We start from the raw sequence: 72,089 nt of genomic DNA, 5'->3' as shown, positions 1-72,089 counted from the left end.
GAATGCAGTGTGTAAACATCGCCACTGGGGAGACAAAGGCGGCCGGGCGTTGTGCTGGCCACCCACCCCCTCGTGTGTCATGTCGGCCTTCAAAGGTGCTTGCTAACAGCACTTGCCCCAACAGATTGTTGAAGGCTATACGGGTGATCTTTGCTTGTTTTGTGTATGTCTCCATAGCTGCACATTAAAGAATCTCTGTTTATTTTTTGTCTCATTTGGTCCCATTTCTTTTTTAAATCGTTGGGATTGTTTCTCTAATTTTTTTGTTCACATGTACAATTTTGTTCAATCTATTAGCCGATAAGTAACATTATCATATTTCCCTATATTGATGTTTCTCCTAAATCTAACGTTATAAAATGGCATCATCATCACCCATGATCAATCAACTGCTGGATGAAGTCCTCTCCAAGCCGTAACCATCTTTCATGATCCGTCAATGTAGCAATCCATCCAGAACATGCACATCCGCTGATTTAATATCATTTGCATATACTTTGTAAGTCCAGTGATAACAATTTAATCCATTGTCTCACGCATACTTCATTCGATCGATGCATCCCGAGCATTTAAAAAAATATCTCAATTTCATCGTTTCTTTTCGATTTAAAGCTTTCGTGACTGCAAGGATTCATCTTCTTTGGTTCTTTCGGTAAAGTCACGTAAAATGAGAATAAAATAATCAATTGATAAAATAAAATAACACAATAATATTCTCACGACGTTTCGGCCACAACACAAGCGGCCTTCATCAGGTGAAGGGACGAGAACCAAAGAAGATTCATCGTTTCTTGCATAACGCTCACGTCTCTGCCAACAACTGCAGAGGTTACAGCAAGCAACTTTGGGTAAGGTTTTCCACATTTCAAGAGTCCCCTTTTGTTCCATCCAAGCAACGCTAATCTACTAAAAACAAATGTGCAATCGTCAATTCTCCGCTTCAAGCGCACATTCCCCCCCAATGCGCACACCTTGAAATGCTTCACAGAATTTTCAGTCACGCTGACATCGGTTTGCGTTGCTGCTCCATGCCAAAGCACACAGAGAGACAGGGGAGTTTACGGAGAGTGCAAAGTGAAGACCAAGTCATGCCCTGGCCACGGACAAATATAGCCCTACGTGCAGATCCTCGTTGAAGATCACTGAGCAGGTTTCCCATTCACCTTTTTTTAATTCAAAGAATCACCATTTATATGCAAAGTGACTGGTTAATTACGACAGTCACTGAGAGGAAAGTAAGATCCTCACATGTTGGTCTGATTGGCCTTTATTCAGCAAATGTAGAAGTCTAAAAACGAATACCTAAACTTCCTTTCGATAAATAAAAAATGGTACCTTAATGGCAATGACTGAAAATGTGCACGTCCTTCTTATGTTGTTGAATATGGCTTTGGGATGCGGTGAATGAAATGTAAGCCAAAACAAGCCACCGTGCAGTGATTTCCATCCAATCACAGACAGTGATAATCAACACATGGAGAGGTGGTGCATCGGTTAGCACACTGTGCTGAGAACCACGACCACGTGAGTTTGATTCCGGGTCATGGCTAGCATCAATAGTGTTCAGTGATATTTAAACCGGTCGTAGGCAACCTGCCTTCACTAACCTACACTGACCAGCGTGGTGAAGTATGGTGAAACAACCTCCACAGTTGACGTGACATGGCGAGGCCTTCATGCAGATGTGCATTGACAAAGGGCTGAAACGTATTATAAGTACATTATAATCAGCACGCTATTGCAAAAAAAAAACTCCGTCACGTTAATTACACTTCACAATGCCTCGCAGTTGCCGTGAGAGATGAACTATTCAATCGTTGTGTTGGAATACATTTTGATTAAATAAGCTACGTTATTTCTCCGACTTATCAATGGGAACCGCGAACTTGCCGCAGAAGCACCGGCGTGTCGTTGCCATTGCGAGTATTTAGAGGGGACGTATTTAGATGCCGTGGGGGCAGATGCCGCAGCGTCCATCAATCATAATTGTTGCTTTTGAAGCAGCCATTATGCAAAGCCTTTTTCGAGGCGTAACTGGTCTTGCTACAGTGGCATTATCAGAATTCCTAAGCCGATTGAATGAAATGTGTTAATTAAAGGGAAGCCAATTGTAGGTTGTGTAGCGAATCAAATATTTGCACTCACGCAGTGCAATGAGTGAAGAATAATTAGCTGCTCAGCGAAAGTCCCCAAAAACTCAACATGATTGATTTGTGTTACTCTGCATCCTTAATTAACGTAGGACGTGCGATGTTGTCAATAAACCTCACGCGGCAAAGCGTACGTGAGTGTTTGTGCCCCAATCGTATCTCCAACTGAGAGGATCCTCCCTGCAGACAGAGGAGGGCAGGGCATCACATCACCGGCACTTCATATGTTCGTCAGGCAAGAAAATCACTCGCAGTTACTAAATTACCAGATAATCATTGCCCGAGAGATTGTGAGAGCTTAGATTGTCTCTCTAATGGCTTATGAGGGTCATTGCATTTGTATACAACAATAATAATTACAATGCTTATGAAATATGAGAGTGGCAGCAAAGTGGTTAGCACATGGTGCCATGAACCTGGTGAACTGTCTTCGATGTCGAGCTAAAATGAGTGGCGAGCCATTCAGGCATTCACTCTACAGCTTCATGGGGTGTAAAAAAATATATTGTTGATTTCCATTACTGAGCTGAACATCATCTATGCTGTGTTCCCTTAATATAACGAATAAAAGAGAAAAGTGTTTTTATTTAACTACATTTAACATTTTGCGTATGTATGTTTAACTTCTTTCGCACCGTACGTAGCCAGCCGTGCGAATCGGTGTGGTATTTATAAATGTAACACGTAGGAGGCTTTCCCGACCAATATTATCCATAATAGATGTTTTTGGGTTAGATTGTGTAAATATAAATGTGTCTTTAAACCCACCACCACACGACACAGCCAATTAGTTAGGGTTTTCACGTAAACAAAACATGCCAATTCTTTACTAGTTCAGCACAGTACGACATTTGGCCATTGATTACAACCAGCATCATCAGGCGACAGCCAGAGTTAGTACTCTATGATATTGATAATTCAATGCAATGTAATCATTTACACCGAATAATGCGATATGATCATGCCTTTGGAGGTGTCTGGGTGGCGGAGGGGACAAATCTCTCACCTTTATCAGATCAATGAGGAAACACCTCTGAGATCTTGTATTTAAATCGTAGGTCTTGGTATATATAAACAGGCGTGTATTTAATGAGTACTGTATGGTCTTGGCTAGGACAGAAGAACCAATAATGTATATATAGCTTTGCTTCTGTTAAGTACATTTGTTTAGAGACCAAAGCGAAGCAGGGCTGAGCTTGAACAGTGCTTGGATGGCTGAATACCGTACATGTCACAGGCTGCTGCAGGACGGTATTGTGGGGCAATAGAGGACGGTGCAGCAGAATCCAATGTTGCACCGTACTTCTATGATGATGTCAAGTCTATGCTTCCTCCCTTGTCCAACCAGTAATCGCCAGCGCGGTGATCTACGGACAAATCGCACCCACGACCCACACGGCGTGGGGATGCCGTCATTCAGCAGTTGGACGGGCAGATGGGATGTTCACGTACATGTGGATGTCCCTTCAAGGGCAATTGTTGACGGTGTGCCTTCGTTTTGAGTGCAGCGCAGTCTGCTTTGGTGTCATCACAATCACACAAATGCCTCGAAGGCGTTTGCGATGTCATTGATGTCGAGAGGGGCGGGGGGGACACTACGTTCACATTGTAAATGTCGCCGTGTTTATTGAAGCCATTCGACCGGTGGGCAACGTCGCTGCAAGCACATTACGATTGGCTGCTCCATTGATTCCTTTAGTTTCGGAATGATATCGCACTTTCTTAAGTGACACAGTCAGTGGGTTCCAGAGCGCTTTTATATCGGCAAACGTTAAACCGCGTGCGCATTGTGACGTTGAGTTTAAAAGTGAGTTCAATTTCACCCGAGATTGCGACACGCGGCAGCGTGTACACCCATTATTAGAAAGGTAATTTGAACAAAAAAATCATATTTGATCACAAGTAGGAGCTTCTGACGCACATCATAGCAAAAACGCGTTGTAAAATGGAATTCGAGAAGAAAATTATGGCTCTGATTTGTGATTCGTAAATATGACGATGAGTCAGACAGGGTGATGTGATTGAAGCCGCAGTCAATGATGACTAAAACAAATTCGTGCTGCGTAGGAAAGTTATTTTTTTTTATGAAAACTTTCAACTGAAAGGGCAGCTCGTGACCAAACAGAATGAAACACAAATTAATCATGGGCTGGTGGGTGACGCCGTCGCAGTGGGTTTAAAAAAAAATCATCACAATACGCAGCCAACGCGCTAAGCTCCTCCGGTTTAATCGTCATCGTCATCAGCCATGATCAATCTACTGCTGGGTGAAGGCTCTCACCTAGCCGGCGGCAACTGTCATGGTTCTACAACCCAGCACCTGCACACGACCTTGGATTCATCGCTCCATCTCCGCGGTGGGCGTCCTCAAGGGCCCATTCTATTCCACGGCTGCCACTCAAGCATAGACTCTGGAGGTGTAAGTAGATGTAAAAATATGCTTCATATCTGTCTCTCCGCATAAACGGAGAGAGGCATCGGCTATAACATTTGGCTGTTCGCTAGCATTCATTCAAGCATGCCCCACTCTGCTGACGAGACACATTGACTGTTGAAGCCCGTCCAGAGTTTTCTTCTATTTAGTCAATGCTGCTAAAATGACGTGTTCCCAAAAGACAATGGTGGCCGTTGGGTACGTCAAGAAGTTTTTTTTTATTTTATTCTTATGTGGAGACACGGGTATTTGAAGGAGACATCGTCGGCTTACAGGTGTAGGTAAACGTGCGTGTATGCGTGTTGGACTTCTTTCGCACCATACGCGGCCAACCGGAGGCGCGGGGGAAGGACAGCATCTGTGGGTAACCGGGTTGTGGTCAAGGGCACGCACTGAGAAGAGCGAGCAACACCAGTGCGGCCACCTCGCCAGCCATGACCATCCAGCAGCAGCAGCAGCTCGACACCACCACGTGCTTTAGTTCATCGAGGATTGTATCGACTTGACGAGGCCCCCGATCGGGATTCCATTTTGTTTAAAGACTTCTACTTCTTCACATTTCCGCCTTGGTGCATTCCAACAATCAACATATGCTCCGGTGTTACCGGTTGTTGCGAGTCTTTGTTTACAGAGCTCATTGTTGGGTTGTTCTTTTGGTTCGGTTCGCTCAGGGGGTCGGCAACCTGCGGCCCTTTAAGGACCGCCGCTTTGTGACGTCATTTATTTAGGACCACAGTCTCGCATTCGACGTTGCATTGGTGGCTCATGAATGATTGAGTTTGTATTGTTGTTTACCGGATTCGAAAAAAAATGGCTCTTCTTGTTCGTTTGGTTGCCGGTCCATGGGTTAGCGCAACCGGGGGGGGAGGGGGCAGGGGGGTGTCTGGGAGTGGGGGAATGGTTAACATTTGGGGGGACTACGAGCTGCACATGTTGGCTGATAGCAAACCAGGTTCGTGTGTCCTGGTGGCACTGGGCCCAAGGGCCTCCGACATGAGAGGTCATTCAGGAATGGGCCACATGTTCCATTAAAGTACACCTCCTTTTCCTTTAAGCCTCTATCCCAGGTGCCCCAGAGAGGCTCTAGCTGATGTAGGGAATTTCATCCACGCCACTAAGGATGGAAAATCGTGTTTTTTCCCACGTGCTCCGTTTGGCTTTATGTACCGCTACGTGCAACGTTTGGAGGAAAGCGTTTTTACTTTTGGAGATGCCCTGGGCTTTCATACCCGGAAGTGACATTTGCATTTGAGAAAGCAATGTTTGTGGAGTTAATTTTGTTGAAGTATGCAGCGATGTCCAGACAGGACCAGAGAGCACGCTCGTATGTCTGATTTGTGCCGCGTGGACTTTTGAGAGAATTTTGCGGGATGCAGCACGTTTGAATTTGTAAGGAAAGTTCCGTACAAAAATAAATTGGGTGGTCCCTAGGGTGGATGATGTGGGGCTATGATCTAGTTACTTCCAAATCTGACTCCATTGAGAGTCTGTGATGGCATTTGGGGAAAGTCCATCCCATAGTGCCTGATTTATCGGTCTCATTGGCATGTTATAGATTAGTATGATTTAGTCGGATTCCTGAATGTCATACATGACTCTGTGGTTTCAAAAGCATGGGGTTCAACGGAGGGGAGGGGGAAGTTAAATCTCCATCTCGTGCTTCGTTGATTACACTTCTAATCCGTATCTGAAAAAGTGTGAGTTTTAGATATCGTATTTTGGCTCCGATGCTTTGACAAGTATCTACCTCCACCCTCTTCGCATTAGTAGGTCTCCAATCTTGTGGACATTTTTTTTACAAATGGATCGATTCCACCAGATAGCCGAATTAGGGCTGGGTGCTTGTGGAGGACATCACTCGCCTCTGACTGATTCTCCGCATCCACATTGTACAGCACGCCGATCAGACTGGTTTGAGGTTCACGGATTTATCTTTGGGGTGGGAAAAATGTTATTTCTGCCAAGGTGCATGGGCTTTTTGAGGTTTGTTCCCCATTGGGATTCAATTTAAGACCAAGTTGGAATTGAGGCATCTATTAAAAACAAAAATACCCCGATTTTTTTCTAATAGTGCTATCGGTTTTGTGTCAAGGAATAATAATAAAAAGGCTATTCTTGCATGCCGCAGTGCATCATAACCATGTGTGAGAGGACAGCCTGTAAATGGTGATGTCACAGAACTATTTCTGAGATCCCTTCAAGTGGTCTCTCATTCACACGAGGAATGCTGCACTTTCCCAAAAAGCTCTGCTGCAGGATAAATATTTATCACACCATAGCCAAGCCAACATTGGTAATCCTCTGGGCTGGAATTTAGCAAAATTGAGCGAAAATCTGAAACTAATATGGTCGTGTTGATGTGGGAGGGGTTATGAAGTTTTGTTAATTGGGCTGAGACCATCACCTGGGTACCACAATGACAATAAGTTAACTCCTTCGCCTGGTATACAGGATAGATGGGGGTTCGATCCCGTTCCCGAATCTGATGCCTATATATTTGGAGTTTGCATGTTCTGCCCATGGTCGTGTGTATATTTTTTCTCCGGGTCCTCCGGTTTTTCGCTCCACATTTACAAATATGCATTGAGATTATTTAGACAATTTTGGTGCTATAAATGTCAAAATGATGGGCCACTTTGTTTAGCTATCATTTGTAGCCAGGTCGCTTCTGAAAAATAAGTTAATACCTCAGTGGGCTTTGCCTGGTAGGATAGGGATGGTTTATTTTTATTTTTATGTGTATGTTTGATTTTTTTTTACCTTGTACTGTGCACCACTATCATGTTTTTGTACTGTTTGTTGTTGTAACGTTCTTACCCGGCCCTACTGGACATCAGTGAACATTTTCTTTATAGCTCATCGGATTCCTCCAGTATAAATACATATTCTGATTCTGATTTCCACATTATAAGCCACTTCGTTGAGTTATAATGTGTGGCCAGCTCTCTTCTGCAAAAGCGCTGTATAGCTCAGTGGGCCTTACCTAGTAAATATAACCATTTTTTTTATATAGTTTATAGAAGTGAATGTAATCACAGGTCGCTAAAACCCAGATTCATTGCCAATATCTCGGTGATGTTGGCTCAGTGGCCTGGCTAGTGAGCCACCAGGCCACCTCTAGCACACTCATTCCAGGCTGAATTAAACGCCAATCCAGGTGAGTGTTGCACCTTGTGCCACTGGGGTGGTGGCGCAGGTCACGCCCTGACCCTGTGAAGCTTTAAATATTTAGCTGTTTCTCAGCGAAGTTTGACCATCAACAGGAAGTGCCAATATATGTGGTAATTCTACGAAGTCAAACACCGTGTTTGTACTCAGTGCGGGGAAATATGTTTCAAATATGTGGGAAAAGTCACCCTTTTGTGAGCTCTGGTCGTAAATAATTTATCACAGCCGCCATATAGGGTTCCGTTGAAGGTATACAATGATGGCAGCAAATTTGAACACCCTCTCTGAAGCCTCGTCTTATTTGCCTTATGTAAAACCACCACAAAACAAAGCTCACGGAGTCCACATTGAAAAATCATAACCCAGCATTTGAATGAACCAAAGCAAATTATAGACGGTGCCTAGGCTTTTGTCGGATATCTAAGGAGGCTCCGACTTGGGTCCTCTGCTCTCCCAGTGACGCTGGAAGAGTTAAGCCAGCCTTCATAAATAAACAATTAAAAGTGAATTGGGATTCGCTTCCTTTGACGGTGCTGACCTTTACACATGGCATTTTATTAACATCCCCTGGCCTCCCGCTGTTTGTGTCACTCTGCCTCCTTCTACCTCCAGCAGTGTCTGCCCAGACGTACCCAACCCCCTGTATACCTTCTCACGTACAAATGCACGCATTCACAATTGGGCATGTCGCATGCCACATTTCACGAAGATGTGAAATATGAAAGAAATTCCCGGGTTCAGCAGTTAGCCGAGTTAGTGGTCTTGGCAGCCAGGCTCTGCTGGGAAAGTGGCATCTTCCACGGAAAGAACACATTTCTCTTCTTGTTATGTCAATTTACCTCGCAACATTGTGGCATCTATGAGGTTTGCCAAAGGTAGACAAATTAAAGCTGAGATAATATGGCAAAAATACAAATTTGGTATTAATTATTTGACCATATTTCAACACGCTGGTCACTGTGGGTTGGTTGAGGAGAGAGAGGGCCCAGGACTGGTTGGGACATTATTGACCAACGTTGTTAGCCGTGGCTGGGAATCATCGTGCAGTGTGCTAACTACTGCACCACTGCTCACCTTGACTCTTTCTTCGTGTCTACAGAAAGTGTTGTCACTACCATTACGTTTAGAGATGGTGCATTGAAAAAGTGGCCATAGAATATCCAGGTGATGGCAACATAGCTTAAAATCCAAATTGCATAAAACTTGAAAACCGGAACCTTTGTGGCACACACATTAACCACATATCTCATTTTGATTTAAAGCTTTCGTGACTGCAGGGATTCATATTCTTGGTTCTTTCGGTAAAGTCACGTAGAAGGGAAACAATAAAATACAAATATATAAAACAATAAAATTCTCACGACGATTCGACTGCAACACAAGCAATCATCATCAGGTGTGAAAACCACAACAAGAAAAACATTCTCACGACGTTTCGGCTGCAACACAAGCAATCATTTCACACCTGATGATGATTGCTTGTGTTGCAGTCGAAACGTCGTGAGAATTTTATTGTTTTATATATATATTTGTATTATTTTATTGTTTCCCTTCTACGTGACTTTACCGAAAGAACCAAGAATACACATATCTCATTTCAACATAAAGCTACACATGCATAAGTGAGACGAAATTGATAAGCGTGCATCTCATAGAACAACCAGATCTTGGAAAATAGCAACTTAAATTCAAACGGCCCCAAACTTGCGAACTGAAACCTTCAGTAGCAAACACAACACAACGGGTGTTCTCCTTTTCGATATAAAGCCACACAGATATGCGTTAGTAAGATCTCTGCGTGCACACACACACACACGATACATTTAAAAAAACACACACACACACTCAAGCACAAATTGGCGGCGCTTCTATCGGGCTGCTCCGTGGCAGGGCCTCGCTTGAACATTCACGGCCGACGCCCTGAGTCGTGCGCTAGGGCCCTCCCAAGAGATGGACAGCCTGGCCGATGGGGGACGCGAACCCCACCTGGCCGTCTTTAATTTGCCAAACGCTTCCTGTGGAACGCATTCACAGCCGGCGGCCGCCAGCGCCGTGTCACTTGTGGGCTCTGCTGCTCCATTTGCTGCCATGGGTTTTAAAAAAAAATCCACTTTCAGCCGTCTAATTGATTTATTTTCACACAAATACCCACCCCGCAGAAAACCGTGAGCTCATAAATCTGATGCTAATAGACTATCGTCAACAGTCATGGAAATAAAAGATGAATTCTCAGGAGAACGAGGGCATTTCGGTTAAACTTTCAGAAAGCAACGCCAACCCCTGTGTTATTTTAATTAAGGCTGACGTGAAAAATAAGTAAAGTTTTACCACTGCGTAGGTGATTGCGGCTGTGTTGTACAGCCCTACGATGTGTTTTTGTTTTCTGCTGTGCGTTCTTCACCACGATGTGCGAAGATTTACACCACAAGCTGGGAAGTTCTTCAGGAAATTGAATAAAATAAAAACATCCTCGTTTCCATCGCTCTTTACCGCACTTGTAACTTTCTCACTTGTGTTTAAGTTAGGGAGTGCGTTTGTGTTTTGTCCCAGAGGTCATGCGATCAACTGCTCATGCTCAATTTCCCAGATCTGTGGCGCACGTGGTATAATGTGGTTTGACTTTGATGTATGGCTGGGCAAGCATGAGGGGACGCGACATCCAGCCCATTCCCCTTCATCTCACTACAGCCACAACTCAGCCACGGAGTTACTGTCATGTCCAAATGTGAAACCGCTGTGAGTTCACCTGCCCAAAGTCCTGCCGACCTGAGGTAACCTCTGTTACCGAAGGCAATAGGCATAGGCAAACTAAGCAAAAGCTTAGCGTCCTAAGAATCACGTGGGGCCCGCAATTCATGATAAATATATATGTGGATACACCAAATCGAACTCAGAGCCTTATAAAATAGAAAAACAATCTGGTCATTCAAATAACACTATTAAAACAAATGTAATTCGTCTAGTGATATAATAATGTCACACAACTGTGACGTCATTAATGTACGTGCCTTTTTCCAGGATATGTGTGCAGTCGTGTGGCGCACCAAAATGTATTTCTGCTTGGGGTCCCCCAATCACTCCGTGGCACCGCGACTGTCTGCAGCGGCACCGAGCCCAACCGCTTTGCGTTCCCAGACCCACGAAACGGCGGCGAGCAGAGGTGAGGCGCGCCACTCGGACAGGATTCTTGTGCTTCACCTCCTGGGGCGCCACGCTGGCTAGGAGATGTTAGTTACCTCGCCTGGTATACAGGAGGTCGTGGGTTCCATTCCGACCCTGACGCCTGCTGCTGGGTATTTCGAGTCTGCGTCTCTCTTCGCGTGGTCGTCGGGATTTTCCTCCCGAGTCCTCCGGTTTTCCCCTCCGCGTTTATAAACACGCGTTTAGAGGATTTGGCTGCTTTGCATTTCCACGCGATGAACCACTTCGTTGAGCTGTCATTTGTGGCCCAAGTCGCTTCTGAAAAAAAGAGCTACGTAGCTCAGTGGGCCTTACCTGGTACAATAATAACACTCAAATTGTGCTTTAATCGCACAGGCGAGGCCCAACTCGGAGAGGCTTTCTTTAGCGTCATCTCCAAGATGCCGCAACAACAAAACAGCATCACGACGTGACGCTTCGTCGCGATGCACGCACGAATGCTTCTGTTGTCAGGACAGGTGGGGGAAAGATCTCGTGAGCGGAAAATTAACGCCCGGTTAATGCTCGTGGGTGAACACAACCGTCGCTATATATGGCAGACACACTGAAATGGTCCACATTAACAGTCAAAATATAAGACACTTATACAGTACAGTAGTATACATACCTACACAATTTATTCAAGACCCACGTATATGTGCGCATGTGTTTTATACAATCTCCTTAACTATTAGGGCAAGTGTCATTAGCGAGCGTGCCTATGAAGGTCTGCACGGCACACGAGGGGTTCGTGTGGACAGCACCACCCCCGCCGCCTTTATCTCACCAGTGGTGATGCTTAGAAAAAATTGACAGCTACTCATTCGAGGCAGTGTCGACCAAAGGTAGGTGCAGGGCTGGTTCAGATATTAGCCACTCAAGTTGGTAGTGAGTGATAATCAGGTCATCGGGTGCAACGCCCAGTTCGATAACCAAAGCGCTATACGCACACACACACACACACCGTTTATTAAAAACCCATGTGGTGTAGACACATCAGAATCAGAAAGGGTTTTATTCGCCATGAAAGTTCACACCGACACGGAATTTACTTTGGCAGGATGGTGCATACATTCAACATACACAAGTACAATTTATATATACAAAAAAACACATGTACCTCATATATGCGCATACACGATACCAGACCCATGTGTATACCACAAAGACAAAGATTCCCCGTATAGCCTGTAACAGACTGTTGGGGCAGGTGCCTTTAGGAAGCACCTATGAAGGCTGGCACGGCACATGAGAAGTGTTTTGGCCAGCACCACGCCCGGCCGCCTTTGTCTCCTGAGTGGCAATGTTTGCACACCACTCCAGGTGCTCATTTAAGGCTGAGTCGACGTAGGGGAGGCCCAGGATCGGTTCAGATGAAATCGTCGCTGGTTTTGGTATTGAGAGGGAATCGAACTCGGGTCGACGAGTTTGTAGTGCAGCGTGATAACTGCTACACTGCCGCTTCCCATCCCAAAGACACACACCATTCATTCGACACTCGTGTATAGCAATCACATCGCATTGCTGTGTTGGAAACACCGCAAGACTCATGTGGAATGCACACGCAAACGCGAATTCATTCAGACCCCATGTAGAGCACATAATATGGGTGCGTGTGTGTACGTGGTTTGTTCAACACCTGTGCAGGATGCAAATACACGATTCAAGTCATATGTACAGCACAGCGTGCAACGCCATTGATTTCTTTTTTTCAACAACACGGAACCTCAAGACTCTTTTTTAAGAGCGTTCAGAAGGGTTTCATTGAGTGACGCGTGGGAGAAAACCAGCGTGCCCGGAGAAAACCCACGCACAATCGATCTTGGGTAGCACTCCAAAATCTGCACTGATCGAGTCAAGCTTCCAGTGCTGTATTGCCATCTCTTAACTACCACGCATCTCATGAACTCTGCTTACCAATTACTCACAGTGCTCAACTATATAAAAAAACAACTCAACACATTCGTCAATAACACTGTGGCCTTGAAAGGAAATGTCTATAATAGGTGACATTTAGGCAATGGCCCTGGGGGGACTGGCCGCATTTCGGGCGATGTGGTAACGCGCAGGGCTAAATTTTATATTTTCTGGGGCTGAGGTGCGGGAAATATTTCCCCACGAGACCTGTGTCTAATGAACACACACACACACAAATCATTCCAGATCCATGCAAGCTGGCTGGCACTGAAAAAGATGCATCACACAAGTCTTTGACAGCAGCTGCTTATGCCATCTGCGAATGTGACCTCAGCTTCCCGAGGCTACAGCGAGACTGTCTGCCACGGCTGAGTACCACGCCACCAGTTTCGTCGCTACGAAGTAAGAGGACCAGCGCAATTGCAGCGGGATCCACGGAGCAGAGTGGACCCAGGCGCAAGTGGATTGAAGACGAGGGCATTTGGAAAGGGGCAGCCAATATGCATTCCTTGCATTCAGATTTATGCCAGCGGTGTTATGTCATTGCCCCTGGCGTTGTGTTCTTCACACTCGACTTACAAATCAGAGGTCGCCGGTTTGATCTCCTGGCGTGGCAGTTATCCTTAGCCACCCGCCTCTGTCCACCCGGCAGCATTAATGGGTACACCACAGTCGACTGAAAGGTTGCGTGTGGTGGGATAAAGTGTCGCTACTCCCATCCCCTTTCAAAAAACATCTGGCTGGCGTGAAAGAGTCGGGCACAACACGCGGTCGCGGCTTCCTCTAGAGATCCTTCAAGTTCAGATGTTTTTTTTTTTTACCAGGAATGGCATTCGCAATTCATTGCAGGGCTGCACCTTTAATTGTTTTTTTTCTGTACCTCAATCCCCGGCTCGGTCACGTGCCCACCCGCTCCACGATTTGGCGACCCGTATGTGGTGGTGCACAACGCGACAGAGGCGGCCGCTTTGTTCCCCCACCACACGGTTCGAAGCGACCCCGCGTTGGCCACCACACGAGGGTGAGTGCCCTGGACCGCGCCCAGCGCTGATGGATTCCCAAACCGATCAATGCAGCGCTTGATGGGATGGAGTCGCAGAAGTGTGCCGTGTGTGTGTGACGTCGAAATGCAAAGCGCTTCAAAGGCGAGCACGCGGATCATTTATCCTTGACTGCCGGCGTTATGGTCCACATTTAAAGAGTAGCACCGCAGATTACTCAATTGTGATTATTCGTGGCAATCATTGCCCCCCCCCCCGACTGCAAAAACTTGGCAGGGCCCTGCTGAAAAAACAGTAATGAGACTCAAGCGAAGCTTTCCTGGGTAAAGCAAAATCATTACAGCAATGCAATCTAAATGCCTGTCTTGCAGTAAATGATTCATGCGGCGCAGAATAGTAGAGTTGCTGGTGCACAGGTATGATTTGTGTGCATGTGTTCGAGCAGACAGGCGGTGCATACATATATACATACTACACTGCTAAGTGTGCTTTGTTTTACTAGGCCAGGGCCCATTGAGATTTCAGCGAGATGCCTGGGTAACAAAGGAAAGCAGGTTATTTTTTTATAATGAATTATTTGGTGATCCTGTGTGTGCAATGGTGCACTTTCACGAAAAAACACATTCGCCAATGACAACACGGAGCCCTTAAAAGAAGTATATCATGGGAAATGTCTTAGGGCAATAATGCCCTTTCTTCGTATTACATCAACATTTTTCAAGGTACCTTTTCTAGGGCTATGACGAAGAGCCATTGTCCCAAAATGCTACCGGCATTTTTTCGGTGCGGAACATGTTATAATTTCCTGTGTACATACGAACATATGGACGTTATTTTGAACAGCTTTCGCACCGTACGTAGCCAACCGTGCTCATCGGAGGTGCGGGGTGCTAATTGGATGAGCCACAAACATAAATAAAATAATCATTAATGTTGTCGGTGAATATCCAAACCAAAACAAATTCCCGATACAGTACACACCTAACCGGTCACCAGCATTGGTTCAAGCCAGCCCGACTGCTCAGGAGACATTAAATGTCAACAACAGTCCAATTTGCTTGTGTTGAAACGATCTTGTTCAAATAATGCACTCCCAGAAGGCTGTGGGGGCTGACAGGAGGTGTCTAAATTACTCTTAATATTTCGTGCAGAAAAACAGAGGCAAAGGAGGCAATGGGTATGCTTATTTTTGTTGTTTAAACGCACGTATGGCACACACAGCACACAGTGTACGTGGTGCACGCTACCGGACACAAGTGGAGCGATGACATGGTGGCTCGCGAACCGCTTTCTGATTCCGGTGCTGCGAGTTTGATTCCTGGCCAAGGCTACCATCAGTGGCGATATGTGAACCTGCCCCTAAACCACTCCTTCCTTCATCAACCTGGCCTAGGTCATTGTGACGAGATGGCGAAGAAAGGCCCTCATCACTCTGGGCATAGATTTTAAAAGTGAAACATTTCTAAAGGAGCATTGCGCTGCCTTGCACTCGGCAATTGCAGCAGGTAGAATGCCACATACTGCACACAGCTTGGTATTGACCGGTGATGAAACCTTCCTGCTGCATTGTCAGAAAAATTGAGCCCGAAATGTACGTGCACTATATTGAAAAGCAGCGTGCGAAATAATCACACACCAATTGCACTGCATTATAGATCTACACACAAATGTGCGTGGACTCGTCAACGGAAATTCTGCGTGACATTAGTTGGTAAAATAAGGCCGCTTACAACTTTGTTGAACTGGCTAAAAAGAAAACTGAACCGCGATGTGTTAGTAGGCAACCAGTTCCGATACTTGTTGACAGACCTTTCGACGAAAACACAGCGATACATTGCTTTTTATTTCAAAGTCAAGTCATTACTCGGGTATTAAACATTTTAATCTCAAAGCCCCGCTGTTAATTAAAAGGCCACGTGTCACATCGTGTGGCGTAAAAGTCTCCGTTAAATGCTCCTGAAAAGGACCCCCAAGCAATTGTGCCAAAATTAACAACAAATTACTTGCCCTGATTGAATAATTAAATAGACATTAATAGTTTGCCGATGGGTGCATTATAATTTAATTTAAACACACATATAAGAGTGTGTCTCAGCCATCATAGAGTTTGGGGGAGGGGTGGGGGGGGGGCAGCTTTACACAGATGTGCAAGCTCATGAACGCCACTCAACCAACAACTTTAAAACAAAACAAAAAAAATCCCACCGTGATAATTTGCATGCAAGCCAAGACGGGTGGCGTGAATGCAGGCGGGGCTTTCAGTGGTATTTGGTGAAGCCACCGAGAGACGCGGGTTGAAGTGGTGTCTCATTTTTCACGGAGAGGCAAACATGCAGTGAGTAAAAGCAGCTTGGGAGATTCTTTTTGCATAATGTGACAACAAATATTCGCAATTTTGTAAAATGACGATGATTGACGACGACTTTTTGCGATACTGCGTTGGCAGTGGCGCATAAGCGCAACAAATCAAGGCTCACATTCGTCAATAACATTGCTCTAATAAGGAAATGTATATAGAATGTGACATTTTGGAAATGGACTTGTTCAAAGCACATTTTCTATTTTGACATGATTATGAAACAGCAAAACATTGGGAGGTAGGTTTTAGATATTTTCTAGATTTTTTTTGTAAAATCCGGTGTGTTTTTAACGAAAACAATAATGTCCTTGCACATGTTTTTTGTCGTGATATCATCTTAATATCATCCATCCCAAATAAATGCTTTATTAAATAACTCGCATTGTGCATGCGGGATAACTCGGCAATGGAAATAGAATAATAAGCATCGGAAAAGCATCGGAGCTTTTCAGCACGTTTTGTTTTTAATTGTAAACTTGCCTCCGCAATTCAAACAGTACAGCTTGTGATGTATGTTGAACTTCTTTCGCACCGTACATAGCCAACCTCGCTAATTGGAGGTGCGGGAAATATTACGACTTTCTATTAAATAAAATGGAACAAAATTCTCGCAATAACTCATACTGGCATGTTGCACACACTGCACACTTTTATTAATATATACCAGAGCGATACGAGCATAATTTTATTATTTTACAACTGTTGCAATGCAGATCTTTGTCATGGCTCTTGTGCGTATGAATGCTGGAGTGTATACGTGCGTACATACGTGCGTTCGTGCGTGTGCGCACATGTGCATGGTCGTGCGTGTAGTGCAACACAGCGGCAACGTCTTCTGTTCACGCCTCTGCTTCATCTATGAACGCATCACGAGCTTCTTCTTGCTCTTGCTGCTCGTTCTGCAGAATGATGTCCTCTAGCCGTCCTATGTAGCACCACGACAGAATTATGCCGACAAGCTGGAATGCAAACAAAGCAACATTAAAGGCTGAGCACGATCAATTTGACTAGGTAGCACTGCACACTTTGAGAGAAGCGATGTTCTTCTTCAGTTTAACACGTAGGGGCTTTCGTGACCAATATCATCCATGATACAGGTTTTTTTTGGGTTAGATCGCATAAATATATAGATGTGTCGTTAAACCCGCCACCACCCAACACAGCCAATTAGTGAGGTTCGTCACGTAAACAGAACATACCAATTCGTCACTAGTACAGCAAAGCGGTGTGTGCTTGATGAAGCTAGTTGTAATTACTGGTGAAACGTCGTACTCAGATTGTAAATGTTGTGGCTCTGCTCTCCAACACACCGGTGTGCTGTACTAGTAACAAATTGGCACGTTTTTTTTACGTGACGAACCTTACTAATTGGCTGTGTCGGGTGGTGGCGGGTTTAACGACACATCTATATATTTACACGATCTACTACCCAAAAACAACTCTATTATTGGTGATGTTCTTATTCTCTTGTAGTTTTTTTCTCCCCCTACAATTTTGTCCCGATTGTGATAACGTTGTCACGGCAAGAGATGGTAGTATCCACCTGGTGTTTATTACCCGCTGACAAAATATGGGTTTCGGCAACAGGGGCACTGACAGAGAATACGGCACAAATGCTGCAAGGTTGTGCAAGGAAGCAGAGACAAATACACGCTTAGAATAACCCTCGAGACAGAAAGGGGAACACATGTATAAGGGAACAAACACAAATTACAGACTGCTAAGGAAAATAGATTTATAGATTTAGACAATATTTCATTCATTTCAGCAGGAAGCGCCCAATATGCTGTTAGGCTCCGTTTAATGGGTGTCCTGCGATGGTACAGATATATACCGGTACAGATCTTAGCGAGACTCGTGGATATATAGGTCACGATACAAATGGCACGTATCAGTACATTATTTACATGGAAATGGGCCATGGGCAGGACACATCTCGAAAAGGGTTGATGACTCATGGACAAAACTGGTGATGGAATGGCAGCCGAAGGAGAAAACACGCCCATGACGATGGTGATGAACGCTGCAGAGATGGAGCAATGAGATCGGCTCATCTGTTCGGTGTGAGATGGATTGTGGACTCATAGCACATAGTGAAATGGTAACAGCATGGAGATGCCTTCATCCAGAAACGGTCTATTCATTGATGATGATGAAATTTAACGTGACATGCCTAATTATGTTGTCGATAAAATAAATGCCGGTTAATGATGGTGCTGATTTTGTCAGTGACAGAAATAGGAACTGCTAATGGTGGTGGTGATTGTGCTGGCATTCCTTTGCTTTGCAATAGTAATAGAAACTGAAAATGTCAACAACAGCAGCAACAACGGCAACTGCACAGTGCCAGAGAGGATTGTCAGGGTGGTCATGTCCAAATTGGAATGTCGGGACATGTTAAATGCCACAGGGAGCCCTCTAACCTGAGGCAAGAGGAAGCCCATCAGGATGGCGGCCATCACGGTGTAGTGGTCGATGAGCCAGATGAGCAGCGCGTCCACGCAGCCCCGCGTGTAAATCTGACCCCGGAGCTGCAGCCGCTGCACATTCGCACGCACGCACGCGCGTGCACACACACACACACACGGGAGCAGACACCAGGGCACAACAGCAGCAGGAGCATCAAGAGCAGCAACCACACAGGCGCCATTCGACATTAAGTGGTGCTGCTGTCACCACAAGCGCTTGTACCAGGCCAAGTGCATTCTTTGAGGCCGTCACGTGAAGCGTTGGAAGGCTTGCTTGCAGGAGGTCACGGGAAAGACCCAGGTGTTACGAGTTAGCCGATTGAGATGACCTGGCCAATTGTACCACCTGTGCTCCCCCGCTGTTGCCAGATTGTTTTGTCAGCCCCGGAGCGCTGTTCATTGTTGTGAGCATCGCTCCTCTGCCCGCCAGTAAGACTCGAGTGCAAAGGAGCGATGCACACACACACAGACACGTGCCCATGGCAAGTCTAAGGTCTTACATTGAGAAATATTGCCAAAGATACCATTGTTGCACCTTGCTCAGATAGACTCCTGTTTTACCATCATATAACGTTGTGGTAGGTGACATTCGTGAGTGACTATGGAGGTCAAAATAGCAAACGAAGGGGTGCGGGGGCCAGCATTATCCACTCCCTGCTGTCTTTGTCTCTCTTGTACAGATATTGACAGTGCAGCGGGTTGATGGTGTTATTGTAATGCATGGCCAGGAATCAATCTCAGGCCACCGAGGTAATATAGCACAATGTATGAACCGATACATTATTTCTCCCCGACACAAACACACAAACCTCGGTTAACAAAAAAACATTACATTTCATATATGATATTGAACTAATTCCATGCGTGTATGTACAGCCATGTCGATCCACTGCTGGATGAAGGACGTTGGATCATACTTCACCATGCTTGCCATGTGCAGGTTGGTGAAAGGGGGGGGAGTGCCAGGTATCACTCACCAATGATGTTAGACCCCAGCCGGGAATCAAACTCAATTTGCTGGTATTTAAAAACACAGTGCGTCCAAACCACGATGCCACCGGCCCACCTCAAATCCATACATAATGCACAAAAATTGTAACCAGAAAAAGATGAATGTATTTTTATTATTCATCATATTAAAAAAAATAATGCGTGGCATTTAGCCCAGTAATGGAAAATAACAACATATTATTTATACCACTGAGAGCTGCAGAGAGAATCAGATAAAACCTAATTATTCTGTTGCTCTGCCCATTCATTGCAAGCAGCCCACATACAAACAAAATCACCCATACGAAATACAATTTTTGTGTCCCAGACGCTGCAACAGATGCCTCCTAACATCAGGAACAAAGCATCTTGAAATGTCCCCTCCTCTCTCGAATGTAATAACGTTCTTTGCTGTGGACGGACTCGCGCTGCCCAACGAATTTGTGCAAGGGACTGCACCGTTGTCAGCAGTGTATATGCGGCGACCAAAACAACTCGCCACCGTCACCGTTCACACCGGATTAGAAATGGAAAAAATATTACAGAACGACTCGTCCAATCATAGGGAGGAATTAAAGAGAAAGCGACATGGCAGTTCAAAATCTCACCAACGGTGACGATGTTTAATAACCTGTTGAGAAGACGTAAGAATGGCCGAGACAGCGTGATTTGTAAAAATGGATCTGCCCGTATGCTCATCGCTGTGTTATGCAACACAGTGATGAAAAAGTGGTTAAAGTCACTTTCAGCCCGAGTGAATCCATTGCTGGATGATGGCCTCCCCCCACGCTGTGTTGGTCAGCGAACGCTGGCGAAGTTGACCAGGGCAGGATCTGATATCACTCGCCACATGTTAGCCGTGCCTGGGAACCGAACTAAGGTCGCTGGGTTCAGGCCTAAGTATATGAACCACTGCACTACCGCTCTCCCCCGCTACACTCCACGGTATTATAGGGCCCATCAACACTCCCTAACACCTTCCCTCTCTCGATTTAAAGCTTTCATGACTGCAAGGATGCATCTTCTTGGTTCTTTCGGTAAGGTCACGTAGAATGAGAATAAAACAATAAAACAAAATAAGACAATAAAATTATCACGACGTTTCGGCCACAACACAAGTAGCCTGGGTGCCATCTGTAGCCTTGTGTTGTGGCCAAAACGTCGTGAGAATTTTGTTGTCTTATTTTGTTTTATTGTTTTATTCTCATTCTACGTGACTTTATCGAAAGAACCAAGAAGATGAAACCTTCCCACTCTGTTATTAAAAAAAAAACTGACCCAATATGTTAGCCATCAGCATATTTGGCCACTAAAATAGCAGTCTTAATGGAAATGAGTTGCTTTTAAAGATCTGAGCCCACTGCCTATACACGTGTGTAATGGTAAAAGGTAAAGGTGCAGCGCTGAAATTGTTTGCTCACACCACTGCTGACGGAAGGCCCACCATTAGATGGGAGCTCTAGAGAGGCCCCCATCTAGATAGACTTTTGGCCTCCCCTTCCGTGGCGGCCTCACGTCTCCTATGAGGTTGGAGGTACCCCAAAGTTTCCCCGCCACACGCGACCTGCCGATCGGCCAACTGTGGTACACCACTCCGTCCTATCGTCTCCACCATTGACTCACCCACCTACAAACTGGCCCGATTTCTGTCTGAGACCTTGCTGCCGTTCACTGGCAAGACCACCTCAGCTGTACTTAACTCGGCTCACTTGGTATCTCTAATTAAAGACATCTCACTATCTCCAGGTGATTTGCTTGTCAGCTTCGATGTAGTTTCTTTGTTTACAAAAGTGCCTGTGCCTGACATCATTACAATCATTGAAGATTTGGTCCAACAAGGACTGAATGCTGATGTACTGGCCCTGGTGAGACACTGCCTCACCAACACTTACTTCACCTGGAATGGTACATTCTACAAACAAGATGAAGGTACCCCAATGGGTTCTCCCTTATCTCCAGTGGTAGCCAATTATTTCATGGAAAAATTTGAGACAGATGGCACCCAGACATCCATCCTACGTTCTTCCTTGAGGAAGAGATATGTAGATGACACGTTCGTCATCTGGCCACATGGCCTGCCAGCTCTGAACCAATTCTTCAGCCACATCAATTCCATATACCCAGCCATCAAATTCACCATGGAGGTGGAAAAGGATGGCAAGTTACCATTCTTAGATGTTTTAATCGAAAAGAGACCAGATGGCTCATTGGGACACTCTCTACAGGAAAGCCATCCACACGGATGCCTATCTAAAACCTGACTCCCACCATAATCCAACCCAGAAGAATTCCCTCATGAAAAAACTCTACACCATAGGGCTCGTTGCATTTCCGACCATCACCACCTAGCCAGTCAACTGGAGCACGTACACAAAGCTTTCAAATGAATGGATATTCAGACTACACAATCCGTAAAGCTGTCACCCCAACCGTTGAGAGAGAACCACCTGAGGAACCAATCAAAACCATCACCTTGCCATACATAACAGGGGTCACCAAAAAGATTTCCAAAAACATGAGCAAACACAAAATCCAGGTCCGATTCAACACAGTACATAGAATTCGTGATCTGATCCCATCTGTGAAGGATGTTATCCCTGACATGCAATACCCCGACGTCTTCAAACTAAGCTGTGTCTGCGGCAGCAGTTGCATTGGGGAAACTAAGCGACATGTCTCGGACCGAGTTTGTGAACATAAGGCAGATCTGAAACACGGTAGGATCAACACCTCTGCCGTGGCTGATCATTGTTTTAACGCTGTGGGCACACATGAAATTGATTTCTCCAAGATGAAGGTACTATGTAAACCCACTGGCTATCAACAAAGATTTGTTCATGAAGCCATCCAGATATATAAACACAGACAATTTCAACCGAGAAGATGGGTACAAATTGAGCAATCATTGGAAGGACGTTGTTAACCAGGTGAAGTCATAACTGGCTGTGTTGCTTCCATCCTACCTGCCAATGTTAGCAGTTATTTCCGACTCTCTTGAGTTACATTACCTTGTTAAATGTCTTTACATTAACAGGCTAAATGTCTCACTAACAAAGCTGCTGCTCCCTTTTCCTCGATGTGGCGGTGGTGCTCGTTGTTTAATAGGCTGAATGTCTCTCTCATTAGCAATACAATGGCTTCTTCAGCACCGTAGTGGTGGGGTTACATTGACAGATTGACATGCTAATCTCTAGCCATACAATGGCTTCTTCCACCATAGCCGTGGGGTTACATTAACAGATTGACATGCTAATCTCTAGCAATACAATGGCCTAGGTATACCTAGCTCTGCGATCTTACATTTACTTGCAAATTCCATCTCTAGCCCCGTCCACTTACCCTTGAGTTGTACCCATCTCAAACATAATTAAAACCTTTGGCTGCAGTAGCTCTCTCGCTATATTTCTTCCTGCCTCAGCAGTCCGCCTGCTGTATTTTTTCACCTGAAGACGATTGTTTGTGTTGCGATCGAAACGTCGTGATCTGTTAGTTATTTTTCTATCTACGTGACTTCACCGAAAGACCCCACTTTAAACCGTGCTGCATGTGACAGACGCCGGGGCTGGGGGGATTCAAGGAATGCGTGGTCCACCGCTTCAACTGCCACTCTGGGAGACCGAATCGAACCGACGAACTCTGAATTGCAAGTCCAGCGCTTTGACCATCAACCAACCCTGGCAGCATCACCGAAAACATCCGGGTATGCGTGTGTTGCGTAAATAGATCAGGTGATGAAAACACTTGCCTCCAGTTTCAGGGCTCCAAAACCGCACTGCGTGTTTTTGACAGGCTGCGAACCCTGTGGATAAACACAGCGAGAGAGTGATCTGCGAGCGAGAGGGACTGGCGTGCATGGCTCTTGTTCCAGAAGCCAATTCGGCCAACAGACAGTAATAAAGGGTGACCGATGAATCATTTAGAGGACAGAACCTTTAATCACATGCATGCCCAAGGAGTAACGCCGGCGCATTAGACTCTAAAAGGTAAAAAGTTGCAGCCATGCAATTGCCTGCTCACTCTACTGCTGGTAGAAGTGCCTCCAGCGAAGCGAACTCGAGAGATTACTCGGTCTACTCTAACCCCGCTGGCCAAGTGCGTTGGGGGACGCCGGCGTACCCACACTTTACCCCACCGTACGCGACCTGCCGATCAACTCTGATGCACTTATATATATATACTGCTGGGTGGACAGAGGCGGGCGGGATTTGAGAAACATCGCCCTTTGTTTCAACTGCCGTGCCAGGAGATGTAATGGAACTGGCGAACCTCGGCATAGCAATTCCATTATCTGACCATTACACCACAGGGAGCTAAACCTGCAATGCACGCAAACTGCATTGTCGACCAGGGGGGCTGAGCACCAGGTGAGGCTGAATAAATATGCCACTGGTTAATAATGTACCTTTCATTAAAATTAGATTCTGAATATTTGGTATTGTTTTTAAAGGTTGGATATACATGACCTACATGTAAAATGTGCGCAAAATGAAAGGTCAATTGTCAACGCGGCGCTTTGAAATGCACCGAGTTGCACGGGGAAATACGTCTGATAATTATTTATTACCCATTCAAAACATCAATGGTTAGTTTTCTTAGAAGATATTCAATGTAACAAAATTCGAAAGTGGCAGCAACAGGATGAGAAGCATTTTAGCATTACATATGCTCAAGTGCTTTATGTATAATCAGGTAAAATCCCTTTGAGGGTTAAAGTCTATTTTTTTTTATTAATCAAGGGAAACCTCAGTTTAGAAAGCGTACCCAGCACAGAAGCAAAAGTTACATGCAAGAGAGCCAGCATAGAAAACGCAAAGAGATCAATCTAATGCATACATTTCGCAAATGCAACTTTTGTCATAAATAATTACATGAGGAGACATGTAAAAGTTTATGTAATATAGTAACTGAATAAAAGGCACGTGCATTTAGTGCTTTTTGAGAGAAAAAAATCTCCGCCTGTCTAAAAACTGTTTAACTACAGAAGCTAACGGCTTGCAGAAAACCGGGCGCGATTCAATTGTTCCCGAATGTAAAGCCGACGCAATGTTACTCCACTTGTCAAGAGGGACCGTATCGTTGGCAAAAGAACCAATCTCAATCTTAGTACTGTCTTGACTTTTGGAATGTTAAACATAATGTGGGCAACTTGTACTCCATTTTTGAATGTCGGCCCCATACCATAGTCAATCAAAATATATATTGGCACGTTAATTAGCACTGGCATCAGTTGACAATTTGGTGAAGACCCCATGACCACTGTCTGCGGCCAGTTGGAGGGGTGCGAGACGACATGGAGGAAATTAGTTCAATGAAGCTCTGGCCTCTCCTCGTATACACAGAGGGTGAGACCCAGAGTAGAACACGTGACAGACATAAACCAGACCGAATCGTTCCTCATTCTGTGTGGGCACTGAACGTTACCTAAAAACGGTGGGTTTCTCCAGACCACTGGGTCTCTTACATTGCCCCCCCCCCCCCCCCGCCGACCACCCTCCATCCCAAACACGCAACCAAAGTTACTTTGGTCACAATACAGAGAGAACACGTGTCCATGCTACGTCATCACTGCGGTACTAGGAAGGTGTGCGTTTCACGTTGTGCATTCGTGTGCTCTCTGGAAGGCATTTCTTTCTCGTGCCGTGTATCAGGATGTGCTGTACTCTTTGGTTCTTTCGGTAAAGTCATGTAGGTATAAAATAAAACAAATCACGACGTCATCAGGTGGGAAGGCATGGTCTGCTTTCCCACCTGATGACGGACGCTTGTGTTGCGCCCGAAACGTCGTGATTTATTTTATTCTATACCTACGTGACTTTACCGAAAGAACCAAAGAGTATGTATTCCGGCAGTCACGAAAGCTTCAAATCAAGATAGAATGTGCTGTGTTGGCAAGGAAAGTGTGTCATGTTGTTGTACGATAATATTTTGTGTGAGTTAGGCGTGTTTCTCATGTTGCGGTACGAGTATACTTTGTGCATGTAAGGCATGTGTTTCGCAACTCTGCGTTGATGCTCCCCGTGAACATCCGAATTGTATCCTGCACAGTAACCATGCTGAAAAGCCCGCACGACCCACGGGTTTGAGAACCGCTGGTTTAAAGTTTGTTCAACGTTGACCGAATATTTTTGTTTTGTACTCCCTCCCACCCCTGTGACGTTCTTACCCCGCCCCTACTGGACATCTGTGAAAAAGAGCTTGACAAGCTCATCAGATTCCTCCGGTCTAAATAAATATTCAGATTCTGATTTCCACATTATAAGCCATCAATCTCACTTCTGATTCCGTTTTAAAAGAGAGTCCCCGCGTGCAAAACGAAGAGCGTGTGGGCGTCGTCATCGTCGGCCTCAGCGTCGTTGTCGTCAGAGTCGTTAGAGTCGTCAGTGTAGTCAGCGTAGTCAGCATCAGCGTAGTCAGCATCAGCGTCGTCAGCGTCGTCAGCGTCGGCAGCGTCGGCAGAGTCGTCAGAGTCGTCAGAGTCGGCGTCGTCAGCATCAACGTCGTCAGCATCAGCGTCGTCAGCATCAGCGTCGTCAGCATCAGCGTCGTCAGCATCGTCAGCATCAGCGTCAGCGTCGTCAGCGTCGTCAGCGTCGTCAGCGGCGTCAGCGGCATCAGCGGCATCAGCGGCGTCAGCGGCGTCAGCGGCGTCAGCGGCGTCAGCGGCATCAGCAGCGTCGTCAGCATCAGCGTCGTCAGCGTCGTCAGCGGCGTCAGCGGCATCAGCGGCATCAGCAGCGTCGTCAGCATCAGCGTCGTCAGCATCAGCGTCGTCAGCATCAGCGTCGTCAGCATCGTCAGCATCAGCGTCAGCGTCGTCAGCGTCGTCAGCGTCGTCAGCGGCGTCAGCGGCATCAGCGGCATCAGCAGCGTCGTCAGCGTCGTCAGCGGCGTCGTCGTCATCGGCGTCGTCATCGGCGTCGTCAGCGTCATCGGCCGTGGTGTCGCTCTCTCTCCGTGTGCAACCGCGACCACGCCGGTCGCCGCACCTCCAGCACATCGCAGCAGGTGTACGGAACCCCGCAGGAGGCCGGGCCCGGTGAGGAGCACGAGTGATAGACATTCACCCTCCAGTCCGTGTAGTCCTGCCCGCCGCAGCACTGGAACTACGGCCATTGAAGGAATTAGCAGCGATGAGCACTTTTCACAATCGCGGTTCGAGAAAGCTCGACTTGATGTCTCGAAGCTTACAGGACAGTCTAGTTATATATGTATTTGTTTTACTAGCCATATAAACTTCAACATGCCACTATATATGTATTTTTTATCACTTATATGGAGCGACTGTACAGCGATTCATGCACGGTGCTCGGAAACCCAGCGAATGGAGATCGATTCCAGGCCACGTCCAGCATTAGTGGCGGGTGATATCTGAACTGGTCGCTTGCCCCTGCCCCATTCACCAACCTGTATTGACCAGCACGGTGAAGTATGGGTAAACATTTCCCCAGAATGGCACAGCATAGCTAACCATGGTTACACCACTCCACTTCTCCCTCCCAAGATTGGACATACTGTACATTTTACACACACACACACACAAACATTACTTTCCATTTTCAATTCATACACTTCATCTCTGCAATCTGGACGTGTGGCTCAGCAGCAGAGTGAGTGGCTCGCAAACGGAAGGTTACAAGTTCAAATCCTGGTTGTGGATCGATTCAGTCCATCATCCCCCTCTGGGTGTCGAGACAATTAATACGACTCCTGCAGGGAAGTCGACAGTTCTTGACGGATGGTTACTCTTGCCATATCAATGTGGAAGTGCTAACAGTGAACCCAGTATTACGACGGGGAGGAGAGCACTGCTTCAGAGGCCACTCGAGCAGGAAATCACTGTGGGCGGTGTCATACCTAGTCTCGGGGGCGCCGTGAAAGCGCGCATTCCATCAGGCAACTCGCACAGTTCTCTCCGCAGCTAAACAGGTGACTAAACCCATTCTCGCTGGCACCCGGCTACATTGGACTGGAATCGCAGTGACAGCTGTTGACAGCCAACCCACCTTCCCTACAGCACGGGGGGACCGGAGCAGAGGGCACTAATGAGAACCTGCTGCGCCACTCGTGAATAACGAGATAAAAGAAGGCAGCGGACAGTGGTCACGAAGGGCCGCGTGCGGCAGCCCTCGCCCGTGGAGCGGAAGCTGCAACCTGCACAGACGCGACGCGAGGGGCCCGGTGCAGCGCGCGAGGGCCCGGTGCCACACGCGAGGGCCCGGTGCCACGCGCGCGAGGGCCCGGTGCCACGCGCGAGGGCCCGGTGCCACGCGCGAGGGCCCGGTGCCACGCGCGAGGGCCCGGTGCCACACGCGAGGGCCCGGTGCAGCGCGCGAGGGCCCGGTGCCACGCGGCGCTCGTGCAACGCGGCCTTCGAATGGTTCAAGTGAACTTTTAAGAGCGAAGCGACGTCATGCGTGTATTGCGGCGTCGCAAAATCAAAGCTTTGAAGGTTTTTTTCTTTGGTCCCATCATCAACTTCAATGGCCATCATTAACATGCGATGGCTTTGTAGCAGATGAATAAATTGGTCTGAACAGCTGTGGCGAAGTCTGGTCAAAGGACTCTCGTGACTGCAACGGTATGGGGAGGCCTTCATCCAACAGTGGATCGATCAAGGGTTGTATATTTCCATATTTTATTAAATACATTGCCTGGGATCTTGTGGGGATGATACATTCACAGCCCTTTGTCAATCCACTGTTGCATGAATGTTTTACCAGATCTTATTGGTTGTGGGAGTTATTCAAGCATACATCACCACACTGGTCAGCACAGGACCAGTTCAGATATCACTTGCCACCGACATTAGCCGAGGCCAGGAATCGAACTTGGGTAACCACGTTTATGATGCAGTGTGCTAATCACTATGCCATAGCTCTAGCCGAGCACCACATACCAGCAAAGAAACATGGGCAGGCTGTCTGTTCACAAACAGCAAACAGTTTTTTTCCCCAAATTTTACCAATAATTGACTCATGTTGATCAATACCAATGGAATATCTCACAGGGAAAAAAAACATTATCAAGCAGCCAGTTTAAAAAACCACGACATTGATATATTAGTACCTCCGATTAGCACGGTTGGCTAAGTACGGTACGAAAAAAGTTCAACAACATACAACTACTATTCTTCACATTGTTATTACGTACCAAAATCTCTGCTTATAAGTTCAGTGGACGAACCCGAGCACTCTTGCACATGGACTTCCTGTGCTGTCTAAACCTTTAAATTGCTCGCTGTACAGCCAGCCGCATAAAATAATGGTCCCAAAGAGATTCACGTTCTGCACAGCACTTAGTGGCAGACCATTTCAAATATTTTCAAGTCTTTGAGATAATCATTGACCATTACGCTCCGTCTTAAACTTTCAAACGGAACAATCCGTTTGCGAGAAAGACTTCTGTCGTCGAAACGGCACCTTGCGCTGAACGGAATCCATGATGTTCTTGAAATCCAGGTCGTCGTAGTAATTCTCAATCCCCTTCCGGATGTTGTCGTTAATAAAGCCTTGGGTCTGCGCGCAACAATAAAAGGGAGAAATATTGCGTGATTACAGGCAAACGTTATGTGCACGCCGGCGAGCTCCCGGACTCTCCATTTTTAAAAAAATAAGTTGGTGTGCGGGTGAGCATGAAGCCAGCGTGGTTTAAATTCTCGGCGCTTTCGATTACTATTGTGGGGAAACGCACGGGTGCACGAGGAAGCTGAGATCGGGGCAGAGAACGTCCACGCAATACCGAAGCGAGCAGGCAGTGAACGCGTACGATGTGCAAAATAGCGCTCAAACGCCGCTTGCATAAAAAGTCACCGACTTTCTGCACCATTCATTAACATACGTGGAGGTATGTCAACCATGTTTCAAACGATTTGTCCTGTTCTGGAGATGTCACTCACATTTAGAGAACCCCACACCCCACCTAATGAATACTTGGCGACAAGTGTATCGCTGATGTACCCAATTGTTATCTTGACATATTTTATTATTATAAATGTATCTTAAATTCAGAGGAAGCTGCACAATTTGTAATTGCATTCATAATGAAAAATGCAATTCCTTCCAAATTATCAGCATCCCAACAGTGTCCCCTGCAGAAGATCTTTCCAGTCTCACTGGGCTTTCGCCTGCTACAGCACATGGGACCAGCAGTGACTCAGACTTCTGTTACGTGGAAAATATAGCAAAGTCCAGGAGTATTGCGTGCTCACCAATGTGACACAGGAAGAAGTGAATACGTCCTTGAGACAATGTTAAAGACGGAAGACTGCAGGGGTTCAGGCACATGCCGGGGTAATGAGCCCGGACGTGACCTCGTATTATGCGAAGCTGCGCACACAAATGGTGGGAAAGGGGAGGCAGGCAAAGACAGAAAGCCTCGTGGATAGACGCCAGGGTAAGTCATATATAGAAGAGGCTGTATTGAAATAGAAAGGAGCAACAGTACTGGTTAAAGAAAGAGAACTGTGGCCAGACATTGTTTGGCCTCATCACCATCAATGAGCCGAAGGAAGAGGGAAGATAATTACGGTGCAATTCGGGTTAAAAAAAGTAGTTCGCGTCTTGTAGATATGTCCCCAAAACCGCATATTCCGGGTTGTCAGAGATGAGTTGGAAGGTTTGCTAATGAGATTTTTTTTAGTTACAGTCAAACCGAATTTCAAACTCGTGGGAAGACAGCCGAGGGCACACTGCTCTGCACAGTTATCTGCATGCCACAAAGCCATACCGTTTTTAGACCGTGTCTCCAACGATGGGCCAGGGCCCTCTGGCGAAGGTGAACGTGTGGAATAAGCAGGTGGTGGTTAATAGGCGAGCAGATGTAAGGTCACGTTAGCAATCCCTTTTGCACACAACAATACCAACTCCCGTGTACGGAGATTAGTGGCCTTACACTGCTCAGCCTAATTCAATAGCATTATCCCATTAAGTTTTAATTAATTTTCATACAGGGCTATGAGATATGTAAAATTAATGATTATTTTTTTTTACCTAAATAATAAAATTGCATTAATAATGCAGTCTGCTAAATTTTTTAACAATGGAAACCAAAGTTGAATCGGAGAGCCTTGTAAATGGGTTACTGCTACAAGCTTTACAGTCATTATTATGCAGTAAACAATTACTTATTGTGCAGCATTCAATTAACAGTGGTATTAATGAAGCCAGCAAATACAGTGAACTATAGATGTGGCATAGTAAGTTGGCTCTCTCCTCAGCCTTGAGTTTGTCTTTAAAAGGGGTCAAGATCGCTTTGACCACTGTAATAGTGAAGTTATTGGCAATGCCCAGGCAGTGAAGGTCACAGAGGTGAACTCTGCAGGGATTTTATTAAACCTAGTTTGTACGTATGTTGAACTTTTTTCGCATCGTACGTAGCCACCCGTGCTAATCGGAGGTGTGGTTTTCAAGTCAACGTGAGATTGAATTAGGCGTAACGAGTTGTGCTGCTTCGGTGGGACATTTGTGCAGGAGGGCCCTGGTTGCCGAGACAGACATCGGAATAGTCCCCATGAGTCTGGCGACCGGGGGAAAAGACTGACGATCAGATGTGGGGAAGAACTTGGAGGCCGCGGGTTCCGACAGGGGGGTAATGTAGAGCGTTGACGGAGTGCGGAGGCATCTACGGACATTGGCCACGATGACGTCTTGAGCTTGACAGTCAAAGGAAGTCTTTGCACAGTCTCAGGTCGATCGCAGCCAGAAAAGATGTTCATGCCACAGTGGATGGCAGCCATTTAACAATACAGCATCCCCTCCCCCCACTCCGTGCCACTGTTGACAGTCGCAAGCATTGAGTCAAGAAAAAATAATGTTGTAATTACTGGTGAAATGTCGTACTCAGATTTTAAATGTTGTGGCTCTGCTCTCCAACATGCCGGTGTGCTGAACTAGTAACGAATTAACATGAAAAACCTCACTAATTGGCTGTGTGGGGTGGTGGCGGGTTTAACGGCACATGTATATTTACGCGATCTAACAAAATAACGATTCTTGATATTGGTCACCAAAGCAGGCTACGTTCCAAATAATTTATTTTTCTCGTTCGTATTAGAACTTTTTAGGTCTTGTTCGCATGCTGCTGTTTTTTTTTTCTCCCACTTCATGAGCCTAGATCTAACATGAGCTCATTCATTTACATGTAAATTGGCATTAATCGTAAATAAAGTTGCTTTGCGCGACTTGGTGAGCGTAAGGATGAATATGAATCGACGATTATTTTATTGCTGAGAGGATGGGACCTGGGTGGGGGGAGGGGGGGGTGAGAGACAAGGCCAAGGGACCCGGGCACCATTTTCAAAACGACGACAACAACAACCATGAGTTGAGTTTGCGAGCGCTTCCGGGAAACCAAGTGGACCGCAGAAGAAGAAAAAGGAGAAACAACGAAGCATAACATCTCGCAAAGTCTAAAGACAATAAAAAAGAGCAACAATAATAACCACGTATTTGCATATCTCTCTGTGCGGCGCGCAATCATTTGTAACGCCCGCGTGCGCAAACAGGCGACCGGGGAAGCAAGGAGATGCACGTGAAATATGCAAAATCCTAACCACGAGCGCGTCTCATTATGCAAATGATTAGGCCCGCGCGTGGCAGCATTTGCTCGCGTTCGGTTATTTATGCACCTCCCCCACTCAAGGCCAAGACATCCCAGCAGGCGGATTACCACGACAGAAGCAGCCCAACTTCCATGGGAAATTTGGAAAAGCTATTTTAACGTGGACACAGTCGATTTAGAAGTATTTTTTTCTTCCCATTTGAATTAACATCCATCGGAGGGCTCCACATTCAAATCCTCGAGTTGACACTCCCACTGGCTCTGCCAACGGTTTAACTATGATAGAAAAACGCACAAAAACACAGCCGAAAAGGTAAACGGAAATGGGCAAAGCCATCAATTTAGCCCTCCTCCGATACCTCGTTTAATATCCCTTGACAGTGGCGCACCTGAGCTGTGCCATTTCCCGCCCCTCCTATTAATGCGGTTGGCCACGTACTGTGCGAAAAAAGTTCACCATAAATATACATACATTGCGTGACCCTCATGGCACGGGTGATTTTTCCACTGCCATTTGCCGAGTTGAACGAGATGTAAAAAAAAACTGTGATACGCAGGCCTCTTGTGAGACGTCTCAATCTGGCTCAGGGCCATGCAGGGGCCAGGGGCAGGGTTAATCATTTCCGTCACGCGTTGCGGCAGTCAGAGCACTTGGACATTTGATGCCGATGTCAAACGTTCATTTGCACGTTTAACACGTAGAGGCTTTCGTGACAAATATTAATCATAATAAAGGTAGGTGTTTTTGGGGGTTAGTGGTGACTAATTGGTACGTTGTGTTTATGTGACAAACCTTACTAATTGGCTGCATCGGATGGTGGGTTAACGACACATTTATATTTACGCGATCTAACCCCAGAAAAAAAACCTTTATTATTTTCAATTGCACGCGATGCCAATGGCATGGCCCAGCTCTTGCATCCGAGAAGTTAACTACCTCGCCTGGTATACAGAAAGTCGTGGGTTGAATCCCGACCCTGACACCTGCTGCTGCTGTATATTTGGAGTTTGCATATCTCTATCCCTGTGGTGGCGTGGATTTTTTTTCTCCTGGTCCTCCGGTCTTTCTCTCCAGATTTCGAATCAACGTGCATTCAGGGTATTTGACTGGTAGAAATTTCCACGCGAGAAGCCACTTCGTTAAGCCGTAATTTGTGATGCCCAGGTCGCGTCTGAAAAAGAGATATGTAGCTCAGTGGGCCTTACCCGGTAAAATAAATAAATAGATACTAGTTAACAACTGGGGCCTCCTGAGCCACGCCGGACCGACTCTGCACGGCCGCGGTGCTCCTCGGTTCGACAGCAGAGAAGAGGTTTTTTTTTTTTTAACCGAGTCGAATATCTTCATCATTAGACCTCCTTTGCCAGTACCAAAATATAATAATAAGGTTTTTCCCCTTTTTTTTCTGGCAACAAAACTGAAACATTTTTACAAGGATTCATGTCTGCATTAACCACAATACCTGCAGTCAAAATGCAAACAAAAAACATACTATGATAATATATGCATTGTCCTTGAAACTGATTGGTCCACACCAAGGGACGGCTTTCTTTTGAGCCTCGACCCAATTGGTGCTCGACCAGATGACGCCAAAAGGCGTCACACAGCTCAAAGACAATGCACTATCAAAGTAATGAGGGCTCGGGGTGAGCATCTACATTATGATGCTCGGGGTGAGCATCTACATCATGATGTAGATGCTCACCCCGAGCCCTCATTACTTTGATAGTGCATTGTCTTTGATTGTGGCGGAAGCTCAATTGAACGCACGTGCAGGCGCACAGCTGCGTGGTCACGCGCACGCCACAGAGGCAGCTAGACCCCCACCGCCTACCACGCTTATGGTAGAGCGAGCCCCGGTGTTTCGCAAGCTGCAGCAGATGGCAACGATCGCGTGACGCAGTGCTTACCACGTAAAGGTACGATTCACGTTGTCTGTAAAAATGTGGAAGAATAATTTAAATTAATAATAATTGCTTCTGTTTATTCAGGAAAACCTCGCAAGAGTTGTTTTCAGGATGGCCCTGCTTACACCAAATGTTTGGCAATTTCCGCTAATGATTACCTAGCATCTCAGATGGAATAAACAATAAAAAATACACTTTCTATACTGCCACCTAGCCATTCACCAAGAATATACCCCTCTCCATGGTTTTTTGCCCACATTTCAGCATTTGCTCTATTTTATTTGTCAATATCCACGTTTCTGATAATAAGATAATATACACTGATTAAGAAAACTATTTCTTCTTAGACACATTGGTATGTTTGCTTTTTATTTTTAGGTTCAGTTTCCCAAAAGCACTCCACACTACACGTTATGTAAATGACGTTGCTTTGTCAATTAAAGCTGGTCTGGCTGAACTACATTATCAGTAAATAAAATGTAATGATCAGGGCAAGTGGTGGCCCAAAGGCAAATCAATTGGACAATTCTGAGAAAAGTTTCACCGACACACTTTCTACTCAGTGTTGCGAGCGAACCTATGAATTTTAACGTATGCTTTGGCAGGACACGTCGCTCGAAGGGTTGATGGCCGGTGGTCGAGTCTAACAATAGAGTGGAAGCCAAAGGAGAGGCCACACCTGAGAGGACGTCCCTTGGAGAGACAGAGCAATGAAATAAATGTATACACGGGTGCAAGATGGATTGCTGCATCGCAAGACCAAGAGCGATGGTGCCGGCACTTAGGAAAACCTTCATCCAGCAGTGAATTGATCATGGCTGATAATGTTGAGAATTTCTACACTTTGAGATGTTGTCCACGACTGGAAACAATGTGTGGAGGTGTCCATTCCCAAATGCTTGCTACAGCATGGCTACTTGAGCCCCAATTAATCCATTTACATTGCTAATTTGTGCGGAGCAAAAAAGGGTGGGAAGATCTTCCCTTGTCCTACAACTGATGTACAGATTTAAAAAAAAACATGTTAGAAGCGAGGATTCATCAGTCGGTGGTGTCTCGTGTAGTAGCGAAATGGATTTTCGTAAGACATGTGGGCTGCACTGCTAATTTAGAACACCGCTTGTATTTTTAACTCGCCGATTCATCTGCCTTTTATGGCTTAGCGCGTGAAACGGCAGTGGTCCGCTCAGAAACGCTGTCGCTAATACATCGCATGGGACAAGCACAGTTGGCAAACGTGGTCAAGGCTGCACGGTGGTCAGGAAATGTCAGTTGAGCGATTGACTCTTAAATCCATCGCTGTAGAGATTTGAACGCAAATCCCCTTTCGTATGCATCATGGGTTTCCTCCCCGCGAACTGCAGGAACCTCATGAAAAAGAGTCTTGAGAGTCATTAAGACTAACTCGGTAAATATGGGGAATTGTTTTCTTTTTATTAGCATTCAGCGCTCACTTGCATGTGAAACACGTCGCTACAGACAGTAGATAAAAAGCATGGGCTTTGCTTTGCGAGTGAGCAAGATTACTCTGTTAATTGCGCACATTCTTTAATATTCAGCCTTAACTTATCGTCTAATTCCTTTAAGGCTGCATTACCCCCCCCCCACCCAAGGCCAGCTAGACACTAATGGCGGTTCCAGGATTATCTTTTGGGCCGTGACCCACCTCTGTCAGAGAAATAAAGATTTTCCATTTCAAATCCAGGCCACTGGGCGTTTGGTTGGGAGCGCATAAGCGGCGTCGCAGCATTGCCGCGAAAGGGCCACTTAACCCTTGGCCGCTTCTGCAGTTGGCGGCGTTAAAGTTTTCCGTGACCTCAAAGGATCTCACGGCACCGCTTCGGCCAGAGCTCATCTCAGGCTGAAGTAACCGCCCCCACGTCTCAGGTTCTTTCACAACTGCGACCACGAAACCAGGGCTTCCGCGCTTAATAACCACAATACATTGCGGGGAACAAACGACTCGACCCCACGGGGACATCTGATTATAGCCGCGGCTCGCGCACCTACCGAGTTGCGGAAGACCAAAGCCACAATCCCGCCAATGAGCTCAATGATGAGGCCCAGTATCATGGTAACCAGGAACTGTCAATAACAGAAGAGGAGTGGGGGTGGGGGCGGGGAGCGGGGAGAATGGGAAATGAAAATGGACAAAAAAAATAAGTTAGCAGTCCGAGTTCAAATCAAGCATTCAACATTTGACACCGTTAATGCCATGTAAAGCAGGAGATCAAGGCTATAGAACGTGTTCATTGAGTTCAATGACGGGCCCCCCGTGCATGTGTGGGTGGGTGCAGTCACTATCAGGGTTACCGGGGAAAATGAGACGGAATAGAAACACTCGGGAGGCCAGAGTTCAAATCGAGCATCGGCACTTGAAATTGTTAATGCCATGTAAAGCGATGAGACAGGATTTCGCTGGGATGCCTCGCTGGAGCTCAGCAATAAGCCCCGGGTGTCGCTAGCTTCAACAGACATGGAGGGATGATGAGGAAAATTACCAACAGCAGAAAAAAATCCCAGCACATTATTGCAATGAAGCAATAATAGAGTTTTCAAATGTTTTTTTGGTGCAAAGGAAGCCTTGAAAAGGCGTGTGTGGGATGAACAATGACACATGTAGGCACTTACACATGCATTCACATTCATACTTATAAAACCAAGGCAAAGATACCCCGTGCAGCCGTACAGACATCTTGGGCAAGTTCAGTTATTGAGCACCTGACGATATGTAAGAAGGGGCGGAGTAGCCAGAACCACAGCAGGTTCTGATATTTGCAATATGCAGCAGGTAACTCATGAGGCTGATTTCAAGTAGGGGAGGCTCCGGAGAGGTTAACCTACAACTTTTCACTCATGCCATCCATAGCATGAATTACAACCAGGTGTTCAGGTTCAGAGATCAGTGCCATTGCGCAACACCACCTCCGCCCCCCACACAAAGACGAAACATATTCCGTATAGCCTTAACAGACCATTGGGTCAAGTGCTGTTCGCGAGCACCTATGAAGGCTGGCACGGCACACAAGGAGGTGGGTGGCCAATACCGTACACATCGCACCAGGTACTCACTTGGGGACGAGTCGACCTAGGGGATCGTTAGCCACGAGCGGAAATCGAACTCGGGATGCCGGAGTTGTTGGCGCGTTGCGCCACCCGCCTCCACCCCGCCCACACACACAGACAAAGATCCCCCGAGTAGCCTTAACAGACTGTAGGGGCAAGTGCTGTTAGCGAGCACCTATGAAGGCCGGAACGGTGCACGAGGGGGTGGGTGGCCAGCACCATGCCCGACCGCCTTTGTCTCTCTAGTGGCAATGTTTACACACCCCAACAGGTACTCATTTGAGGCTGAGTCGACCTAGGGGAGACCCGGGACCGGTTCAGATAATCGTCACTGGTGTTGGCCGTGAGCGGGAATCGAACCCGGGTCGCCAGGTTCATAGCGCAGCGTAGCGCTAACCGCTACACGACCGCTCCCCACACACAGACATCCACCCACACACACACCTTAAACATATTTGTCTGAGAAAACAGCAAACAGAATGTACTCCTCTTGGGACCTCAGAATGTCGACCTTTCGAACCCCACTGCTCTTGCTAAACAAACACCATTCACAATTTACCCACAATCCACATCCATCCCTTCACACTGCGTGCAGCAGCAACATAGCAGAAGAATTCTGGTTCCAAACAATGAGACTCTGCTGAGGAATGTGTTGCCTTGGATATAAAATATATATACTATTGTTACTGAGTGAACAGAATACAATTGTTATTTATTTTTTTACGTGGAAAAAAATGTAACATTTAAATGTGCAGCCCTTCAATTGCCTGCTCATGCCTGTGCTTCCAGAAGGGCCTCTACTAGAGAGAGCTCTGGACAGCCTCTCGAAAGGGCATTTGGCCTACTCTGTCATGGTGGCCAGACGTATTGGAAGTTATAGGAAGTACCCACACTTTACCCCACCACACGCATCCTGCCGATTGCCTGTGCTGTGCCCATGTATTCTGCCGTGTGGACAGAGGGCTGGGGTATTTAAATAACTTGACCTATTGTGCAAACTGCCGAGCCAACAACCTCTGGAATGCAAGTCCAGTGTGCTAACCATTACATCATGGCTGCACAAATAACGGAGAGATAAAAATCCTACCTTCGTTGTTAACAGTGCCGTTAAAAATAGACTTACACAGCTGGATGTGCATGACATTATCCAATCGTAGAGACTCCCTGACCTACAAAAATCCAGGCCACGTCCCAAGGGGCAGCGAGGGGCGAGAGGAACCTGTGGGACGTGGATCTGGGGCTCGGAGGGAAAGGATGGAGGGGTATAGGGGGTGGGGGTTGTGGCCACGATTGCGAAACAGAGGGAGCAGATCGGTGGCGACGGAGGAGGAGAGTTCTCACGATCTTGAGCAACGTCAAGTTGTCCCGGAGTGCCCCGAGCAAGCCGAGGAAGGAGACGACGAAGAGCACGGATCCCGCCAACAGCAGGATGATGGCTGGCGCCAGGAACATGCCGCTCATGGTCCGCGAGCGCTGTCTCTCCACCTCCGCGTAGGCGCCCAGGCACAGCAGCAGCACGCCCAGCAGCTGCGGGCAACGGTGGCGGTGCAGCACAGGCAGGGCCAGGGTTAAACGGCGATGGGCACGGTTGGCTACGCACGGTGCGAAAGAAGTTCAACATACGTACAACATACAGACATAGACAGGGGCTTTGCGGGTTTGCAGCACAGGGCTTCAGATTTTGCGCGTCCCCCCCAAACCCAAAACAATATATAAATAGAGTTCTTTATATAATGGTTGAAATGTAATAGAGCACTGTAGCATTACGATAAACCTACAGCTAAATTGGTCATTAAAGCCACGGCACCGTTATGTGCATTAGCTGCCATTAGGGGGGGGGGTCACTTAAGCTAAACTAAACTATGTTCCAGGATGTTTCCTTATGTTATGGGTGCAATATAAATGCAAGTTTCGTTAGCATTACTCCTAATACTACCAATTATGCGCCGGAAAATAATATTTTTGGTTTTGCTGTGAACTTTGACTTTTGCCTTGGAATTTGTACGTCACATTTCAAAGCTGTAACTGAAATAGCCAAAGTAAATAATATTGGTGTGTTCGGCGCTCGGCATGGGCAGCAGGGTGGTAAAACAGTCAAGGGGAAGGAGTTCAATATCCAAAGAGGGGGGGGCCCACCGGGGGGGCCCACCGGGGGGGCCCACCGGGGGGGCCCACCCCCCCCCCCACCCCCCCCCCACCCCCCCCCCACCTCCAATCTACAACAGCCACTGGGCCCTCACCAAAACGAGGCATGGGTTAAAGCAGCCGGTAGCGGCGGCAGTAGCAGCAGCAGGTCTGCCTGTAGTGTGCACCCAAAATCGGACGATCTAAATTCAGCACAGGCCAGGGTGTGCCGCGTTGATGCTTCGCGATGAATGAGAAGAGACAGGCGAATTTGACAACATCGTCGGGAGTGAACAGAGTGCTCCCCCAACTACCCCACCCCCCACCTCCCCTCCTGGCTAGACGGTGTGTACAAAAGGGGCACCACGGTGGCGAGATATTAACTACCTCGCCTGGTGTACAGGAGATCGTGGGTTCTATCCTGGCCCTGACGCTTGCTGTATATCTGCAGTTTGCATGCGCTCTCGCTCTCTCTCCGTGGTCCCGTGGATCTTTCTACAGGTCCTTCCGGTTTTTCCCTCCACATTTAGAAATATGCGTATAGAGTATTTGGCAGCTATCAATTTCCACATCAAGAGCCCCTTTGTTGAGCTATCATTTGTGGCCAGGTCGCTTCTGAAAAAGAGCGATATAGCTCAAGTGGACCGTATCTGGCAAAATTTAAACAAAGTTTAGTTTTTAGTAAAATGCCACAAGCCACTGAGCCCCGAGTAGTCGTGAGAGTTTGAGTGATCATTGCGATTCTTTACAGAACAGTAAATATTATTATATTTAAAGGTACCGATTTTTATTAAACATAACACCAATATATCATACACAGATGCTCACTCATGGCAATCGGTGACCATTTGTAAAATGGCTGACATAGCCATCATAAGACTTATTTGCAAAGGCACCTATATCCAAAAAAATTGCATTAGTTAACTGATCTGTTTATGACAATGTAAGCTTTCATCATCACAATCACAATTCTTCTGTAATTTTTCACACATCTGTTAGATAAAGGGCTAGAGCAAAGTGGGGTGGTGGCAATATTTTTTTTCAATTTGCAACGTACAACGCGAGAGAACAGTTAAGTCTGCACTCGATGGCCAATATGAGCTGGCCAAGGATGTGAAAACTATCAATCGTTCAATTACGCCGTATTGGACACACCTGCCACGGGCACTCAAGGGAACTTGGGTTGGCGTGGTTCACTAATCAAAGTGGAGTTTAATTCATCCCCGTGTCTTCACACCATGGCCCAAGGGCTTGGCCTCAGAAAGGCCCAATTTGTTAACCTCGTCAGGCTAGCGAAGGAAAGACAAAGAGTTCCACAGAACCCCGAAAACCTTTCAATGTCACAGCTCAACAGTCTGCCGCAGACACGGCCGACACGTACCGTAACTTTTCTGTTTAGATAGAAGAAATGAAGTTTCCATTCATTGGATATTTCAATTCGCAATGGGTACCAATGTTGCACCCTGCTGATTGGCTCACAAATAAGTTGATTTTGGTCAAAGTAATCCCAGTGCACTGTTAGATTCCGCAACACGGCTACATCCTTAACATTCCAACGTTGACTTTACCATCAACACCATAACCATCTTCATCAGCAGCAGCAGCCAAATCCACACTCCATCCATCGCGGTTTAATGTAAACCTTATCACGTTGGTGTCAATGCTTTTGATCTAATGCAGGGTGGGGAACGTCCGGCCCGCGGGCCGTATAAGCCCCGCGAAATCACTTGGTCTGGCCCTGCCAAGGCAACCGCAGGCAGGACTCGAAATTCAATAAATCTAGGAGCAAACCTGGAAAAGCAGTTGCGAGTAGCAACATCATCAATACCAGCTAACATCATCACACGCCTCGCCAAAGAGAAGCAGTTACAGCCATCACATTAGGGGTGAGTTAATTAAATGTTTGACCAAATATAACAGGATACATTTTAAGTTGATAATTTTGTATGACCCGCGAATGATGTTATAAATATCCAAATGGCCCTTGGCAGAAAAAAGGTTCCCCACCCCTGATCTAATTCAACACTAATCCACTTTCGAAAGGACACCAGCAATCCACAATCAATGCCTTCATTTGACAGCAAGGGGAAGGATTGAGCCCATTACCATTCCTCAAAGAGAGTCACTTGGGCCCTCGAGTGATGTTTTGCACCACTGGGGTACATGCAGCTAGTCTGTAAATATCACACAACCCTTGGTTTATGTTATTAAGGCTCAGATGAAAAATTAGTGTCTCGAAGTCCAACTTGTTCCTATTATTCAAGCGCTACGTGAAAGTTAGCCTGTAGGTTGAGTGGCAGTTAAGCCAAAGTAACCCCCCCCCCCCCCGGGTATCTCGTGACCAGAGGGGTGGACCCCGGCTAGGGGCGGAGTGAGCCCACACTCGGGTATAAAAGCCGGTCCTCTCAAAGGGACCGGCAGTTGTCGCCCACTCGAAGAACTCAAGCCCATGGGGGAATAGGACCACGCTGGCCGGATATCGGGTAGAAGGGGCCATACCCCCTTTGTGTCAGGAACAACTGCTATTGCGTTTACTGTTAATAAACGTGTTGCCTCCAAGAGGAAGTCTCCTACAAGTTTGTACCCACTACACAAGCATTGTGAATTTTTAACATGCAAGCTCAGTTGCTATTGAGCCCAAGGAATACAATGGCCAAAGTTTTATAAACATCACAGCAAATTCCAGAGTCTAAAATAACTCATAAATGTAAATGTCGCGCTTAAATATTCTGCAAAAAAAAACACAATTGGGAAATCATTAAATGTGCTTACCATGTCTGATCTCCCAACACTCTTAGCAATGCTGATCTCTTGCAAGTATATTGTGGGGCAAAACTACCGTAAGAGTTATTTTACAAGGCAGGAGAGGTTGTATGATGAATGCTGATCCCAGATAATCAATGAGAATGAAAAAAACAAGGGCTTCGTCTCCAGACTCCGTCACTTTCAAGTTGTAAGCGTAACCTATTTAATGAAGTGAAAACTCAAGAGACCAAAATAGCGTATCATTTTGCAGGTATAACCGAAGTCAACATAACGACTAACGCCAACTAATACAACCAACTAAAGTACAGCAATGGGGAAGATAAAAATCAACACAAAAATACTGAGACAATGAGCAACTTGTATACACACTACGTTTCTCCAACCATCGGAGAGAGCTGACCCCGGGAATGACTCTGCACTGCTCAACTTTTATCCCAATGCGACAAGAACTGAAAGATTATGTGGTTGCAGCCTCTTCCACGCTGTTACCCCATCTCATTCCTCATCCCTTCCTTCACAGGCTTGAGTGAAGCAATCAGGAGACAAGGTTGTCCCTCATGCTTGGGAAATGTTACACTATTCCAAGCGTACATCTATCGTTATTGTAAAAAAAAAAACTAACTTTTTTACCTTTACAAAACTATTTGGTTCCGATGTTAACTGAAGTGAGAGATGCCATGGATGGCAGACGTCTCTCTTTTGCGGTGACCCCGTGAAGTGACATATTTGCAAGGTCAGCCCAGTAAAAAGCGTGCAAACTCCCTCAGGAAAGCAAGTTAATACGGCCCACTCACTGGGAGCTACACAACCCCAGGTGTGGCAGCTTCTTCTTCTTCTTCTTTCACAGGGGCTAATGTAGATGCAGAGCAACAACAACAATTTCACCTTCAGGTGATCAAGCCAGATGGCCGCGTCAGTAGCAGCGGAGTGAATCGCTGTGATGTCTCCTTCGTATCTGTGCCAGCTTAGCACTTGGGAATATAGGTCAAGGCCCACCTGCCCAATTCACTAGCCAGATCTGCTTGCTTCTCAGTGACGATGGGAACATCCCAAGTAAACATGGAACTTTGGCTCAACGTTGGTCCAAAAGTTCCAACAACATGATGACGTTGGCACAACACTGCATCACTGTGATAACTTCAAAAGTTAATAACTTATAAAGTTAATTAGTTTTTTCAAGCCATATCGTCATATATTACTTCCGGTTACCGACATTTACATAGTTTTGGTCCTTTTAAACCTCGATTTGCACTTCACAACTCGTATATAAACACGTACAAACGAGGAGTTAAATAACCGGTGTGAATCGCAATGGATTGTGTGACATTGGGCACGGTTGGTGGAAAAACAGAAAAGGAAAATAATATAATAAACATTGAGGGACCCCCAAAACTATTAAAAAGAAAACACGGGGCTCGCATCCAACTTAACTCGTAGAGTTTCTCAATTAAACCCTCCACACCTGTGCGCCACCAAAGCCAGCACTGACGGCATGCAGCTTCCAAACAAAGGCCGCACTTCTCTGCGGTGAATCCGAGGAATGCGGTCAGGCAAGTGGCAGTTGGAGAAGTGACTGCTGCACAACAAGATCAAGGGATGGTTTACGCTAGCGATGAGACGATTTGATTGTGAAGATTGCATAGAAAAAAAAGGTATGTGTCGTTTTTTTACATCACTCTAACGTGGCATAACGCTAACAGCATATTCTGCTTGGATTGTGGTCACAGTACACTCATGCTCAGACAATATATATATTCTGGGATATAACATGTCACACTGCTTTCCAAAACAAATACACATTTCTTATGGAAGGAAAACAAAGCACTGAATTGAATTTTCCTGCAAGATATATTGGTGCCTTAGGAAATACCATTTTTTTCCTATTCATGTTTTGAAAAAGACAGAGGCAAGTCGAGAAGTTAAACTCATACATCGCAAGAAAAAAAGCAGTGCATTATCATCATGCATTCTGTTTATAGCGATCTGGCTGAGAAGGCAATTAAAGTTACGAGATATATAAAATCAGAGACAATGCAAAGTAATAAAACTACGCTCATAATGACGTCTGCTTACGTTCTCCAACTAATCATTGAAGCTTTAAGCTGTGGTTTGCGGCTTAACTTTTTTTCCTATCAAAAGAAAATAAGGGAGCATTTTAAATGACATACTATATCACCTAAGTGGTATTTGTATGCACGCTATTAAATCTATATTTTACTATGCATGACTTAATTAAAAATAAATCCTTGATTTTAGCTGAAGGTTTATTTACATTGGCAAGATAAAAACTCATATTTAGCAGTTAACAGTGTAAGTGGTTGCTCATGGAAAAGATTTTGACAAGCAGACTTAATATGTAATCTCCATGCCTGTGCAATTATAAAGCTAATTCCACATCTTTTCGGTCGTCTTGTTTTTATGTACATTGCCAGATTTTCCTTGCAAAATACACTTTACGTTTTGGATTCCAGACTAGATTGCTATTTTTATTTTTATATCAAGGGGAAATTACTGTTTAAGAATCATACAATGATAATAATTTACACCCCTTTATCAATTCACTGGTAAGTTAAAAAGAAAATAAGGGAGCATTTTAAATGGCATGCGATGCCACAAATGGTTGTTTAACCATACTTCACCATACTGGTCAGTGCTGCTTTGAAGGAGTCCCATTTGAACCTTATGGCGGTACCCCGGGCCTTGCATAATGTCCGTGATGCAGTCATCTGTTGATGGTTGACTTTCGTTCTGTCACCACATTGCTATGTAGCTTACGAAGGGATTAATATTATGCCGGAAGATCACTGTACATTTACAAAACGTGTTTTGTCAATTTTAAGCTGCAACAGTCACTGTACAAACGGGAATACTAACCACGAATTATTTAGACCGTAGATTGTAGATGCTGTAGATTGAACCACCTAGTAAATTCCACATTGCTGTGCTGGGGACCAGTTTTTCCTTATGACGACTCCTATTGATTAAACAGCAACTGTTATTAAGAGTGGCACATCATTTAAAGCAGACGATGGTGCCAGCATGGGAGAGGGCCTCTATGCAATTTGCAAATATCCAAATGTTGGGTTTTCTTTTGACAATTATATTCATGCATTAGCATCACAATACTGAAATGTGTTCGGCAAATTTAAATTGGAAAACAGATTTAAAAGTCACAGATTAAAAGGCAAAACAAATAATAGAAATGCGGAATCCAAAAAGAACCCCCTAATCCACTGCCCAGGAATGAATGGCAGTGGTAAAAGGCCCTCCATTGTGTGGCAAATAAAAAAAATAGAGAAATGGTGACATCAATTAACTATTTCACAAGAATAAAACAATGAAGCTGATGCGATACAAATATTTATCTTAGATTATTGTATAGCCAAAATTACGACTTTATGGGAAGTGTAGCAGCTGGAAAAGCGATTAGCAAAGGGTGACCTAAACCCGAAATTCTTGAGTTCGATTCCAAGCCACAGATAACGTCAGTGGCATATGGCATCTGCACCGATCCTGGGTAGCCCTTCAATCAATCTGCACTGACCAGCATGGTCAAACCACCATAACGAAGGACACAGAGTGATAAGGCTAGCAGTGCATTCACAAACTAATTACAATTTCTTTACATTGTGCCGAGTCTGCCTATCGCATTACTTACCAACAATCGTCGTTGGTTATGCCACTCTCCAGGCTTTGCCAGGAGGCTGTTTAACCCTACTTCGCCATGCTGTTCAGTGTGGGTTGGGTGGGCGGTGCAGTGCAGTGCGTGAACCACTGCACAACAACATCATCCCACCAGCGGCTGCGTGTGGCCTCAATTTCATCATTTGCAGCGATTAATGCTGCAATTTCTGGACACGTCATGCGCCTGGACAATCAACTGTCTTGGACGGTACACTCTACCGATGGCGCGAGCGGCCTAGTAAGTGGATTTCAAGAGCATGCATTGTGTGCTGCAGTTGATGTGAGAAGAAAAAAACATCTTAGCAGAAAGAATTTGGGGATGAGTGGCTTTTTACCCTCTTTCACATTTCACACGAACGAATAGCAGCCATTTTCCAGGATGGCACATACACATTCGCACACTTCCACACACAAAGCCTTTCTATGCATCTTGCCAAATTGAACCAATTGATGCCGATATTGTTCCGCTTCAAGTGACGTCATTCAGGTATATTGCCTATCGCAATCGCTAAGGAATCACAGACAAGCTGGAAGGCAGCCAGGGGGTGAGTTGGCACCAGCAACTGCCCAAGCTCTGTGGTCCTCTACACATTAAGGTGTTATCAGCCAATGAATAAGTGTTTAAACAAGTGAGAGGAAACCGGTTCACTCAGAGAAAACCCAATCATGCGATGGTGCAACACTATCGGCGCCTCCGACTAGCACGATTGGCTATGTACGGTGCAAAAGAAGTTCAACATACGTACATACATACACATAGAGAAGGGACATTTGATTCGTCTTCACTTTGACATCCCACCTTCTCCTGGCAAGTCAGGTTATGGCACTCTGACGCCCATGGGAAGGGAGTTTCGCAACATTTGTGTGATCCACCAAAACCCTCAGCCCTGCACAGTCCTGTATGTTAGGCAAGCGCCACCGCTGTCTGGCTAAATATTCATATAGCAGAGTCATTTCATGATGAAAGAGAACACCACATGGCTGCATTGTTTGATGGTAGACTATCAGTGGTTGCTATACGGAGAGACTGTTCCGCCCATATAAATGTGACACATCCATCAATAACTCAGCACTGCCAATGCATTATGAACAACACTCACTCACCGATTCAGAGAAATGAGTGCGAGCAGTCTTTATATCACCAGGGACATGTCAACATGAAGTCCAACTGCTCTTTTCCTTATTGATTTTCTATACCCCCCCCCCCCCCCCCCCATTGCTTACTGAGAGGCGAAGCGGTGGAGCAGTGGTTAGCACACTGCACTACAAACGTGACGATCCAAGTCTGATTCCCGGTCACAGCTAATAGCAGTGACGAGTGATATTTGGCCCACCCCCTCCTCAACCCTTCATCGACCTGGCACTGGCCAGTGAGGTAAGATCAACCATGACCGACAAGCCTTGGGGAGGAATTCATCCAGCAGTGGATTGATAAAGGGCTGTACGGTAGACTTTTACATTGTTATTTTGCTCAATACGAGGGCACTTGCTTACGAGGTGACATCATCAATGCAAGCCTCCCAAAGCATGGGCGCTAATCGTGAGTCTAGGTCATGCAAGGCGACCTGAAGGAGACCTTTGGTTAAAGACCGCCCAGCGAATACACGGCGAGATGAACGTCCAAAGCGATGGTGAGCCACGAGGCCAGTCCGCTTTCCCTCACACAAACTTGAAATCGCGGTACTTTAAAGCACTGGCGAAGACCATTAGTGCCGTCGGAAAGAACGCCGACTATTAGCGGGCGCACCTTTTGTCAAGTGAAAGATCAACGTTATATGGTGAAGGCAGCCGACTACACAACGTGTGGCACACCTACTTAACGTCAATATTTCTTTTTGAAGGCTCAACTCTGCGAGTTAATTGTAAGGGGTCTTAAAATGAGTCCGAATGCATTGCTGGTAACTGCATGAAAACCTGGTAAAACACCGGTTTACCAGATGGCCACACATACGTACATTTCTAGCAATAAACGTCACATTTTTACCCGAGAGATGAAAGGGGGTTGCCATGGTGTTAATATAAATAAGTTGAACTTATTTTGCACCGTACGTAGCCAACCGTAATGGTTAGCACACTGGGTGAGCAATCCAGAGGTTTTGTAATAATTTACTCATTTTTCCAGGAAAGCCACACCGAGTGTTGGGACTCGTTTTCCGGAGGGTCCCGATACATTGGGCATTTATTATTTTTATATTAAAGATGTTTCCGGTCAACTCATGAGTGTTCATACAAGCGGGAAGAAACTAGCGCACTCAGAGAAAACCCCACGCTCGCGAGGGGGCAACACTCGATGCCCGTACAGCAATAAACAGATGGCGATTAGTCCACTCGCTGCACCGCCGTCTCCTGGAGAGCCAGGGTATGGCACCTCAACGACGCCGCACGGTTTGGGGGTTTCTTTCGCAACATCCGTGCGGTGATCCACCAACCCTGGATCACAGGCCACGTGCTGTCGCCACCGCCGTCGCCAAGTCAGTTGCAGCCTACCTTCGGCGTGCTTGTGCCCACACGGCAGTGTAAAATCGGTACATCGCAGTCGAGGACGGGGGGTGGGGCTAGTGGCAGCGCGTTGGCATCGTTCTTGGTTCGAATCCACCGGCCGCCCCGACTAGTACTGCGGTGTGTAATAACAGTAATAATACTACGCACAGTCTGCTTCACAGCACACGTTAAAGATCCCCTGAGGTCATTATTCACAAGAGTAAGTGTCATAGTGTGTGTCGGCGTCAAGGTACGAAGGTGCCAAAAGCGAACATTACGCCGAAAATCACTCGATCGGGGTGATACACAAATAGAGCAGCAATCCAAATCCCCCCCAAAAATGCTGTTTAAAAAATATGTCTTCTCTGGTGCTATAAAGTAAACGTCGTTTTGCTTTAATTATGTAGTCAAACACGAAATTTTCATGACAATTTGTTTGCGAGAGATTTAGGATTTTTTTTTTACTAAAATCAACTAACACTACTTAAAACGCTTAACATTGTCAATTACCTTGAGTGCATAAACAATATTAATGCGTATTACATTTAAATACAAAAATAAAACATTGGGGGGGAAAATATATACTCCACATCTGGGAAAGTTAAATATAAAACTACCCCTAGTGGGTAAACGAATGTCCAATATACCTACTGAAACAAATATAAGCCACTAATCATGAGCCATTGTGCACTCCTGATTTCACGGTCTCTAGACTCCTTTTTTACTACACATTGTAAATAGACTGGGCAGCCTCTAGAGCTTACAAAGCTGAAAATCAATACTGTTATAATAAGACGAAAGGGCCATCCGTGTAAGATGTATCATATCAGCACTGGTGTGCTCTTATAAACAGCAGAGGCTTATATAATCCTTAGCCCAAGCACCCTAATTGTTGAAACAGCCTCCGTGGTGCTGAAATATAAATCGAAATACGTGACACGTCCATGCAGGATATCGATGCGGAGACGCACGTTTTGTTCACAGACGAGTTTCCATAATTACAAAGATTACTTTGACAGCGACCAGTGCCTTGAAAGCGGCACAAGCCATTTATGTGTAGTCATGTGTGGTGGATATGAGCGTGCTGCGTCCATTTATTTTGAAGGCCACGTGTTATGGTGGTGATCCAGGAAGTAACTTGAAACCGTTTGATCGTCAAAGCAGAAGGGTGGAGCAGTGGTGAACGCACTGAACTATAAAGGCAGCAACCTTGAGTCTGAGACTCGCCCGTGGCTAACATTACGAAAACTACACTAAAGCAACACTTTTTGCTTCAAGGCCCACTAATCTATATATATCTCTTTTCAGAAGAGACCTGGCCACAAATGATAGCTCAACAAAGTGGCTTATCGCCTGGAAATTTATAGCTGCCAAATACTGTAAACGCATGTTTCTAAATGTGGATGGAAAAATCTGAGGGCCTGGAGGAAAATCCATTGGACCACGGGGAGAGCATGCAAACTCCAAATATACAGCAGGCGTCAGGGTCGGGATGGAACCCACGACCTCCTACATACCGGAGAAGGGAACTAACATCTCGCCACCATGGCGCCCATTAGTGGCAATTGATATCTGAATCAGTCATGGGCTCCTCCCCCTAACTTCTCCAACCCAGACTTGATTCGAAGCTTTCGTGGCTGCAGGAATTACTCTGTTTTTTTCGGTAAAGTCACGTATAAATAAGAAATAACATAATAACATAATAGCGTACGACGTTTCGGAACTAACACAGATACAACAGGGGACACAGAGACAGAAGCATACCAAACAAACAGGGTTTTGTCAAAATTTGGAAACCATATAAAGCAACACAGATGGTCGGTCAAAACACAATTAACGCATAGTCCGGTTGATTACGCTATTAAAATACAGACGCGCACACACACATAGACATCCAATTAGAGCGAACCAGCACAGACACACACACAGTGAAGTCGCCTTAAATAGGCAGAGAAGGTAAGGCTGAGAGACAATGAGACAATTTAGCATGAGGTATGCATGGAGCAAAGGGGGCGCAGCAGCACACACTCGGAAACACCAAGGCCCACACACAGGCAGACAGCACAGAGACACAAATCCAAGCCAAGACACAAAGGCAGATACACAAGCAGAGACAACACAAAGACACAAACCTCATACCTCCCCGTAGAGGTGGTTCAGACTTGATTGGAAGCTTTCGTGACTGCAGGAATGACTCTTTGGTTTTTTCGGTAATTGTGTTTTGACCGACCGTCTGTGTTGCTTTATATGGTTTCCAAATTTTGCTAAACCCTGTTTGTTTGGTATGCTTCTCTCTCTGTGTCCCCTGTTGTATCTGTGTTAGTTCCCCCCTACTTGGGTGTCTGTATATACATCTGGGGTTATGTGTTTCCTCTCTCTCATAAATGTAGCTCTTCTGTACCTGATGATGGCTGCTTGTGTTGCAACCGAAACGTCGTACGCTATTATGTTATTTTATTATTTCTTATTTATACGTGACTTTACCAAAAACAACAAAGAGTTCTCCAACCCAGTTACCAGCGTGGTGAAGTATGGACGACAAACCCCATGACCAACACAGCGTGGAGGAGGCCTTCGTCCAGCAGTGGACTGACAAAGGGCTCTACATTAAATATTTCGAAATTGCACGGATGAATGTTGAACTTCTTTCGCACCGTACGCAGCCAACTGTGCGAATCGGAGGTGCGGCAGCCTGTCTTTGCCCCCAGGTGACCAGCTAGCTCGCTAGATCAGGCATGTTTGTACCTGACGTACAGTCCAATATACCGATGTTGCCTCTCCACTACCCTGCTGGAGGCATGCAGGGAACTCCGTTTACATAACGTAAACAAAGAAGGCATGGTGCTGTCACTACGCGTGACAAAGTACATCACTGTTCTCGATAGGTAAGACCCACCCCGACCACAGTGTCACATCACGTGTTCATAGGTATTGCCTCACCCACGACGGATAGCTTTTAACAAAAGTAGAACGTGTGTTGCCAGGTTCACAGAATGGTGCTCTTCTTCATATTGCGTGCTGCGAATGTTAGATGCAGAGCATCAACCACATTGTCGCATTATATGGTGCACTCACTACTAGGCGACCGCGCCACCCCTTGTGCTGTACACAGCATATGTGCCAGATTCAATAATGCAAGACTTCCATCAATCGTGCAAGTAAAAACACCCCGTACAGTGACATCGTCCACGGCTGTGCCACTCACACCGCCACAAGCGTGCCACTCATCTGCACGCGCGCGCCGTCACTCGCATCAACACAGGTGTGCGGCTCGGACGCACGGTTGTGCCACACGCCAGCGGTGATGTGCCACTGAACACCACGGCAGGTGCGCGCCATCGCTGGTCCAAACTCGCACGCACGTGGCACAACCCGGAGCTTAGGGGGGGGGGGGCATCCATTTCGTTGGTACGCAAAAAATCTGTCAAAACTTGACCCCCCCCCCTTCCTCCCTGTACGCACGCGCACTTTTTAGGCCAATGTAGACAAATTATTATCGAGGCTTCACCCCCCCCCCCCGTATCCTATGCGTACGCACATTGTCAGTAGACCCCCCCCCCATACGCAAGCGTACACATTTGGGTTAATCCCCCTCCATGCGTGTGAGATGTTATCCCCGTCGCCTGGTATCAGGAGGTCGTAGGTCTAGTCCGGACCCTGACGCCTGCATATTTGGAGTCTGCATATTCTCCCCGTGGTCGCGTGGATTTTTCTCTCTCAGGATTTTTTCCCCTCCGCATTAAGAAACGTGCGTTTAGAGTTATTTGGCTGCTATATACATTTCCACATAGGACATTTCGTTCAGCGATCACTTGTGGCCAGATGGCTCGCATTTATGAAAAAGAGCTCATAGAGCTCGGTGGGCTTCACCTGGCAAATACAACAAGTAGTATAAATAGTAGCTGAACTCACCCAGAAAATGACGGCGTATGCGAAGAGCGCGTACTTGAGACATTTGTACGTGAAGGCATCGCAGCAACGCTGGGATGCAGATGGGTTCCCATCGTTCCCAGTCGCCATGATCGTTCGGCAGAGGAGGTGGGGGTGGTGGTGCGAGTGGTGGCGATGTGCTTGGGGCGGTGTGTGTGTGTGTCGTGTGTCGTGTCACCCACGCACGCACTCACTCACGCGCCCACACACACACCTGTGTGCGGCGACACAGAGACGGCGGTTGTACGAAGACCCCCCCCCACCCTCTTCGCGTGCCCTGTTGTACCTTGAGCCCATCTGCCTGACCAATCAACCAACCAACACCTGGCCGGGCGGGGACATCCACCGTGGACTCCACCTCCTCTACGCCCACGAGAGCGCAACAGCACCTGACGTTGCCAAATCACGCGCCCAGCCCACTCACAACAAAGCAACTCTCTTTACGATGGACCGGTTTTTCACGGGGCTACCAGTGGATAGGAGAAAATCCCGCGTATTTAGCTCTTCTCTTTTAACTCCACCCCCCCCCCCCCCGCGAGAGTTGGCCAGGGATGGGCTCTGGGAAAAGCTGGTAAGGGCGCAGCCCTGCAATTTACTCGCTCACGTCCCCGTTGGAGGATATGCTCCTCCAATTGAGGGAATTATAGGGAGCCGGTCAAAGAGGGTGTTTGGCATACTCTTCGACACTGGTCAGACGTCTTGGAATATGTAGGAGTACCCATTGTTTACACCACCAAAAAGACAAAGATGCCCGTATAGCCTTAACAGACTATAGGAACAAGTGCTGTTAGTGAGCACCTATGGAGTCCGGAACGGCACACGAGGGCTGGGTTGCCAGCACCACGCTCGGCCGCCTTTGTCTCCCTAGTGGCGATGTTTACACACCACACCAGGTACTCATTTGAGGCTGAGTCGACCTAGGGGAGGCCCAGGACCGGTTCAGATAATCGCCACTGGTGTTGGTCGTGAGCGGGAATCGAACTCGGGGGACGAATTTGTAGCGCAGCGTAGCGCTGACCGCTACGCTACGCATTGTTCACACCACCATACGCCACCACACGTGACCCTAACTTTGTTACGCTTATTTAATACGAATGCAAATCATATATATGCGTGTATGTGTCCGTATATTTTATCTCTTATCTCATTTCACAATTGAGTGAATGAGACGCACAATAGCCCGACCCACACAGTGCGTTCGGGTGGCATCGCTTTTGATGGAAAAAGAGCTGCGCTTGTAATGCCGCTAATCCTGCTGATAAAACAAAAATAACAAATTGCAGCCCCTTTTTGTGCGTCGTGATGCCCGTGTATTCTCCAATGGGTGAGCTTTACAATGTTAAACAACTCGGGCATTGTGGCTTCATAATCTCTGCCTTGGACGGGACACAGGCTGGGTAGGGGTGCAACCTTGGATCGAGTACTGTGTTGCAATTGTGGCTCTGTCGGTTGATCTGACCAACATTTAAACGTGCCGATTTCAAACGTTCGATTGTTCAGGGCTGTATGCCAATTGGAGGGATTTGGAATGCCAGGGCGGACCGTGCGAACATTTCAGGAGAAGAGAGATAAATAAATATTCAAACACATCATCATCACCCATGATAAATCCCCTGCTGGATGAAGGCCTCGCCAATATATTGGCCCATTTCTGAACGGCATGCGCTGTGTTCTACGTCTCACCTCACCTAATAATGTAACACTTTATTGAACGTGAAGGTCAAGAGGTCATCATAACGAATGCCAGTTGATAGCAACACCCTTTAACATTACCCGGATTTGTCGGTGAAGCAGTGGCAAAGTGGTTAGTGTACGGTGTGCACCTGATTATGAAGCAGGTGAGCAGAGTTCCACTCCTGGCCAAGGTTAACGTCAGTGGCGAATGATATCTGCGCCGATCCTGGGCACCGTTGACCAGAATAATTGAGAATGGTCAAACAACCTCCGTGTCTGACGCAATGTGTAGGGAGTATTCATGCAGCAGTTTCATTTTAAATATAAATATATGTCTGTAATGTATTACTCTGCAGGAGGGTTGAGGCAGGGGTCGGAAGCCTTTGGCTCTGGAGCCGCGTGTGGCTATTTAAGCAAACTGCTTCGTGACGCGTTCTTTATTAAAGACCCACCACCGTCTCGCATTCACCACCGCAGTGCATTGGCTCATGAAATATTGAGGTGTTTTTTTACCGAATTAAAATAATAGTTTTGGTTGCCGACTCCTGGATTAGGGTGTCTGGATTTTTTGCATGTGGTTTGGGACTCCCCGAGGTTGACTCAACATGAAGACAGTACTATACTCTGTGTGGTGGCATGATATACATCAGCACTGGTGAGATGGGGACGATTTAACCGAATAAATCCTCTATGGGGGTTGCTCCCAGTGTTTGGAACCGTACCGAGTTATTTGTGTTTCATTTTGGCCTTTCCTCAATTGTGTTCTGATTGCACCAACAGTGCTGCCTAAAGAAGTGCATCACCGGCCTTGGGTATCTGCTGATATCACGTGGACAGTTTATACGGTTAAAGCGGTGGGGAGGGCTGGTGCGGGGTGTATTTCATATCCCTGGACGTCTATCACTTCATCATGTGGCCACAATGCAGCATTGAATTAAATCGCGACGTAATTTGCAACAAAGGCGATGATGGCCAGCCGCTAGCTCACCTGTTTGAGGACTAAATAAGTCGCGCCTTTAAATAAAAAAAACGATGATGCATTGTGCAATTTTCACTCGTCTCGCTTGAGAGTAAACAATCCTGCGTTGTTTATACTTCTCCGCTTGCAGCCGAGGAGGTGGGCGAAATTTATTTAATCATCCCGCATGCGGGGGGCACTTAGGTGAAAAGTGTCAGCTAACATCACCGGTAAAAGTATAAACACTCGAGCAGGCTTTGCTGAAAACAATGACGTCGTCAATTTGGCAGCGCTCCTCTCAAAAGGATTGCACATTCATTGTTTTGAAGGTCACCTTATTCTCATCGCATGAAGTCAGAATTGAAAAAATGGTAAATCTATTTCAGGTCCTGCTTGCACGTTGCCTTGTACACAGACCTGCTTCACAGCGGATGCATTGGCATACTTTTGAGTGGATATCAAACGTAACTTTTTCTACTGTGTCGTGTTATCACGCTTCTCCACCTAACGAGCAAAAGTAGTCATTCAACAACTCGGGTTTATGCGTCTTGGTCAACAAATCCCACAAGTGAGCCTTCCTTCCACTTTCTGAAAATGCCTACACACATTCACATCTGTAAAACCTTACACGTAGGTTTTTTTTTTCGGAGCCAAAATTATGAATCCTACATTTAATTTGCTAAATCTGGTTGTTGAGAATAGTTATTTAATTTTTGTTGAGAAAATAATTGCCCCTTTAAACGCTCGTACACCACGTGACAATTCAACTTGTTTGGCTGCATCAGGTGGTGGAGGGTATTACAACATACATTTGGTCAGATCATTACTTGGCCTCACACGGAAAAAATGTATGAAGCAAACTAATGGATCTTCTTTGGTTCTTTCGGTAAAGTCACGTAGAATGAGAATAAAATAATAAATTGATAAAATAAAATAACACAATAATATTCTCACGACGTTTCGGCCACAATACAAGCGGCCTTCATCAGGTGAAGGGACGAGACTGTCTGGAGAGACTGTCTGGAGGACCGAAACGTCGTGAGAATATTATTGTGTTATTTTATTTGATCAATTTATTATTTTATTCTCATTCTACGTGACTTTACCGAAAGAACCAAAGAAGATGAATCCTTGCAGTCACAAAATTTAAAAAACTAATGGATGTTTGAAAAAAAATATCTAACAAAAAAATATAATGTTTATTTATAAATCATATCAGTATTTCGACTCCATTCCCTTTATCAATAAATAACGCTTGCAAAGCTCACAATCGTAACATTTAAGACCCAAACCGATAAGGCTAACATCAATCGGTTTCCGAAGGCACCGAGAATTTTAAAATATCCGGACTTGTTTTTTTCTCCAGATCTTTAATCAAAACCTTTGTAGTCTAGACACGGGGACATTTCCAACTCGATAGACCACCCCAACTGCTACAGTCTGCTTTGGTCTTCACAGGCCTACGATAACATTTTTATCACTGGGAACCTTAGGATAGTAATGAGACCATAAGGCTGCATATATTTCAACTCAACTTCAGTATAGTCTATATATTCCACGACTTGTAATGACGCAATAAATGCGCTGCATTTCTCTTATATCTTTACAATTTCCCGCAAAAAAATAGGTAAAAAAACAGGCAGTTATTTACAAGATGTAATTATCCTTTGAAATATTTAAAATTATGTGTTAATATGAATATGGAGATAAAACTAAATATAGGGCAGAATAATGTTTAACAGGTCTGCCATGAAAACACCTTGACACTTGTGTAGTTAATGATGTCGATATATTTTCACGATTATCTTACAGCCCTTTGTTAAGTCAACTGAAAGGTCACGTGGCGAGGTAAAGTGTGGGTATTCCCACCTCTTCCAAGAAATCTGCCTGTTTGGAAAGAGTCGGGCAACCTCGTTTGGGAGGCTCTCCAGGGCTTCGTCCAGTGGAAGTCCTTCTGCCAACGGTGGCGTGAGCAAGCGATTGCAGGGCTGCACCTTTACCTGTGTTACCCCACTGCTAAATGAATGCCCTCCGTTGCCGATCAGTGTGGGTTGTTGAAAGGGGGAGTTCGGGACCAGTTCAGATACCGTGTGTCTCCCCACTGATGCTCGCCATGGCCCAGAGTCAGGCTGCTGGGGTTCACAACTTATTGCACTAACCCCGCCCCCGCCCCACTCCCCTTTGCGCCTTTGCTTCACGCGAGTCACTTATATAACATAGCATTGTTTTATCAGTTTATTGTATTTGTTACGCGAATTATACCATTTGACCAGTTGCCCGGCCATTTGACAAGCGAGACCCGCGGTGTGCAAGAACAGCAGGAGCAATAAAAAAAACACAAAAGACAACATGAATATTGCAGAGAACAAATACCAGGTCGCTAAGGGATGTTACACAACTTAACAAATGAGACGTTTAACGGCGATAAACGAAACGCGCGAGAATGAGAAAACTGTGCAATGTGAGAGGTTCACGTGCGTTTCACTTTAGTCTAAGAGTGACAAACACACGTGAATAAAAAAAAGAGTCAGTGCAAAAATGGACCGATTAAACAATTGATTCAAATCGATTGGTATGCTCACAATACATGTCTGGAATCATGTGCGTGAGAATTGACAATATTCAATGTTTATATTCTGTTTGACTGGTTCATAAGACCCTGAAGCCATTATATAACAGATAACATCTCCCGGTGTAAAGATGTTATCTGCCTTGCCTGTTATGCAGGAGGTCGTGGGTTCAATCCAAACCCTCACGCCTGTATAATTGGAGTTTGCGTGTCTCTCTCCCCATGGTCGCGTGGATTTTTATCCGGTTTCTCCGGTGTTTTCCCTCCACATTTATAAACACGCGTTTAGAGTATTTGGCTGCGATACATTTCCACACGATAGACCACTTTGTTGAGCTAGCATTGTGGCCAGGTCGCTTCTGAAAAACGAGCTACAGTATATAGCTCAGTGGGCATTGCCCGGTAAAATAAAAGTATTACAAATGTCACATGCAACACAATAGTAAAAAAACCTAAATATATCGGAGCTTGAGTCGAATGTTTTTACCAAATAGTTTCAGTTTTCAGTTTATTTATTTTGGTATAGCCCTGTGAGCCATTCGGCTCTTGAATCGGGCGCAACCACAACAAACAAAAAACACAAAAAAACACGAACAAGATAAACATCTTAAAGTGACTATGTGACTGTGCAAACAGAAAATCCATGAAAAAAACAGCAAAATATTCCTGAAAAAAGCACCGTACACCAACGCTGTGTGCAAAAAATCACAGTGGGATGCAAGCCAAACAACAACCACAGGAAAACTTAGATTAAGGCCATCAGTCTAACTCCGTACTTCAACAAAACAAACATGTTCAAACCAAAAAACTTTTCAAAATCACCAAAAAATAAAGCCATAATTGCAACGTAACAGTGATCACAAGGACTGTGACCGAATTTTTACAATAAACTACATAAATAACATGTAACACCAAATCCTAGAGCCATAGCTGGCTGCATGAGTTACTCCACAACAACAGAAGCATCAGTCGGAGTATCAAATTTTTCAATGCACCTTTAAGATCAGCACGCTAAATCAAAATACAGATAATACTTTGCAGCGTCATCCGGAGCGAAACATTTTATTTTATTTTACGCCAAAGAATAGCAGTGGCAGCTAGGGGTGTACAACTTCTCTAGAGCAGTTTTGAGAGAAGATCTCATTGGTAGCGATTCAAGTTGCAGTTTATTGGCAATAGCATTCCAGACCCTGGGGGCATCAATAACAAAGGCTCTTCCTCCAGTTTTTGTACGGCAATAGGGAATGTGAAGCTGGTAAATGAGCGAAGACCTGAGGTCAAATTTGTTCTTTGAAACAGAGAGGAGATCCAGCAGTAGTCTGCGGATTTTTTTGTAAATACATCGCGAATAAATAAGATCTGGTGCACAAGCCGTCGAACATTAAGATATGTTAAGTTTGACCTAATGTAGAGAGATCACAGTGGTGAGTCCTATATGGGCAGTTCAATGTAAATCTTAAGGCCGAGTGATAGATGGAATCAAGCTTCTTCAGTACAGTACTTGGGGCTGATTTATATAAACACGATGTCACAGTAGTCAAGTAGAGGCAGTATGGTAGCTTTTATCAATTCCTAACGGAACATTGGGGGGAAGCAGTGCTTTTGTCGATACAGAAAGCCAATTTTATTTTTGTCTTTTTACCAATATAATCAATGTGATCTTCAAAATTCAGTTTTGAATCCTGGATGACCCCAAGATACTTATAGATCTTGACTTGCTCTATTTGATGCTCTTTTCGAATGGTTGGCAGAGTGAAGTGTTACCTGTCGAAAATATGAATAACAAGACAAAGGTGAAGACATGCCAGAGTAAGTGGATCTCCCTGTACAACAAAGAAGCATTTTAAAGACGAAAAAATCTTATCCTGAAATTGCTCGTAATGAAAATTGTGTAATGGCGCGCATACACACACACTATGGCCGTTCCAGTGTTTTAGACAGTGGGTCACCCTATCCTGTGCGGTTTCAGATCAAAGTGGCTGATTGTGCTGACAAAAGGCTGCGTGGGAAGGGATTAACTCCTGGCCCTGTGCGAGCACGTAAGATGGACTATCATGTGACATTAGTTGTGATGACAACACCATTATGTCCAATCGTACACGGCAGTGTGTAACAAATTGTCCCTGCCAAGCGACGATGGATGGAAACACGGTCAACAAAAAACTATGCACAGCATTACCTCTTCCAGAGCTCAAATCACTGCTGGCTGAAGGCCTCTCCATGTTACATTGGTCATAAGGGATTGTTTGACCATACTTCCCTTCGCTGGTTAGTGCATGTTTACTGAATATTGATTTTTTTGTGTTCCAGGTCTGAAAAGAAGTTTTTGGTGTCAATGGGCACTCACCTGGTTTAATCTTGTACGACATTGTCTAGCATTACTTTGGCTAATAATGATAATGATTTACAGTGGAGATGGTTGTGTAAATAAATCCCTTCCAGGATTTATATAATTATATATAAACTGTAATTTGAGGTCCTACATTTAGTGTTGATTAAAACTGATTGCAAATTTAAACTTTGCCTTTTTGTTTAAAGCGAAGACATTAAGTTACATAATTAATCAGTCATTCCGAACATTTGCGTATATTGTGGTGGTTAGTTTGCGCGTAATTAATTGCAGAGAGAGCGTCACTTTCGCTGGAAATAATCGTTTAAAGTAAAGTTCAAAGCTATTTAATTTCCAGCCTGCTCAGTGCCGAATGCCGAAGGAGGGGAGGGAGTTAACTTAGGGTCGGTTCAGATATCGATGGCCATCGATATTAGCCATGGATGGAAATCAAATTCAGGTCACAAGGTTTTTAGCATAAGTGCGTTGACCAATGTGCCACCATTCCACGTCATGAAACATGTAAGTACCTATATTAGGGGAGAACAGTGAGACTGTGAATAGCTCACTGACTGCTACTTTTTTGCGCTGGACAGATGATCTGTCTTCGAAGAGATGGGCGTACCCACACGCTACTTGACCGTACGTGACCTGCCCATCGACTCACCGCGGCGTACCCATCTTATACCACTGCGTGGATTTAAGGAGATTGAATCGAGCTGGCGGACCTCTAAATTACAAGTCCATCATTCTAACCGTTTCACCAACGCCAGGATGATCGTCATCATCATAATAGCAAAGCAGAAAAACTGATCCCCGCTTTCTGGATGCCGCCCGCCTTGCCGGAGAGGAATGTCAACGCAGGCTGCAGCTGCGTGAGTCCGGCAACCCAGCCGTGTGGCCTCCCGCTCGCAGGCGCGCTCTACCCTCGGCAGACAGCAGCAGTCTCACAGCCCAGTGCCCGCTTTAGAACGCCCGCATCCCATGGTACGAGTGTCTCTTGTGTAGGCCAGCGTTATGTTTTTTTTTTGGGGGGGGAGGGATAATTCTTTTGCGGAGTGGAGGTTGAACTTCAAATTCTTTGGGTTTTTTCGGTAAAGTCACGTAGATAGGTTCAAAGAAAATAACAAAAACGACGACGTTTCCATCGCAACACAAGCGATCGTAGTTTTTGTTGATTTCTTTTAACCTATCTACGTGACTTTACCGAAAGACCCAAAGAATGTGAATTCCTGCAGTCGCGAAGGCTCTGTCAAGATTTATGTTGAACTTCTTCAGTGCCGTGCGTAGCCAACCGTGCTAAACGGAGGAGCGGGGGAAGGATAACAAACAGAACACAAACGGCAGTTCTAAATAAATGCCTTTTCAATCTGGATGAGTTTTCAGTCAAGATAAAGTATTCCGCACGACATTGTCAAGCATTGTTCTGCCTAATGATGAGAATGATTTACAGTGGAGAGGGTTATGTAAATAAATCCCTTCCAGGCTTTATATAGTTATATATAAACTGTAAATAAATTGAGGTCTTACATTTAGTGTTGAATCACATACAAGCGATTGCGGGTGTTTGTTAAGTTACATAATCAGTCATTCTCAACATTTGCGTAGATTTGCGCGTAATTAATTGTGGAGGGAGAGTCGCTTTCGCTGGAAATAATCGTTGAAAGGAGAGTTCAAAGCTCTTTCATTTCATTCACATAATTCATGGCATTTTCACATTAAACGTGCGCGAGGTATCTGGACACTGCAGATAGGATTGTTCGCCAAAGTTTCGTGTTACTGAAGGCACCTTGGTGGCTTTGGCCGAAACCGCCCAATGATAAAACTCTATTTTTTATTTTTTCCCCCATGCTTCTTCAGGGAGATGAACTATGGCGTGCTTAGTGACACGAACTCCAAAGGTGGCATTATTTTTCCCGCCTCCAATCGCAACGCGTTCATTAACTTCTGTCTCGACCCCCCCCCACCACCCCCCGATGTTCTCGCACGAATAATGATATCGCCCTACCGACATTCTCAAGGGGCATTTAATGAGACGCGCGCGGCTCTGCGTGGGCCGATCAAAAACAGATTCTCGTGGTCTGCTCGAGCCTCCGCTCCCCTTTCACGAAGCTGGCTTTCAATCGTCACGTTAATTGTCACCGCTGCTGTATGAAGCCCCTCGCAAAGTGTAATTGCGCATTAGGAGTTGGCTTTTTGTTCCCCGAACTTAGTTTGGTTCAATGAAAATTGTGTTCATTATTTGATGGGCGGTTTGATTACAGCCGGCAGCACCGAAATTTATATTTTTATATAAAATTTTCAGATAATTGTGAAATCTTTAATTTTGCTAAATGTAGCACTCGCCACCTCGGTCCCCCGCCTGTCTGTGTAAGTCCAGCGCCCAGCAGCACCGAGCGATGTGAAGGGCTGCAACTTGAATCGTCGTGGATTGCAGCCCGCCACCTCAATATACCCGAATGAGGAGGGTTGCCACCTCCCCTGGTTTCCCCAGGATGGTCCTTTTTTATTGTAGCTGTCCTAGGGAAATCTGTATATTGTTGTCGGTTGCATAAAAAAATACACCACTCAAGACAATGCATTTATACGTGCTTCCCTCCTCTTCCTACGTCGTGAGATCATCCTTCTTCTTCTTCCACGATGTGTCCCAGTTTATGTTTAGCTCGGGAGTGGCGACACTATTCGTGATGCCAGCAGCATGGATGCACTCGGTCGTGACTAACAGGCTCGGCTAAAACACTCTGCCAAGACACTGCTGTCACAAGCGTCACACTTTGGCCCCATTCACTTACATCATCGATTGCAGGGTTTAAACAAAGCGACAGGTATTTTTTTAGTGGCTGCACAAGCAACATTCGGTAAGAGCATTGCGTGTTTTATCACGGCCTTCCGAGGCACGAAAAAGTGTGTCTTTCTTCTTTGAAACACTCCATATTTCAGAAACAAGCGATGAAAGGTGGATGTACAATAATGAAGTACTGTAAACCATGTTCAAGTATTCACTGATGTTCACTTTGTACGTTTAACACTTCCCAGGCAGGTGAGTTGTTGATATATTTAAAATAAATTTCGATTTAAAGCTTTTGTGATTGCAAGGACTCATCTTCTTTGGTTCTTTCGGTAAAGTCACGTAGAATGCGAATTTTATTTTATTATTTTATTCTCATTCTACGTGACTTTACCGAAAGAACCAAAGAAGGTATTTAAAATAGGCACGAGAATTGCAAGTCACTATTTAAAACTATCTCTGTCCCTTTATATATAGTCTAACTATGTAACGCCTGTTGTTAGGAATGAAACAAAGCACACCATATGCCTCCAATGAAAACCAGAAGTGATTTGACATGGCACCGCTGTGCGGTGGTGAATTTAATTACTTGCTTGCATTCTGGTTCAGCCACACGTTTTCATTCGATTGCATTTAACGTGAGAACAATATCAAACTGCTAGCCCCAGTGGCCTTCATTGTTTTTCAAGGCAAGTCTATCTTCTCAAATGGCAGTGCAGGCAATCCGGTCTACACTGTGGTCCCATGCGGGAGCTCAGGTGCATTACAATGCCAACGCCCGCTTTCAGCTCATAGCACTGGCTGCATTAAAAAAAACAGTGCGTGGGCAAGATAAAATTCAGCCCGAAGGTAAGAGGATTACTCCACCTCTGGTATACAGGAGGACGTGGGTTCGATCCCGACCCTGATGCCTGTATATATTGGAGTTTGCGTGTCACTCTCTCTCTCTCCGTGGTCTCGTGGATTTCTCTCCGGGTCCGCCGGTTTTTCCCCTCCACATTTAGAATCAGCATGCGTTTAGAGTATTTGGCTGTGATACATTTCCACGTGATAAGCTACTTGGCTGAGTTATCATTTGTGGCCAGGTCACTTCTGAAAAATAAGTATATAGCTCAGTGGGCCTTACCCTGGTAAAATAAAACATTGTTTGTTAGCCAGTTGGTCGTTGTTCGTGAGAAGTCTGTGCTGGACACTCCATTGGTCAGTCTGTTTCCCACGGCGCCAGGGCCGGCTTGGTTCCAATGTTTGGTCCGAGGGGAATTATCAAGCCGTGCTTTCTGCTTCGAGGTTAACATTAACGGTTCGCGCGAGGTCCTCAGCAAATGCTGCGACATCGTGTGCCAGTGTCACGGCCCAAATGTCCAGTTTGAAACGTTGAATTTAATGTGATGCTAATTAGATGTTTCTTCGTTACAGTTCGTCAGGTCTCCGTTGCAAAAGAAGCAGTGGCTCGAAACAAGCCCCGACTTTGCTCTACGGTGTGTTTACCGGTGGCGCCGCGCGCTGTTAGGCACGATGTCCGGCATTTCGCTCCACGTGCCGGGAGCTTCTTCAGGAATCGAATTGAAAACTGGACCGAAATGTCCGACAATTCCCGAACAAAACACGCGGGACAAGCCGGTGGCGCTCTACGGAGAGCCGAGCAGCACGCCCGCGGGAACCGACGTGGCCGAGCGGTCACCATGTTAGACTTAGAACTATGGTGTTTAAATTATCTCTGTGCGTCAAATAATTTGTAGTTTTCATAATAGAGGTTTTCTGGGTTAGATCACGATCTGACACAAAACACCTCTTATTGATAATATTGGTCGCGAAAGCCTCCTTGTTAAACATGGTTATAATTTATTGAACGGAGGTCTTCTCTTCTCCCAGAGTAGATGGTGTCCAGAAATAAACGACGTTCAACGCGAAAAGGCGAATTTGATTTGTGAACGATAATGCTGATTGTCAATCTCAGTGGCAGTGGAAATGTTGGTGAGTGAAATTTATCTGCGTATAGCAGAGGAGCAATAATAGGAAAACATCGACCCTGATATCAGCGCGGCGAAACGTGTCAATGCAACCAAAGGCTTTGAAAAAAAAAGTGCAGCACGCATGTCGCTGAATCTTTTTCGCTTTGTGTTTCGTACAAACGTCCAACGTTCGTGCGTGCGTGTGTGTTGCCCTGCCCTTCCGTGAGCCCTGAGCAATGCCAGCATGCTTCACTGCACTTGTGAATGGCTGCCATGGCAGTTCCGTCCCTATCCATGATTATTTTTTGGGTAAGCCCTTACCCTGCGCACCCTTGAGGTCCCATTAATCAAATACATATTTATGATACATGGACATGGGTGCAATCCACGGAACAGAATCTATTGCCTCATATTAAACATTCAGCATTGACAATTTTTGTGCGATGCTGTTTTTATTATAATAATACATATTTATATATACATATATAGGGTATACATATTGTATGTATATATGCAGAACTTGACACATAAATGTATGTAAACTTTACCAAAACTTTTTTTCGTCGTGATTGAAGAAAGCATCATTCGACCCCTTTTAATATTCAGACGTTTATTCCCAATCCCCACGTGTTAGTTCGTCACAATTTTTTCCCATTACAGGGGGAATTTAGATCGGCAACTTTGTGTTTGGTCCAACAACACACACTGTTGCATCGCTGTGATGGATGTGGCACTTTTATCAACTACTGTTGCTTCTAATCCTTTCTCTCGAATGCGATCCACATGGCCCCTAACTCCCTCGACTCCCTCTCTCTTCCATCCACCCAACCCCAATCTCCTCTCTATTTATTGCGCCTCCGCTTATCACATTTGACTACGTACGATGCGAAAAAAGTTCAACATACAAAGCCTGCTAGCTCGCCAACACCAAACCACTTTTTTTTTAAATCATTCATGTCCTCATTCGGGCTTTCACTTTTCTATACAATGCTTGCACCTGATGACATTCTTCATGGACAGTTGCAAAGTGATATATTTTTTTTGAGCAAGAAAATCTTCTCATGCACGCAAGGTGCTCAAAGATACGCGAATATGGTAAAGTGTGCACGTTGGATAGTTGAATAATGTGCAGTGGACACGTACATACTGTAGGTGGAGTGATGCTGCAGGGCTTAACGTACTGCTCTGTGAACCCAACGACCTGAGCTTGATTCCCGGCCAGGGCTATCGTCAGTGACGAGTGATAGCAACACCGAATCGCGCTGGCTCTTCCGCCAGCAGGCGTGTGAGAAAGCAATTGCGGGGCTGCGCCTTTATCTTTTTTTAACCTGAACCTATGCATGGTGGTAACGAATCAATCCTGGAGAAGCATTTCCACGTTCGCAGTCTGATTTGTCCTCACCTGTAGTAGCGCGTATGCCACAGACACTTCTGCCTGTTACACAGAACCCCACAATGCTACATTTTGTATTGTATTTCAATTACACCGCGCGAGAATGAAACACTCGCCACGTGTTGCAACAGCTCAAAATGTGGCCGGATCAACATTTGAACTTAAATATTGCAGCGCGCCCCGTGTTGGCATGCAATCTTGGCATCAACAGTTTGGCCGGTGTTTTCATTATAAATTGCTCCCAAGAGTAGAGCCGTCCCCCGCCTCTCTCCTGACCCTCTCCACGGGTCCTAATGCCTCCGGTTTTTATGTATGGATTTGGGAGAGTTGAGCTTCCCACTCACCAGTCGTATTTACTTTTGGAATCGAAGAACGGCAGGAAAATTCCGGTGACACGCATGCGGAAGGGAGCCAATTACCTCGCCTCGAATGTCATCGAAAGTTCTCTTCCCTGGCCGGCGAAACATTCTGGGCGGTCGAAAGCGAATTGGGTAAATAAATAAGGAAGCGTGCAGGGTGAATAAATAAACAAATGGCACGATAAACCGCCACAACCACCACCGTCACCGTCACCACCACCACCACCCATAAATAAATAAGAGAGACGTATCTTCCCTTGTGGGAGAAGATGGTGGTCTCCCTGACAACCTAGCACGTCACAAATGGCTCAAAGTAAAAAAAAGTCACCATAATTGGCGTTTTCCCCCCCCATTCACCTTTACCTGCGATTGTATCCAATTGTTTACGACCCACGCCTCTGGCTCTGTGTTTATTGAGAACGCCCGCTGCAAGGTTGATCTGCAGCGCGGCCACACGTGTTTAGCGCACTCAAGTGCCGAGCACTGACCGCCCACCTACTGCAGAATCAATTGGCCAGGGCGCGCAAAGTCGAGGTCGGTTTTGCCGGGTTTGTTTCATGATTATCGATGTCATTGTGGCCTCCGCGGAGTGATGAAGCCGTGGTTAATAAAATATTATCCGCAAAGCTGACACCCGGGAGCCTCTGTTGACGGTTCTGCCCAATTATCGCTAAAATGTTATGAGCATTACCATTTCGTTTAAACAAATACATTTGGTTGATACGCGGTCTCGGCGGTCCGCTTGAAGAATATTTATCGGCCGTTTGTTTCCCCAAGTGAGCTTAGTTTTTTTCCGTCAGGACTGACATGCATCAGGACACTTTGTTGCCGGTAGTCCACGTGTGTGTGTGTGTGCGTCCATTTGTCTCCGTCTGGGTGTCCGTGGGCACCTGCGTGTACCTGAGGGTTTTATGAGCCCGAGCGTGCCATAGTATGGACTAAATACATGTATTAAACATTTTGTTATACAAAACAAATCGCCAGGTTTTGAATCATAACTATTATTCACCGCCCTACCAAAATAGTCTACTGGCTGTTTCAAGATTGAGTGGAGAACGTGAGAGTGCTTTCGTGAGGAAATAAATAGCGGGCCTGGGGGTTGGGGGTGGACAGGCATGAGTAACGAACATCATACAGCCATCTCCTAAATCACACAAACCCGCACAGCTCACAAACCGGCTCAGACCAGAGATTGATTTGGCCACTTGCTCCCATGCCCAGACCTTGGATTATTTTTTTAAACAAAAATCCCACACAACTTGGAAGATGTAAAACGACAATTGGGGTCACGTGGAGTGTCAGTTTGTACCCATCTTCTGAGCAATCATTGGAAGATGTTATCAACCAGTTTAAGTCATTATTGGCTATGATGTTCCCATCCTACCACCTTAAGATGTTAGTTTTACTTTACTCCCATTTTTAACTTGCGCTTTCACTGAGTTCACACCAACACAGTCACTTCGCGCGCCGACCCCTTGGTTGCGGCTCTGCGATCTCCCATTAACATGCTAATCTCTCATTAACATGCTAATTTTCACGTGGCAGCCCTTTGATTGGTGGAAAACCAACCACCGTCGGGTTGGCTGCCCACCTCTTACATTATCATTGGCTGCTGACATTTGGGCTACGCCCATTTCAAACCCCTTATAAACAGTTTACCTTGGTAGCTAACCCCCCTTTTCCTGAAGACGACCGCTTGTGTTGCGATCGAAACGTCGTAGTTTTTTGTAATTTTTTGTTATTTTCTTTGGACCTATTTACGTGACTTTACCGAAAGACCCAAGAATAAGAGATATCTTATTTGTGATGTTCAACTTTTGTAAGAAGACATTGCAAGAATGGTAAATACGTTCTGAATAAATGCTTCGTCAAACGAATGCCTCTGTCATCCTCGGGCCGTGATTGTTGTGACATTAGAATATTTAATGACAATATCCTCTTACGTTAAAACATTAAGCAAGTGTCTCTCTTAAAATGAATACTTTCCTCTTATTTTTACAAATCGCACAAACTTCCCTGGATCACACATACGATTTTGCACACAGTGTATACTTAGTACTTTAAAAAAATGTGCAGCCAGCAGATGCCATAAGAATCGATTTTCGTTAATAACCACATTAGACACAAGATCCGGTGTTTTCTTGCGCATATCAGATATCTCACCAATCTTTTCTCATTATCGGAAGACTAGCCATTCAATTTTCCTCTCTGCGATAGCTTTGGCATTTTGCTGTGGGGCAATGTAATGGGACCTCTTAAAAAATGCATCCATCCCAGCCTGTGCACAACAGCAATCACGCCAATGTTTGAACTTTCACACACACGCACGATACTAATGCCTCGTCCTGGAGTGTCTTCCTTCCGTTATTTGGAAACCACTGGAGCAGTCTGCACGACTTCAGCAATTTCAAGGGGCATAAACGATCACGCAAACTCCGGCCGTTATCCTCGCAGCGGCTGCTTTTGTTTGGGCATCGAACAAAGACGGTCACTGCGTCGCTATCGCACGCGCTTCTGTCGGCCGTCTGGAACGCTCTTCCGGCCGATATTAGGAAGCCACTGGCGCTATGCGCTTTTAAATTTAGATTGAAAACTGCTTTTTTTTGTGTTTAGTTTGTTATCCTTCCCCCCGCACATCCGTTCAGCACGGTTGGCTATGCACAGTGCGAAAGAAGTTCAACATACACGCGTATATATTTGAAGTCCATTATGACATTGTGTCATAGCGGTTGGGACGTCCTGTCGGACGCGTTCCAGTGCATTGGCAGCCACTCCGTCAGCATCCGCAATGGCCAACGGTCAAGAATAATTACTGAGTGGCAGCCAAAGGATGGGACGCTTCCGAGAGGATCGTCCGCCAAGGAGATGGAGCCATTAGATCAACTTGCGTGCAGGTGCCGGATGCATTGTTACAGCACAGAGTAATGCGAGATGGCGATTGCTTGGGGAGGCATTTATCCATCAGTGGCTTGATCAAGGCTGATGATGATGACGATCGATGATAATGATTCACCTATGTGTGTGCTGCACCTACGGAACACGTTTCCAATGTAAACAGGCGAGCGTGTGCTTTGCGAGCGTGTGCGTAAGTTATTGCTGATGTTGTTATCGTTGTTGTTGTTGTTGTGCTACGAGGTGATGCACTGGCAACTAATTACGGCCGTGCAAACGAACGCAATCAATGTCTTCGCGTGGCGCTGCATGAACAGGAAGATAAGCAGCTTTGAACTGGAGATGTTTTTAACACCGGTGACCTCTTGACATTAGCAAGTGCAATTAGACATTTGGTGCCCCTGGCTGCCCGCATGCTGCGCTGTCAATCATCACGGAGAAATGCGACGTTCGTACCCACGATCCATCCCAGCCATTAGCTGTGGGCTCGTACGACACCGCCTCCTTCTACCCTCTCGATCCCCCTCTCTCTCTATCTTTTAGCATCATTTGGGGGATGTTGGTAAATTAGTGTTGCTTTCCGTGTGACCTTTGCCCCCAGCGCCAGCGAGCTCTGTGATCTATGCCATGCCGCGGTTTTTTTGTTGCAGGTGGTAAAGCCGTTATAATGACTTAGTGGCGATACACAGGCGCGTGCATCCAACCGACCACCCTAGCCCCACCGTCTTGGAGCGGTGTGCAATGTTCATGGATGGTAATGAGCATCCCCAACGCGACATTAAAATAAATACGAATGGAGATTTATGCACAAAACTGCCGCAAACATTCTGGAGCTATGTGTGAAAACAACCTGGGCACGATCTAGGTTTCATATTACGTTTTATTTCACATTGATTACAGACAGATCCAGGCCTTAATTTATCTTGGAATATTTACACCCTCCCTCCCAACACCCCCCCCCCCAACCTGGACCCTCCGCCCTCCCCAAACAGTCGGGGTCCTCAGGGAAATATTTTCTGGAGCACAACCCTGGACAGCTCCAAATACAATTCAGCGCTATAAGCTAGATTATTTGTGTTGGACTACAATGTCTATCCCACCTTTGATGGCTTTATTCAATACTCCTTTCTCCTATGAGAGCATATCAGAGTTGTTCTGTATGTGTGGTTGCACATTTTGCATGATTAGCAAGGCTGCTCGTAAAATCCTTGCCAGGGTTCCAGCCCACACATGAGTGTGTGCCCAGTTTTACATTTATACGAGACACACGTGGTGTGAATGCATTATCCGAACACGTATTCGATTACTTAATGAGACACGCTCTGAAATAGTTACGCGAAGACACTGTGTCACAATCGGGGCATTAAGGTTATAAAATCATGGCACTCTGTCACATTTTTTAAAAATAAAATAAATGTTTAAACCAAACAACTCTCGGTTTTCAGCCAAGAGCTTTGGTTGATAAATTGCTTCCACAATTAATGATGAATGAGTGATGTCCAAGCAAATGAGAAATGCCAGCGAAAGTTTCCACCGCCTGCGATTTGGAGACAGCCACAAACTCGGGGTAATGAAACAAAACCGTTTCATGTGGAGAAGCAAATGACAGTGACTGGCCAGGAGGCGCTCACCGCATGCTTTTCTTGCTGGAGCGGCTTTATTTTGTAGAGTGCTTACCCCTGCAGTCAGAGTACCATAGACGCATCAACCACTGCGGATGTGTATTACTGGTGCAATGAATAGGCTTGGATGAACACGCGACACAGTGAAATAAGGGCTTCCCTGTCAAGAGAACATTCCCCTGTACGTTAAGAAGAGGAGGTAAAGATTAGTTGTGATGAAAAAAATACATTCTGGGAACTTATCAGGCTTTATATTGTGATTTTGTGCGAAAACTCGCTTTAGTGGCATGTTCCATGCCCTCTCACCGCCGTTGTGGGTGGTGCACACGGAAAGGTGCAGGGACCTATGCTTGTTGCTACCTTTGGTTGTTGAGTTAAAATCATATTGAGAGTAAAACAACCAACATATTGTTGACATTCAAAGGGAAGTATGGTTATTATCATTACTCAGAGATTATTGTGCAATGCAGCCATCTGTCCACAGGTGTCTCTAGCAAGCAATCACAACCAACAAATCAATCCGTGATATGGTTTCCCCACTCTCCAGGTGTGTTTTGGAAGTGGACTTATTTAAATGACTTTTGGTGTATTGTTCAGAACCGGAACTGGCACACGTACACCAGGCCCTTGAAATGAATGGATACTCGGATCGCATTATCCGCAAAGCGGTTTCTCCAACCGTGGAGAAACAACCCCCTGAGACGCCGATCAAAACCATCACGTCACTAGGCCTCCTTTGCCAGTACCAAAATGTAATAATAGGGGTTTTCCCCTTTTTTCGGGAAACAAAACTGAAACCTTTTTACAAGGATTCATGTCTGCATTAACCACAATACCTGCAGTCAAAATGCAAACAAAACACATACTATGATAATATATGCATTGTCCTTGAAACTGATTGGTCCACACCAAGGGATGGCTTTCTTTTGAGCCTCGACCCAATTGGTGCTCGACCAGATGACGCCAGAAGCCATCCAGATATATAAACATAGACATAACTTCAACCGAGAAGATGGATGCAAATTGAGCAATCATTGGAAGGATGTTATTAACCAGGTAAAACCTTAACTGCTTCATAGTTTGCCTTCATATCTGCATCTCCAGTTTTTTCAGCCTCCTGCCCCCAGCCCCGCTCATTTCCCAGACCAGGCATTGTGTCATACACGATGTGTATCCTGCACTTCGCCACTCCCCCTACCTCATACCCCCACCCTCTCTGTCTCTCCTCCCTGGCTCCCCCCCCCCCCCTCTCTTATATATAGCCTCGTGTCACAAGCAGCCTCCCTTTGCCCACTTCAGCAATTCTTTATTGCTGTGGTTGTTTCCACCTGATGACGGTCACTTGTGTTGAGCGAGAAACGTCGTGATA

General features: G+C 45.7%; 1 protein-coding gene across 3 annotated transcripts; it reads right to left on the bottom strand.

The window, feature by feature from the left end:
• Nucleotides 1–15,674: 15,674 nt before the first annotated feature.
• On the bottom strand, nucleotides 15,675–52,478 carry LOC116940334 (tetraspanin-15-like). Of its 3 annotated transcripts, XM_032950021.2 has the most exons (8): nucleotides 52,167–52,476; nucleotides 38,541–38,726; nucleotides 36,144–36,218; nucleotides 29,087–29,182; nucleotides 26,654–26,770; nucleotides 23,413–23,466; nucleotides 18,633–18,749; nucleotides 15,675–17,168 (listed from the first exon to the last, which is right to left on the bottom strand). In XM_032950021.2, the coding sequence occupies exons 1-8, from the start codon at nucleotides 52,272–52,274 to the stop codon at nucleotides 17,049–17,051; spliced, it is 873 nt and encodes a 290-aa protein (XP_032805912.1). In that variant the 5' UTR covers nucleotides 52,275–52,476; the 3' UTR covers nucleotides 15,675–17,048. The 3 variants fall into 3 exon arrangements, with proteins under 3 accessions (XP_032805912.1, XP_032805914.1, XP_032805915.1); XM_032950023.2 differs by lacking the exon at nucleotides 26,654–26,770 and having other exon boundaries at nucleotides 52,167–52,478; XM_032950024.2 differs by lacking the exons at nucleotides 23,413–23,466; nucleotides 26,654–26,770 and having other exon boundaries at nucleotides 52,167–52,478.
• Nucleotides 52,479–72,089: the final 19,611 nt, after the last annotated feature.

The sequence above is a fragment of the Petromyzon marinus genome, chromosome 8 (assembly GCF_048934315.1).
Source record: "Petromyzon marinus isolate PM22_M1 ecotype Great Lakes invasive population chromosome 8, UKy_Petmar_22M1.pri1.0, whole genome shotgun sequence".
NCBI lineage: Eukaryota > Metazoa > Chordata > Hyperoartia > Petromyzontiformes > Petromyzontidae > Petromyzon > Petromyzon marinus.
The sequence above is the reverse complement of the archived record's forward strand: the minus strand, read 5'-3'. Positions and strand labels throughout refer to the sequence as shown.

Excerpts from the sequence above, each read along its gene's own strand:
- LOC116940334 (XM_032950021.2), bottom strand. The coding sequence starts at position 52,274 with ATGGCGACTGGGAACGATGGGAACCCATCTGCATCCCAGCGTTGCTGC. Across the intron at positions 29,183-36,143 it reads CTTTGGTCTTCCGCAACTCG|ACCCAAGGCTTTATTAACGA; the intron begins GTAGGTGCGCGA and ends TGTTGCGCGCAG. Across the intron at positions 23,467-26,653 it reads CCTGCTGCGATGTGCTGGAG|GGTTCGCAGCCTGTCAAAAA; the intron begins GTGCGGCGACCG and ends GTTTATCCACAG.